Source organism: Alexandromys fortis, unplaced genomic scaffold (assembly GCF_014885135.2).
Source record: "Alexandromys fortis isolate MF-2015 unplaced genomic scaffold, M_Fortis_MF-2015_v1.1 scaffold_8_9099976_23576923, whole genome shotgun sequence".
NCBI lineage: Eukaryota > Metazoa > Chordata > Mammalia > Rodentia > Cricetidae > Alexandromys > Alexandromys fortis.
Window position 1 is genome coordinate 664,768 of NW_026067899.1, and position 72,089 is coordinate 736,856.

Consider the following 72,089-nt stretch of genomic DNA (forward strand, 5'->3'; position numbering starts at 1 on the left):
TCTGTGTTTTTTGAAACACGCCCCCGAGGTGTTTCCAAGCTGTGAGCCACAAATACACCGGGACACAGTAGGGTTGGCGCTCCCAAAAGGCACGTGTCCCTCACAAAAAGCATGAAGGTTTACATAGTCTGGACCTCTGAGAGGTTCACAGCCAAGTAAACAGAAAAGACAGGCAAAACGTGGGTGATAACTAAGTAAATTAATAGAACAAGACACTATCTATTTTTTTAAGAACATTATGGGTGAGGGAACACGGTTAGTTCCTTTCCCAGAGACAGCATAAAGGCCTGGCAACGCTACTAGATTTACGATGTATTGGCTCGCTCTGATAAGGAAGTAAATGGATTACTCTGAAAACTGCGAGGTAGAAGGAAGACGGACAAGACACACTTCCTACTCTCAGAGGCTATACTTAAGAGAGATGTGCCTGTGCATGCGTATCTAAAACACTAGGTAAAGGTTAGATGTTAGTTACAAGGAGTACGGAGACTTCGGAGAGGAAGCGGTGGGCTTGGGCTAGGTCGAAGCTTTTAAACCAAGCTTGAAGCGCATGCGCGTGGGGAGGGCAGCGGGGGGGGGGCATTTCATATTTTCCACGTACCTAGTATCCAAGGTAAAAAACCATATTAACTGAAACACCAGCATTGGCTGGCTAATTCTTGTCACAGCGACTTTTTCATGATCTTAGAAAAGTCCGTTCACTACTGCTTTCTGGCAGTTGCCAGGGTAGTACTTGTTAATGGAGGGTCACACCCTCTTTATAACCTGACGGAACAAACAGGAAAGGAAACACACACCCTCCGAAAACAGCATGCTGTTTGGGGGTTCATGGATTCCTGTGCCTACTCTTGAACTGCGTAGGGTCTGTGGTCACAATTAAGAAGTCCTGATGGAGGCAGCCTCTGTAGAACTGAAAGATGTTCTTTCAGCAGGCTTGCTCCATTAGAGCTTGGAGAGAAGCCTTGTCTTTTCTGGAGCTTTTAATATGCCTATGACGCCTGGTGGGTACTCATCTAAGGGCCGAGTCTGATGCTAAAGTGGTAATGCGCGCCTATGGGGTGGGACGGTTAGGAATGAGAGAGTCAGGGAACAAGAGAGAGAAAGAGCCTTCCGGAAGGAGGGATATACTTGTGCAGGAAGCCTTTGTTTTTCAAAGTTTCCCTGGTGACTCTGAAAACTGTGATGGAGCCCCACACCCACTGCCTTAGGATGTTATTTTCTGTGAGCCTCTTCAATCCCTCCCGCAGAGAGATCCTGGCAAGCCCTTCAGGCATGCCCAGACGCATTCCGGATCCTGGCCCGCAGCCCGGCTTCAGCTTGGGCTGGAGCATCCCTTCTACTCCCCTTCCATGCCGCAGAGTAAGGTCGCTGACAAGAGAACTCTAAAACGCAGGCAGCTTGTAAGTGCTCACGGAAATAGTTCTATAATGTACTATCCTGGAGCCAGATCTGGGCTGGAGCCTTCTGTAATCAATGGTGCGAACTGTTTCTAATTTGTAGGTTTAGAGTTTGGCCCACTTCTAGGGCATTACGCTAAGTGAAACAAGCCAGGCAGAGAAAGATAACTACTATGTGATCTCACATACATGTAATTAGAGACGCTGGTCATATAGAAAGGGTGGAACGGCGGTTACTAGGTGCTGAGGCAGGAAGTAGGGAGGTGCTGGCCAAAGGACGCACAATTTTGATTACATGGGATCAGTTCAGGTTCAGTGCACAGCATGGTGACCGTAATTAATAACAACTGGCTGAGTGCTTGCAAATGTCTAAGACAGTAGATTTAAACTTCTCTGTTACATTTAAGAAACTAATTGTGTGTGTGTGGGGGGGGTGTCAGCTCATGCCTTCCTCCACTTGGGTCCTTAGCTCATTAGTCTTAGCAACAGGTGCCTTTGCCCACTGAGCCGTCTTGCCAGTCCTAAATCCTAATATCTTAGCTGTCCTTAGTTAATCAAAAAAGGAAAAAGATAAGTATGTAAAGTAATGCATACGCTAATATGCTCAATTAATCATTTCATGATATGTACATATTTCAAAACACCATTTTATACACCATCAATGTATATGGTTTCTGCCAATTTGCATTTCTTTTTAAATTGTGCGGGGGTGGGGTGGGGGCGTTGTGTGCCCTTTGCACGAGGAGGTCAGAGGCTGGGTGTCTTCCTCAATCACTCTCCATCTCATTTTTTGAGACAGGACCTCTCACTGACCCTGGCTTTGGCTAGGCTGGCTGGCCAGCAAGTCCTGGAATTCAGTTGTTTCTGCGGCCACATGCACAGGACCGCACCAGCTTTTAGGAGGGTGCTGGGGATCAGAACTCAGGCCTTCACGCTTATACACTTAACCCACTAGGCCATCTCCCCAGGCCCCTGTCTTGACCAAATTATATAAAAAAGCCAGCTATCTCTGTTTTTACTTGTTTTTTTTTCTTTACTTATGTTTAATGTAAAGCTTCTGATATTAGACATTTTTATTTTTTAACAAAGTCCCACAAACTGTCCTTGGAGTCTGCATGGGCCTGCCCCCAACAAAACAAAACAAATCTAAAAAAATAAAAATCTTTTAAAAATCAGAGTAACCTCAAATCCAAACACCAATCCCCCAAACCTCTCCTATAGACCCAAACCAAATGACTCTAGCTCCAAACCCCCAAATATGAAGACATTTATATTTAATAAAAATATTAATAAAATTGATGTCACTTTGAGAAGAAAATGATGGGGCCAGAGGGATACCTCCATAGTTAAACACAAGCTACATTGTTGTAGCTCACAACTGTATCTCCAAATCTAGGAGATCTGACGCTCTCTTCTAATTTCCATGGGCACCAGGCACACAGATGGTGACCATATATACATATATACACTCATACGCATAAATTAAAAATAGGTAAGATTTAGTAAAGGGTATCCACACAAAAGGTGCTAACCATGTAAAAACATCTTCCTTCACTCAAAACAAGGGAGAGAGATACATTGATTTCCTGATGATATCAAATGGGCTAGAAATAAAAGTAGAGTTGGTAGCCAGGTGCAGTAGGGAGGCTGAGGCAGGAGGATTTTGAGTACAGTTTGGCGAGAGCTATCCAGTGAGTTCAACGTGAGCCTGGCATACACTGGGAGACCTCATTTCAAACAATAGAACAAAGCAATAAGCAGAGAAAAGAATGAAAGAACCCTTCTAGCAGTGTACTTAAAGGCATGTAATCTTAGACCTCTGGAAGTGTGCACAGATCAGTACAGAGGTTTAGCTACGCGTATATTATATAACATGTCGATGCCCTGAAATTTTACCCAAGCATTATGAATGATGCCAGGAATGCTTGTTATATAAAAGGGTATAAACGATATACTCACATTTAACAGCTAATTAAAATTAGCATCTGTCTATAATACAGCTTTTACAAAAGAAAACGTACATGGATAGGAAGCAGGCTGATGTCTCACGGCTTCAGGAGGAACTTGGGCAATGAGTGCAGTCATTTTCTAAGTTTAAATACTTTTTTTTTAAAAAAACATGAAGCGATTTTGATGCTGCCCTTTTTGAGACAGTAATGTGAGGACTGTATCGCGAATCAGAAAATTTGCTCTAATTATATGATCTTGCTCAACTGATTTAATTTAATCCCTTTTACTTAAATGATGCTCTGTGGACTTAAAGTCCATAATGGTTAATGTAACCATGAAAATAAGTACTGACATTTGCTGAGTATAAAAATAAGTCAGGGCCCAAAACCGATGACACAGTCCGCATGATGAAAATTATCAGATGACTCAGATTTAGGGACATCTCAAAAAATGCTGTACTATGGCGAAAGATGGCTCCATGGTTAAGAGTACCTACTGCTCTTGCAGAGGACCTGGGTTCAGTTCTCAGCACCCACATCAGGTAGCTCACAACCTCCTATAAATCCAGTTTCAGGGGATCTAATGCCCTCTTCCAGCACCTGTACTTTATGCACCTATATAAAGAAGTAAATAAAATTCTAGACTGGCTTCATGGCACATGCCTTTAATCGTAGCACTTGGGAGGTAGAAGCATTTGGATCTCTGAGTTTGAGGCCAGCCTGGTCTATAGAGCTAGTTACAGGGCAGCCAAGGCTACTCAGAAAAACCTAGTCTGGAAAAACCCAAACAAAACCAACCAGCCAGCCAGCCAGCCAGCCAGCCAGCCAGCCAACCAACCAACCAACCAACCAACCAACCAACCAACCAACCAGAGATGGCACAGCGGTTCAGGGCATTTGTTGCAGAGGATCCAGCTTTGGTTCCCAGCATCCACATGGTGGTTTGAAGCCATCAGTAACTCCAGTTCCATGGGATCCAGTGCCTCCCTTCTGACTTCCATGGGCACCAGGCACTTATAAAATGAAATACACAAATCTTAATAGAAAGAAGGAAAGGAAGGGGCTGGAGAGATGGCTCAGCAGATAAGAGCACTGATTATTCTTCCGGAGGTCCTGCGTTCAATTCCCAGCAACTACATGGTGGCGCACAACCACCTGTAATAAATCTGGCGCCAACTTCTGGCCTGCAGGAATGCATGCACGCAGAACATTGTATATACAATAAATAAATAAATAAATCTTAAAATATTATTTAAAAAAAAAGAAGGAAAGGAAGGAAGGGGGAAAAAAGGCAAACTAAAAACCTCAACAACTTAGGAACAGCTGAGCTGCATAAGTTAAATATCAGTCTTCCCAATACATTCACTGAGGTCCTACTGTGCACAAGGGTTTCTGCTTTCAGGAGGATGGAGCAGATGCCGACACACGTCTCTCCTACTCTCTTGCTGCTGCATCCCATGAAATGCAGGTTTATGCCTTTGCAGGGAGCTCTGTTTATTCCTTCAGCCTCCTAATGCATCTGCTCTCAGCGTATATTAAATAAGCACTAAGGAGATTTTGCTTCTTTCCATTTCATTGGCTGATTTATGTTTTTTTTTCTTACTTTCAAACTATTCATTTCTAAGTTTGTGTTCTTATGTGTTTATCTTCTTTAAAAAATTTCCACAGGGCCAGAGAGATGGCTGAGTGGCTCACAGTGCTTGTTGTCAAATCTGACCACCTGAGTTTGGCCTCTGGGACTCACAGTAAGGAAGAAAAGAGCCAAGCATTGCAAGCTGTCCTCTGGCTCCACATGGGATGTGCTATAAGAAATAAAAAAGGAAATGTAGGGGCTGGAGAGATGGCTCAGTGGTTAAGCGCACTGGTTGCTCTTCCAGAGGATCTGGGTTCAATTCCCAGCACCCACATAGCAGGTCACAACTGTTTGTAACGCCACTTCCAGGGGATCTGACACACTCACACCAATGCACATGAAATAAATTGAAATTTAAAAAAAAAAAAAGGAAATGTAATTTTAAAAAAGTGTCCACAGCGAATAGTCACTGTTAGACTCTCCAGGGACCTGGCCCATGCCCTTTGCCACTTGTGTCTGTGTGTTAGTCACTTCTCCAGGTCCCTATGGCTGTCTCCTAGGGTTTCCTCCTTTCACTACTCAACAGGACAGTTTAACTAAAGTGCTGACTGGAACTATATGGTCCGTCCATCCCACACGGCTTCACACTTTGATATCAAGGTCAATGTTGAGTTGACTGAAGTAGTTTACCCCAGTTTACACTGTTTTAGCGCCAGGGATTGTGCCTAGGGCCTTGTGTGACAGGAAGATGTTCTACTCCAGAGACGCATCTCCATCTCCGGCCCTTTCACTGGGCCTTTTAGAGTGAGGAATCTCTTGACTCATTTCTCTCATTATAAAAAAAAAAAAAGCAGGGACAGGCCAGGCAGGGGTGACACATGCCTTTAATCTCAGTGCTCAGGAAGCCGACGCAGAAGGATCTCTGTGAGTTTGAGGCTGGCCTGCTCTACAAAGCGAAGAGTCCCCAGGACCCATGTGGCAGCTCACAACCATCTGTAACTCTTCTTCCAAATGACTCATTGCCTCCGTGAGCACCAGGCATACAGCAGACAAAACACCCACACTCATAACACTAAAATAAAGTTTAAAAATCAAAGTATAATTTACATATAGTAAAACATTTTTAAAGGTATGATTCTATAGATTATGACTCTTGAGTTTTTACTATTGTAATTCAAATATTTCCTTCTTGATTCTTAATAGATGTTCAAACTCTTCCATAAAGACAAAAGTGTCTTGAATTGTTTTAATCTTATGACTTTGACAGTTATAATAGGCAAAACTCTCATTAAAATACTGTTCATTATCTATGCGCCCCCTCTCCCATCCCCAGTACAGGATTAATGTCTATAGAGAAAGCATGGGTAGGCTTTGTTGGAAATCAACAATTGAAAACACTGTAAAGTTATGATTTAATTTAGAGAGAGTCAGAATGAATTTATCTCATCTGCCTCACTGTTATGAAATAATTGCTCAATCTAATAATGAATAACCGCCGAGGAAGCCAAGAACCAAGTCCTTAGACTTTGGGATGAAGTACCACGGGATGATACTACACAAACAAAGCTAGATGTTAGCCAAGTCCGGCAGAGGGATGAGCTACTTAAGTTGATTAAACATTGATTTTGATATCAAAGTGTGGCATGGGCTGGAATAGATGGTCCACAAGGCTCCAGCAATCAATATTGGGACCGATTTTATTCATTATGTCAATGGTTTGGAAGACGGAACATGCAGTAAGCTTGTTACACAAAACTAGAGGGAGGGTCGGTCAATACAAAGAGGGGATGGAATGAGTGGACTAGGGACATAAGCAGTTAAGTGGCTTATCCCGTTCGGGGCAGAGAAGATATGGAGCAGAAAGATCACCTCACAGGAGTGTGAAGTCAGAGCATTCAGAGTGGAGCGACGGTAGAGCACAGCAGCAAGCGAGAACGGGACAAGTAAAATAATCCAGACGCTTGAAGGCTAAAACGGTGACTAGAGAAGCTAGATAAAAATGCTTTACTAGATTGGGTTAAGAAAACAACTCATGAAACACATAATTAAGGATGCTTGTCATGACGGATGACAGAACTCTTGAGTTAGGGGTGGTCGAACAGTATAGAATTTTTTTTTTTTTTTTTTTTTTTTGGTTTTTCAAGACAGGGTTTCTCTATGGCTTTGGAGCCTGTCCTGGAACTAGCTCTTGTAGACCAGGCTGGCCTCGAACTCACAGAGATCCGCCTGTCTCTGCCTCCCCGTGTGCTGGGATTAAAGGCGTGTGCCACCACCGCCCAGCCCTAGAAATTTCTTAAAATTAGATGACAGAGCATAAGAATTACTTAATATGTGTTAAAATTTGTATTTATTATGTATTTTACATATTAGGTGATATATAATAACATAAATATTGATTTGTAGGTTATATTCAGTTTATTTGGCTTTATTAGTGTTATCTTTTTGTATACTGTTAAGAAATATTTCCATACCTTAAATTGGGAAAATAACCTTTTATATATCCTAAAATTTTTGTTTTATCAATTAAATTTGTTCTTTGACAATTTTATAAATGTGTCTATTCCAATTACTCTCGCCGGACAGGCTCCCTTGTCTTCTCCCTCTGGCCGGTCCCTCCACTCTCCCTACAGCCCCCTGTCCCTCCCCACAGGTCCTTTTCCCTTCTTGTTCATATCTTGTTTTGTGACCCACTCAGTTTAACAAAGGCTGTCTTTGTGACCAAGGGTATGAAGCTATGCTGGAGACTGGTGGCTCCCAGAGAATCCACAGGTCAGTGAGACAGGCGGTCCAGGCTGGTCTGGAACTTACAGGCTTCTTTCCTCAGCCTCTGAGGGCTCGGACTGGATTTCAGACAGAACCATCACCGTCTTCTTTACAATTACGATTGTTTGTTCAACTGGTGAGTACTGTTTTTTGTTTGTTTGTCTCCTTCACAATCATTTTATGGTAGGTCATATCACTAAATAGTTCTTTTCATTAAAATAAGAAGTTTGAACCATGCCTTGTTCAAAAAATGTTGGTGCATGCCTTTAATTCCAGCATTTGGGAGGCAGAGGCAGGCAGATCTCTGAGTTCGAGGCCAGCATGGTCTACAGAGCAAGTTCCAGGACAGTCTCAGTTACACAGAGAAACCCTGTCTTGAAAAGAAAACAAAACACAAACAGGGGGCTGGAGAGAGATGGCACAGCGGCTGAGAACACTGGCTGCTTCCAGAGGCCCTGAGTTCAATTCCCAGCCCCCACATGGTGGCTCACAACCATCTGTACTGAGATCTGATGCTCTCTTCTGGCAAGCAGGCAAACATACAGATAGAACACTCTATATTTAATGAATAAATAAATAAAACAAAAACAGAAGGTGAGAAGAGCTTGTGAACACAATGCTTATGGTTAGGCTGTATCTGACAGCGCAGAGTCATTGCTAAGCCGTGAGTTAAAAGAGCTGTGGAGGGTGCACAATAAGAGTAAGGAAGGTTAAAGCAGAGGGGCTTGCTGCCAGGTGCGTGCGATCCACCCGTCTCTGCTCCCTAGTGCTGGGATTAAAGGCATGTGCCACCACCACTGAGTATTACACATTTTGTCTTCTGCAGACTCCATTTCCTGAGGGTAAGAGCCTTGCAGGGTTTTGCAGAACAGGGCAATAAATTTTGTGCTTTTAGCAAACAAGTCATTAAGAGAGATTATACAGAAAACTTGCCAGTACCACACGGCTTCTGCTACCCGGAAAGCTGGGGAAGACTGTCAAACCTGACTCCTGCCTGGAATTCTGGGGAAAAAAAAAATGATGGTACCATTGTTGGAGACAGTGTCCAAAGGGAAGGCAGAGCTGTGTTTGCAGACAGGTTAGGAGTTCAGCTGTGAACATTTGCAGTTTGAGGCTAAGTGAGACATTCAAGAGGAATTTATGGAGCCTAAGGTACGGACAGGAACTCAGGTGAAAGCAGAAAACTAACGATAAGAGGTAGACCTTAGTTGAGAGGTGGTGGCTGGGGTTGCAGGAGTGCTGAGCTTGCTGAGAAAAGCCCAAGGACCCAAGAGCTGCGTCTGGAGTGGTATTCACGTGTAGGGCCGGAAGAGGGCCGATACTCAAAGCAGTTCTGTCCAGTATATTAGCCCTTGACCACGAGCAGCCATTTTAAGTTTGCATTCATTAAAATAAAATAACTTAATTGCCCAGCCACAGTGATCATATTTCAAGCACTAATGGTTGCGGGTGGTTAGTGGTTACTGTAAGGAACAGATAGGAAGCATTTTCACTGCCCTAGATTGTGTGTGTGTGTGTGTGTGCGCATGCGCACACGCGTGTTTGTGTGTGTTTAAATTAGACCGTGTGGCTAAAATGGAGAAATATTCATTTGAGAGAAAACCAGAAAGCAGATGAGGTTGAAGGAGGAAGTGTTTAGTGCTGAATGTTGAAACTGATGTCAGGAAGGCAAGCTCTCGAGAGCTTGCGTAAGGAAAACTCAGACCACTCCAGAGGCAACCGCGCCATCCCACGGAGGGGTCACATATAGGTGACGGGGACTGAACATGGGGTCTCTGACATATTCGACAAGCACGTGGCCACTGAGATAACCGGCCCGCCCTCTTCACTTCTTATCTTGAGATAGTTTCATTGCGTAGCTCAGCAAGCCAGTTTGAGATTCTCCTACCTCAGCATGCCAACTGCTGGGATTTCGAGAATGTACTAGCACGCCTGGCCTGCAGGGAGTGTTTTAAAGGCAAGAAACTTGTTTGTGTCTGGAAGAAACAGCCAATAGGACTGTGAGCCGGCAAAGTCTCCTGCGTTTGTGCCCTGGTCCCCTTCTTTTTTTAGCTCTGCTTCCAAACCCTCCTACCCATGGGCCATGGCTTTCCTCTGGTAGCCTTCCCACACACCGGAAGCCATCTCCCAGATGCTCTGTCTTTATGGTCCTTACTTCAGTCCGGTTCTCCGGTGACTAAGGCTGGAGCCCCGAGTCATGAGTCACTCCTGTACTGGTCAGTCAAGGCATGCTTGTTCCACCGCCTTTACAGGTACTCATTTAAAAGGTTTGTTTTAAGTTGAAGACGGTGATACAATATTTCAGACAACACAGCGTGAAGAGCGACGGCGCTGCACCCGGCCTAACTGAAGTCAAAGTTGACAGCCCCTGGGAAGTCCATTCAAATCGCGTTTTCTTTACATTTTCTTTTCATAGTTACTTATTTATGGTGTTTGTGGGAGGGCCTGAGTGCTGCAGCATGCGTGTCACAGTGAGGGGACAACTTGTGGGGGGAGACGTCTTCTGTCACGTGGGTTCCTGTGACCAACCTTACGCTGTCGGGATTGGCCACGAGCCCTTCTGATCTGCTAAATCATCTGGCTGGTCCTCATTTTCCTCTTTAACCATTTAAGACTTAGCGTCTGTCATCCCTGCCAGGAATGTTACAGTGAGTTTCTGTATCCGTGTCACTTCTGTTGCTGTGATACAATGCCCTGACCTTAGCGGAGGAAAGCTCCCTTCGGTTTAGAATTCTACCTTACAGTCCTTTCTAGAGGGGGGAGGTCAAGCAAGGAATTCAGCCTATCGCGTGGCATACACGGAGAGAAATGAAGGCTCGCACAACTTGGTCTACTGTCTCCACAATCCAGGACTCAGATCCAGGGGATGGTGCCACCTGTGGTGGGCTGTATCTTCCACATCAATTAAGACAGCCCCTCACAGACACAGGCCGGCCTGACCTGGACAGGCCTCACTGAGACACTCTTCTCAGGTGATTATAGATTGTGTCAATGTGACAACTAAAACCAACAGCTACCATATTATTTATATCCATGGATGGTCACAACTTGGTGTGTTTTAAAATTTATGCTTCTGTAACTAGGCGCCCCCCCCCACACTGCTTCTTAAAAGCCGTTCCAAGTTCTACATCTTCTGAACCAACTCACTGGTATAGATGAAAAAAGGAAAACCAAGAGGCCAGTTAAACATGCCCAGCTGTCCAGAGAGCACTGACATTTTCAGCTAGATATGGTAAGACTAACCGCTGATCTTGACTTCATATTTCACTGTTCAGTGCAGTGCCTTACAGTCCCAGCTTGGTTCCCTCGTCTTTTCTTGGAGTTGTAACTGATGTCATTACTGAGTTTTGTCCTAGTCTACAGAGGAATAAGGTGATCTGGTTTTGTTTCTTGGCCAGGAATAGCTCATGAAAATCTTGAGAGAAAACATGACAAGAAACTGGGCCAAGGCATGAAGATGGGGGAAAACAGATCTGTTTTGAGATTGATTCATGATATTTATACTTTTAAATGTTTATTTAATGACTATACCAAAACATATTACTCCATTGTGAATTATACTACCAGTTACTACATGTTTTATATATACATATATGTTTTGCATACGGTTTGAAGGTTGTCTGCACTAGTTAAGAAAAAAGTAATCTTTCAAGACACCATAGTTTATAATAGTGGGGCGGTGGTGGCGCTCGCCTTTAATCCCAGCACTCTGGATGCAGAGGTAGGTGGATCTCTGAGTTTGAGGCCAGCCTGGTCTACTACAGATTGAGTTCGAGGACAGCCAGGGCTACACAGAGAAACTTGTCTGGAAAAATCAACCCCTCCTCCTGGAAAAAAAAAAAAAAAAGATAGCCTATAACAGTAACTCTTTCCAATGTGGTTGGAGTTTGTTGAAGCTCACCATAGTCTTGAGTGATGCTTTTGTTAACGTGCATTCTTTAGAAGCTATGTATCAAAATAGCCAGTGTGGGTTATCGTTTTTGTGATCTAAAAAGATTGTTCATTCACAACACAATGGAGAATATGTCATTGTCAGCATTAAAAATATCAGAAAATGTCTGAAATATTCTTTTTAGAGCATCCAGGTCAGGATAAAGTCTGTGACTCCCATTAACTTGGGTTTCATCTCTACCTTGCTCTTCCATCCATCCATCCCTCCAATCAGTCCATTTTTTTCTCCAAAAAATTAGGTGTAGGGCTGGAGAGATGGCTCAGCGGTTAAGAGCACTGGCTGCTTTTCAAGAGGACCTGAGTTCAATTCCCAGCAACCACATGGTGGCTCACAACCATCTGTAATGAGATCTGGTACGCTCTTCTAGGGTGTGTATATGTAATAAATAAATATTAAAAAAATTAGGTGTAAAAGTGTACTATTTATACTATTCAATTTAAAAAGCAATACTTCTAGTGAAATATAGGAACACAGGAAACTACTGTTAGAAGAAATGAATCCTATTCTTGGACTTAGAATTTCAAATTTTGTTTTTGCATGTCTGCACGTGTGTGCTTTAAGGACAAGTCGTTGGTAAGATTTTGCATAATAAGCACAGGTTTGCTATTCTATGAGCATAGATAACAAATGAGTCTTCTGGAACTGAGATGCATTTTTTTTTTGCAAATGAAGTAAGTTTTTTTTTAAGTTAGATGTTTCGTCTTCACAATATCACAAAATATAACTACAATAATCGGAAGGTTGATTCTAACTTGAGACAGACTTCTAATAAATGGAGTATTGTGGACAGTGTTTCCTTCTCTTGAAATTAACCTTTTAGCAAATGTACCCAAAGGTACATAGGAAGCTATGTCTCTTGTTGGCAGAGCACACAAGAGAACCTGAGCATTTTTCTCCTGAATGACAGCAAGTCATTAAGGATGTCAAAGGAAGGAGTGTTAACCTAAATCACTAAGTGAAAAAGTGTACCTAAATGCTCCCAAGGGGGAAGGGCGCTTTAGTGAGATTTACTATTTTAACAAATGTTGGCAATTGTTGACTTGCTTTCTCAGGAGGATTAAGCAGCAAAACAATTTGAAAAGTGATTGTGCTTCATTAAGTATAATATAGCTAAGCCTGTTTTTGTATCACGGGTCAGAATGAAAACTCTTTTCCCCTAAGAAGCGACTTGAGATACCTTTTAGCAATAAGCGCCTGCCTCTAGGGTCCATAAAAGATGGTTGGAAACCAGGGGCTAAAGGGGGTCTGTAGGGGGGGGATGGGAAGGCGATGGCTCCGACAGTGGATTGAATGTGTGTGAAAAAGTCCTCCTCCAGCCTCGGAGGGGGTGTCTCCCCCAATACCAGCTCCCTCCCCCAGGGCTCATGGGGCGGGTCCGGTTTGCTCAGTAGCAGCGGCGACCGCAGCGGCAGCCTTGGGGCTGAGCGGCGGTGGCCTCCTGGCAGCGCCGGCAAGAGGCAGCTCCGAGAGCCCAGGCCCTGGGGAGATCCAGCTCAGGCGGCTGCCAGGATGGAGGAAACGTCGAGCGGAGCCGGAGCCACCGGGGACGGACTTCCTCCCCAGCTCAGCTCCCCGACAGCTTGGCGAGGCCTGCTCCAAGGGCCGGCGAGTAGAGGAGGCTTGTGCCTCGGGCCTGGCGGCAGCGGCGGCCGAGGAACGAGGCGGGCACGGCGGGGTAAACGCGCGAGCCGGGGCCGTTCTCAGGAACCTACAGCGCCACGGCCGCTCATTGTCTCTCCCCTTCCACCCGGGGGCAAACAGGAAGCCCGCCGCCTGGCCGAGCGACGGACGGGCGCCGGGACCAATGAGCGCAGCCGACGGCGAGCGTGGCGGCAAATGAGCGCCGGGAAGAGGGGCGGAACTTCCGGGCGGGCTGTCACCCTCTTCCCCCCTTTTGGGCTGGAGGCTCCACCTTTTGTGTTTCCCGCACAGTCAATCAAAATAGGAAAAAAAAAATCCCCGGACCGCTCGGGCCGTGTCCGCCGCCGCTTCCCGCATCCTCTCCCGCCGCCGCCGCCTTCGCTTCTCACCATGTGTAAGGCGGCGGGGAGCCCTGCCTGAGGTGTCTTAAACACACTATGACCGGTACGTAAGAGCCGTGCGAGAGCAACCCTCGCTGCCTCCGCCGCTGCCGCCCACAGCCAGCCCGGGGCCGCCACCGCCGGCTCCCGGCCCCGAGCGTGCGGACCGAGTGTCTGTGGAGGCGCAAAGCCGCACTCGCCGTCGCCTCCCTTCCTTCCCCTTCCCCGCCAGCCAGCGTCCAGCCCTCCAGCCCCCACCAGCAGCGCCGAGCGCCCCGGCGGCTTCGGGCCGGGCCGGCCCCGCTCCCGCCGGGAGCGCATCCCCCTGTGTGCGGGCGCGGGCGGCGGGCGGGCGTGTGTGTGAGTGACTGACGGTGCGAGAGCGGCGAGCGCCGCGGAGGGAAAGGGGAGGAGAGGAGGAGAGAGGAGAGGAGAGGGGGCAGGGGCAGCGCGGGGAGGAGGAGGAGGGAACGAGGAGGAGGAGGGTTACAGCCGCGGCGGGCGGGGGCAGCAGGAGGGGAGGAGGGAGCGCGCCGCCGCGGCCGCGGGCCCGGGCCCGGGGGGAGGGGAGGGGAAAGGGGCCGGGGACCCGGCTGGCGCTAATGTGGCCGCGGCCCGCGGGCCCCCCTCCCTCCCTCCCCGCACCCGCCTTCCTCCCCGCCCCATCCCCCCCCGCGCTGTGCCTGCAGCTCCCGAAAAGCCTGTGAAACAAGAGGAAATGGCTGCCTTGGACGTGGACAGCGGCGGCGGCGGCCATGCAGAGTATCTGCAGCAACAGCAGCAGCAGCAACAACAGCAGCAGCAACACGGAAACGGCGCGGCGGCGGCGGCGGCCCAGGTGAGGAGCGGCTGAGCGCGGCCCGGCTCCCCGCGCGCCGCTTTCTCCTCCCCCTCGTTCTCCCTCCTTCCCTCCCTCCCTCCCTCCCTCCCTCCCTCCCGCGCGCGCCCGCCCGCCCCTCCCCCGCCCCGGGAGCTGCCCGCCCGAGGCGCCAACGCTCCGACCCCGCCCGCGCGCCCCCGCCCGCCGCCTTTTTTTTTTTCCCTTTTTTTTTTTCTCTCGTGCGTGTGTTAAGTGTGCAAGCGTGCGCGCCCTCCCGGGTGGGATCGGGGCGGAGGGGGAGGCCCGGCGCGCAGCCGTCCGCCGCGGGGCCGCCGAGCGGGCCGAGCGCGGGGAGAGGCGCCGCCGACCCGGACGTGGAGGAGGAGGAGAGCGCGGGCCCGGCCGGCGCGGCGCGGCGCGGAGAGGCGCGGAGCGAGCCGCACTTCCTGTGCGAGCGGGCCCGGCCCTAACCGCCACCCCCTCCCTGTCTCCCTCTCTGAACCCGCCCATCGCGGGTAGGACACCCAGCCGTCACCGCTCGCTCTGCTGGCCGCTACCTGCAGCAAGATAGGGCCGCCATCGCCGGGCGACGAAGACGAGGAGGCGGCCGCAGCCGCCGGGGCCCCCGCTGCCGCCGCTACCGCTGCCGCCGCCGGAGCGGTAAGTCCCGCGCGCACGGCCCGCCCCCGCCGAGGCCCCGCGCCCGCCATCCCGGGCCCTCCCGCCCAGAAGCCTCCCGCCGCCGCGCGCTCGCCCGCCAGCCCGCCACGCGCGGCCTCCCCGGCCCCGCCGCGCTTTCCTGCCCGCTCGCGTCCCGGCTGGGAGCCCAGGCCGGCCCGCGCTTTCCGGAGGTTGTCACGGCGGCATCGCGCGCAAAATTCTTCACAAAATGAAGTCTGGGAGGGAGGCGGTGGGGGGTGGGCGCGGGATTCCAAAATGGATGTTGGAGGAATTGGGCTCGGGGCTCGCAAACTCGCTTGCTCGCAGCACTGCCTGTGCAGACTCGGAGCCTATCGGCCATGGGTAGAATCAGCTCCAGAGGCTGGGGCTCGAGTTTCCAGAGTTTTTCAATCTTGGGCTGGTTTGCTGAAGTTCCCAGATCTTGGCTAGTGTAGGCCGTAGATCATTTAAAGAGCGTGTTTTATACGGAGGGACGAACACTTTTTATCAGTTTTTTTTTTGTAACCTGACCATTCACAATTAGTGGCTTTTCCAGTCTGCTACAACTTAGCACCAGTTTTTCCTGAGTAGGGTTAAGTGAAACAGTTGGAGGCTATGGAAATTTAAAAGTTAAGAATTGGCTAGAATATAGGTCTTAGAAACAAAAAGCACGTGAGAGTCATTTTGTTTATATGCATGTTAGTGTACTCCATCCTTAGAGTGGAATATGGTTGGCAAAATTGAAATTTATGACTACTCTGATTAGGATGTGTTGGGATTCTTTTGGAAATTTTAGAATATCTAGGGCATGGAGAGGAGCTGGAAGTCTTACGTGAAGACTGTTTAGAATAGATGCTGTAGGCAACGTGAGTTTTACATTTGTGTGGATCATTGCTTTTTTTTTTTTAAGCCTAAGGTGAACACACTTCTCGAGACTAGATTTTTTTTAGAGGTGGGTTATAAGAATCGATTCATGTAGTAGCAGTTGGATTGTCACTGTTGGAAAAGTTTGCTATTGCTAATTTTTACACTATGTTAGTAAATAGATAATTTTAGTCTTATACTATGGACATTGGGAGTGTTTTTAATGTCTTGTACTTTTTAAAGCAGATTAAAATGTAAAAAGCTTTTCAGAAAATTAGGTTTAAACAAACATAGGCGGATTAGCAAACTTTTAAAGTAAGTTATAGTACCCCCAGTCCCAAAATGTCAGAATAAGTTTATTGGTTACTTTTGTAAGCCACTACAGAAGTAAAATTGAAAAACAGACTTTAATATTTTAAATACAGCAAGACTTTTCTTGTAACTACCAAAGTCTAGAAATGCTTTACAGATGGGGGAGGGGAATGGTGGCAAGAAGGCTAGGGGTAAAAACATGTATTTTAGTCTCATTCAGGATTAGCAATATTTCCTTGCTTTAAGATTCTCTGAAGTATCAGGTCACTACCAAGAACATATTTCCTGCCAGATGAGCATGAATAATTTGAGCTCATTAACAGTAATAATAATATGAAAATTTAGTTTTGCTAGAGAACCCCCAAACTTGGCTTTTTTTTTTTTTTTGTGCATGTTTGGTACATGATCAGTCTTAGAGTTTTTTCAATTTCTCATTTTGAGCAAAGTTGGAAAAAACTGAGCTGAATGTTAAATAAGCTGAAAAACATGAGCTCTCTGTGTATTTTTGTCTAAACATTAATGGAAAATGAAAGTTAATTTCCAGCTTAAAAGTGATTCAAAATTTTTTGGAACATTTTAGAGAATAAACTAATTCAAATGAATTCATTGGGATACTTGCAACATTTAAAGCTATATTGAGATAAATATGTCTTCAGTACTCTTAGATTACTGGAGATCACTGGAGGACTATAGTGTCTTGAGAGTTGCATTAAAAAGCTGTGGAATATTTTCAGATTTATATCAAAACTGGAAGTGCTGAATCAGAGTTAACTTAAACCCTTCACCCAGCTCCCCCCATGCTTCCATTACTTGGGCACATTTCTCGGCTCGATGAGACAGCACTGATGTATTGCTGAGAGAGTGCAGATCTTATTTGAGTTCTGCCAGTTTTTCCATTAATGTCCATTTTCTGATCTAGGTTCTAATCGAAGATGGCTAGCAAACGTGTCTAAAGTCAAGTGCAGATGTTGAACCTAATGCCAGCTTAGCTTGGTATTTCAGGATGAAAACTACTAAAGACTTGTTTAAATACTATTTTGAGTTTGGAACTTGTTATAAGAGAGGATCCTGCCAAGGGTGTTTGTGCAGCTAAAGATTAGACAGTCGCAGTTCCACCTGCAATGTCCTCTAGCATGGACATCCAAAGACGCTAAAACAAGGCTCCTTTGTTTGCATTGCTAATACTTAGGAAGTATGAAATCTCTGCATATATTCAATTAACTTGTCCAATTTATATGCTTGAACTTACTTCATTTGTACTTAGTGAAATAAACTATACAAGCAAACCTTATGAAAATCACTGTTTAAGTTACAGATTTAGTGTTCATGAGTTTTGCAGGTAAATGCTGACACATTTCTAGTAGGCTGTTTTGCCCTTAAGACCTACAGGGCTAGGATTTAGCTTAGGGACAGGGCTTGCCTAGCACTTGCAAAGCCTTGCCTCTTCGTTTCTCCCACCCCTCCCCCACATCCACCCATATCGGGGGGTTGGGGAAGACCCTACGGTGTCATTGAAGTTGGAGTTCTAATTGAAGTTTTTCTTGAGTATCTGCCCAAGAATGTTATGTTTTACTCCACCTTAATTCCACACTTGTTCTGGTTTTTGCTACAATCTAAGAAGACAGATCCTATTTTTTTGTTTGTTTTGTTTTGTTTTCCTTCAATCTTTCTGTCATTTTTATGCCCAGTGTCCTTGTCATGAATTGCTATAGCAACATCATTGGGAGTGCCATCACCCCCCAGGGCTTCTGTAGGCTATGGTCCTTTTTACCTTGTGTGTGAAAATACACACTTCTTAAATGCCAACTTTGATATTAGATAATGTTTTCTTCGTTTATTTTCTAGTAAGAATCTTAGAGTGACTGAAAAAATGTTGGCTTAATTTTACTAGGAAGCTTCGTGGAGCTTCACCTGACACCTAAAGCAGCCCAAGCTCCACTGTGTCTTCACCTACTGCTTCCCCTTGTTTCTGCAGAGCTTCTGCTCACTGTCTTTGGTATTAGGTGGATTTATTACTTTTCCCTTGGGTATTTAGTGTACTTGATCTTTTTCCTTGGTGTGTTGATAGAACTTGCATGAAGGAAAGGGCTTCAGACTTAAGGCTTTGTAGATTTTGAGCTATCTAGAACTTGCTCATAGTGGAATTGCATAAATAGGTTTAAAATTGTTTTATAGTTTCTTGGCCACTAATATCTCAAAGTCAGTTTTACTAGTGATTTTTTTCATTCTATATACACTTCCTATAATTTTCTTTTGAGTGATTTGAAACTAATACATTTATTCAGAAAGTGTAAATTGATCTTACTTTGTTCCAGGTATCTAATGGATGTTTTTTTTAAGTCTGATAACATAGTTTTAATAATTAATGATAACTTGAAATTACGTAATGCTTTGCATATGTGTGTATGTACGTGTGTGCACATACAGAGTTTGTTTTCCTTGTCCCCTTTTTAGACAGTCTTGATATATAGCCCCAGTGGGCCTCCTGCCAAGTGTTTTTATAGGTACAAGCCACTGACCTAGCCCTAATACTTTCTTAAAAGTGCTTTTCACAAAAGTCTTAATTTATCATTTTATGTTTGATGTAAGTCTACGCCTTCATTTAGCTGAGTTTACTGTGGGAAGTTGGTCCAGTAGTTTACTTAGCTCTGACGAGGTGACATAGGTAGTATTTAGGTGGACTTGACACTTGAGTAGCTGTGTTTATTTTCAAGGAACTTGTTGACTAGAAAGCTGTTCACTAATGGTTAAATATCTCCTTTATTACTCTTGTGAGAAATTATCAATCAGTATGTCATACATTTGTCATTTTATTTTGAAAACAAATGGACAAAGTAACAGCTTTGTAAAACTAGCTTATGATAGTATAAAGTACTGTATTTTTCTATAACTCAAGAATATTTGTGAATTTAATATAAAGTACTGTATTTCTCTATAACTCAAGAATATTTGTGAATTTCATACAAGCTAAAATTTGACAGTTAATTCTCAATTGAACAATAACTTAAGATGATGAATGGATTTTATTTTATGCAGATAAACTAGACTAAATTTCAGTTTTCTTAAAATGCTGAGAGACTGAAATAAAACATTGTATTGTAATGTTAGAAAAGATTATTTATGGTTATAATTTCAGTTCCAAGTCAAAATTGAACCAAAAGTGACTTCAGTGCCTGATTCTTGATGTAAATGTTCAAGACTAGCTTTAAGTGTGTTTTAGTTCAGGCCTGGAGATTTCTAGTGGGTCCAGTTTCTTCATTTATTTTCTTCTGCATTTATTTCAGTCTCCTTCATTGGGCCTTTAGTTTACCTCTATAAAATACAGATGTGATTGCACCACTTGCTAATAAGCCTTTTATAGTTCTCATTTACTATCTACAGGATAAAGTCCAAACGGTTTAGCATGATCTACAAAGCCATTTACAAGTCTTGACAGAAGTGTCTGCTTGTATTCCCCATTGCTTTTGTCTATGAATATAAGCCTTTTCTGGACCCTCTCTTGAACTCCTAAGGTTTCTTTCTGTCTTGTGGATTTTATTGTCTGTAGTTTTATTTATTAATGCCTCTAACTGACCAAAGTAAAATTTTATATGTTAATGACTTAATTATCTTTAGTATGGACAGTCCCCACCCCCTACTCCCCATCTTCTGTGTTCTCACATTGTGTTTTGATTAGTGGTTAGTATATTCCACTTTTCACATTATATTAGTATATGTGTCTATACTTGCTTGAATAGAGTTGTGACCATTTGTAGACAAATTTTATTTTGCTTGTATGTACATGCTTGTTTCATCTTCACAAATATGCTGAAATGTTTGCATTAAATCAAAGATGAACTCTAGTTCATTCTTTGGAATAGACTTTTCAACTATGAAAATTGAGTATTGGATTTCTTAGTCTCAGAGAATTGGTGACTGTAAAAAAATTAAAATAAGTAACCATTGTAAAGTTTGTGCAGAAGCTCGTGTCAGTTACAAACTAGGCTGGCCTCTCAGGTATCTTCATAGGAAGTAGATACGCTGTTCCTTGATGCTCAGTCATGTATTTGACATTGCTTGGGCAAGCTATATTTGTATATTTTCATTGTTCGGTGACATACAGAGTTACTGAAAATCAAAATGGATCTGGAATAAGTGAGGTAGTAGTGGCTTTATTTTGATGGTAAGAAGGTTATATAGGGTCCTTTTCCCAATGTTTTTATGGCTGGTCTTAGTACACTTAGTATACTTTACTCCTAGTCATTTAGTGAGGGCTAGTATAATAGTATTTGAGAAGGGGTTAGGGTCTAGTGGTAGGTGTTTCTCCTTAGTATTAAATACACTGCTGTTTGATGGCTGTTTACTTGTCTCTTGTATTTCTTATCTATGAAGTATAAATGCTAATAACAGTACCACAGGATTGCTTTAAGAGTGTGGAACTATGGTACCTGGCATATGAAAGAAAAATTCATATGTCAGATTCTGCCTCCCCCCCCCTTAAAAAAATCTGCTCTTTAACCTTGTTATGTAGGATTTTTTTTGCATTGTTTGCCTACATTAGCATTTTTCTAGTGCTGAATCTATAAACCATGGGGATGATTCTTGAGTGTTACAGAATGTAAAACGTATATGCTTCATGTTCTAATGCAATTTTAGGATATTAGGTGCAGCCACATTCTTTATTATCCAGCATTTAGCTAGTATTAAAACTCTGTGGACTTGACTTCTGTGTAGTCACAGGAAAATCACTTTTCCTCATTAAGTGTTGTTTTTGTTTGTTTGAGACAAGGCCTTACTCACAGCCTGGGCTGGCCTTGGATTCCACAGACCCTCCTGCTTCTCCTATGCTGGGATTATGGGTAGGAGTCTTATTAACATTACCCAGATACTTCGTGTTTTTTTGTTTTGTTTTGTTTTTGAAGGTTTCATCTCCCTGCACCCCTAGTAGATGTTTATATATCTATATAGATATAGATAGTATATATAGTTACTAATATATAGTATATAGTAGTTACTAATAATATGTATGTATATACACACACACATATATAAATAAGATTTGGTGGTTTAAGCATCATAAAATTGTGGCTTTTTAAGATTTATAACATAGCAATAATACATAGATTTACTCTTCTAATGCCGATAGCTTGGTAACAAACACTATGCAGTTTGTGTATATCTATCTACTTCCCCCATTCCCCCAGTGGTACCTGATATGAAGGTTTTTGTTGTTGTTTGTTTTTTGCTTGTTTTTCTTTTTTTAAAGTCTTGCTATATAGCCCAGGCTTGCTTCAGTAGCACCAAGGCAGCCCTTTTTTTTTTTTTTCCTTTTTCTTTCTTTTTCCAAATTGGTTCCGAGTGCTGGGATTGAAGGCGTGCACCATCAACGCTCAGTACCCAAGCTAGACTTAAACTTGAGGCAAGCATCTGCTTCAGCCTCCTGAGTGTTGACATCACAGTTGTTCTATCCTGTCTCCCTTAAAACAGGGTTTCCCTGCAGTCTCCCGAAATACTGTGGAGACCAGGCTGGCTGGTCTTGAACTCATATCCCACTTGCCTCTGCCTCCCGAATGCCAGGATTAAAGGTGTGCCTCACCATTACCTGGCTTATTTAAGTATTTTTAGTGGATTGAATACTCTTTGCACTCTGTTCTGTTCATAATCTTGCCTACACCCCTTTATTTGTACAGCTTAAAGATATAGATGAGTGCTTAAAAGATAAATTTGTATTGCTAAGCTATATCTATATCTACCTATCTATATATATAAATATATGTATATATACTTCACCTACCCACACCCCTAGTTCCTCCGCTGCTTTGGCTGAGTCTGAAAAATCATGTGGATATGTGAGTTCCAAGACAAGTCTGGCCAACACAGTGAGACCTTGCCCATCTCCCCCTAAAACAAACCAACAAAACCTGTGGTGGTAAAATAATCTACAATATCCTGATTAAGGTACTTCTCCATGTAAAAAGGATGTACTATGGTTACCATAATTTACAATTAGAAGTGAAAGTCACTATGGTATGTGTAGCGCTGCTTCTGTATTTGAACTCTTGTCTTATTAAGATGGCTTTCATATTACATAGTGGGATTTATACTAGATGAGGATTTTTTGGAATTGGGTTAAACTATAACAAATACATCACAACATTTTTGTTTTTTTCATCCAGACAGGTGATTTGGCTTCTGCACAGTTAGGAGGAGCACCAAACCGATGGGAGGTTTTGTCAGCCACACCTACAACTATAAAAGATGAAGCTGGTAATCTAGTACAGATTCCAGGTGCTGCTACTTCAAGTGGGCAGTATGTCCTTCCCCTTCAGAATTTACAGAATCAACAAATATTTTCAGTTGCATCAGGATCAGATTCATCAAATGGTACAGTGTCCAATGTTCAGTATCAAGTAATACCACAGATTCAGTCAACAGATGCCCAGCAGGTTCAGATTGGCTTCACAGGCTCCTCAGATAATGGGGGTATAAATCAAGAAAACAGTCAAATTCAGATCATTCCTGGCTCTAATCAAGCCTTACTTGCCTCTGGAACACCTCCTGCTAATATCCAGAATCTCATACCACAGACTGGTCAAGTCCAGGTTCAGGGAGTTGCAATTGGTGGTTCATCATTTCCTGGCCAAACTCAAGTAGTTGCTAATGTGCCTCTTGGTCTGCCAGGAAATATTACCTTTGTACCAATCAATAGTGTTGATCTAGATTCTTTGGGACTCTCGGGAAGTTCTCAGACAATGACTGCAGGCATTAATGCCGATGGACATTTGATAAACACAGGACAAGCTATGGATAGTTCAGACAATTCAGAAAGGACTGGTGAGCGGGTTTCTCCTGATGTTAATGAAACTAATACTGATACAGATTTATTTGTGCCAACATCCTCTTCATCACAGTTACCTGTTACGATAGATAGCACAGGTATATTACAACAAAACACGAATAGCTTGACTACTTCTAGTGGGCAAGTCCATTCTTCAGATCTTCAGGGAAATTATATCCAGTCGCCTGTTTCTGAAGAGACACAGGCTCAGAATATTCAGGTTTCTACAGCACAGCCTGTTGTACAACATCTACAACTTCAAGATTCTCAGCAACCAACCAGTCAAGCCCAAATTGTGCAAGGTATTACACCACAGACAATCCATGGCGTGCAAGCCAGTGGTCAAAATATATCACAACAGGCTTTACAAAACCTGCAGTTGCAGCTGAATCCTGGAACCTTTTTAATTCAGGCACAGACAGTGACCCCTTCTGGACAGATAACCTGGCAAACATTTCAAGTACAAGGGGTACAGAACTTGCAGAATTTGCAAATACAGAATACTGCTGCCCAGCAAATAACTTTGACGCCTGTTCAGACACTCACGCTTGGTCAAGTCGCAGCAGGTGGAGCGTTGACTTCAACTCCAGTTAGTCTAAGCACTGGTCAGTTGCCAAATCTACAGACAGTTACAGTAAATTCTATAGATTCTACTGGTATACAGCTACATCCAGGAGAGAATGCTGACAGTCCTGCAGGTGAGTCTTAATGATATGCCGTAAGAAGTACAATGATAATGTACAGGGAAACTTGGCTTTAGTTGTGTATCAGCACCTGACAGGCACCATTAAAGGTGACATCCTTGTATGTATATAAAAGGAGGCATCATAGTATCTTCCAAATTGTTCTTTTTGAAACTTTGTAACAGTTGAAGTGAAAGATTTTCTGTTGTACTAGTAACACCCCCCTCCAACAGGTACATAATTGTTTTGGCTTATGATTAATATTATCAGGCATCATATGTTTTTTGGGGGGTGGGGGAGAGCAGGAGAGTGTCTTCATTGTTCTTGGTGTGGGATGAGTTTGACTTCTGGGAGCGGGGCGGGATAGTGTAGCTAGCCCAAGACTGGCATAGAAATTGCTATGTAGACCAAGCTGACTTTGAACTCAGAGATTTACCTCCTTCTGTATCCCCCAGTGCTGCAATTCAAGATGTATGCTACCAAGCCTGGCTGAGTTAAACATTGTATATATTTAGATGGAGTATTAGATTAGCATAATAAAACATGGTGCTAGAAGTTAAGAGTACTTAACAGTCTCAGCCACTAGATATGTGATTCTGGGTGTTTTTCTCTGGCAAATTCAATGTCTTCATTGTATAAAATGTTAAGACTAGGAAACTAGGTGGATACTGGCCAGAGCTTACATTTTGATTTTTGTGATAGAGGCCCTTAAATTTGGCTGGGTTAGAAATAGCTATTGATAGGTATAGATTGTAGAGGTTTTAAGTCTACTCATTGAATGCTTTGCATGATGAAATAAGTTTAAAATGTAGCATCGCTAACAATATTAATGTTATTTTGTAGATAACATTGGATATTTTTGTTTCACACTAATTCCTGACTTCTATAACTTTAATTCCTCTAGTTTACATTTACACTTCTGAGGCGATTATACTGTTAAAACTTTCCAGTCTGTCTGATCTTTAGTCTTAAATTGGGTTACAGAATTGAAGTGATTGAAGGAACATCCATCTACACTTTTTTTTAATGTACCAATTTTTACTGTTTTTTTTTTTTTTGAGACAGTTTCTCTGTGTAGCCCTGGCTGTCCTAGAACTAGCTATGTAGATCAGATGGCCTGAAATTTAGGAGATCCACCTGCTCTGCCTCCCAAGTGCTGGGATTAAAAACTGCCCCACCCCTGGCATCACTCTTAATTATTCTTTCCCCCCATTTTCTCTCTTTCCTTTTCTTAGAAATTTAGATATGTGTCCTTGAGTCTCATATTTGCATTTGGAAATTCTTTATTGTATCTGGGGTTTCCGAAACTGATTGAGAATAGGCCTCTCTCTCTCTCTCTCTCTCTCTCTCTCTCTCTCTCTCTCTCTCTCTCTCTCTCACACACACACACACACACACACACACACACCTTATTTTGATCTTTTGAAACAGTTTCTCTCTGTAGTCCTGGCTGTCCTGAAACTCCCTCTGTAGACCAGGCTGGCCTCAAACTCCTTTCTGAGTTCTGAGGTTAAAGGTGTGTGCGCCACCACCTGACTTAGAGTAAGGATTTTCAGAGTTTATCTGTAGGCCTCTAGAGAGCCTGGGGATCCTTTGAGAAATCCTTTTTCTGATGAACATTATTTGCCTTTTTTTCTTTTAAACTATGTTCACAGTGACTGATCAGATTTTTAAATTCAAGGCTGGAGAGATGACTCAGTGGTTAAAAACATTTGCAGCTCAATATGAGGACCAGTTCTGATCCTAGCTTGTTGGGTGGCTCACAACGTGTGTAACTTCATTTCCTAAACCTGCATCTGACACCTTATCCTGGCCTCTGCAAGCACCTGCATATACCCCTATGAATGTAAACACATGCACATATATTAAAAGAAAGGAAAAAACCCTTTAAACTGTACAAGTATTTGTATTCTTCATGATTATATACTTCTAGTTGAGTAAAGTTACAATCTCACTGAAAACCTGCTTGATAAGTCAGTCACGTTTTGACTCGCAATGTTGCGTAACTTTTAAAAGTAGCAGGCTTTTATAGAAATTCCATGTGTGCGAATGCTGGTCATTTATGTATATGCGGTTGATTCAGAAGGGGCTGGTTCTCTTTCTGCTTGTGGGAACTGGAATCAAATTTAGGTGCTTAAAATTCATCTTAAGTGCTTAAAAATAATAGCTTTATTGAAGTATAATCCACATACAAAACTTGTAAAGAGTACAGTTCAATAGTTTTCAGTATGGTCACAGACTTGTGCAACTATAATCTGCCTATTTTTGGAGCATTTTCATCACTCCAAGCAACCCATACTTACTCAGCCACTTCTCATACTTACCTTACCTACTTTCTATCTCTTAATTTGCTTTTCAGTTCATATAGTGACCTATAGTGCCTCACTTTCATCTGATAGTATTTTCAAGGTTCATTCATGTTGTAGTTGTGTATGTTACTTCATTTTATGACTAATATTCCATGGAGGGATATATTAAAACTTGTTTGTTGGTAGTCATTGGGTTTCTGTTTTTTTGTTATTGTGAATCATGCTGTTATGAGTGTGTGTGTGTGTGTGCGCGCGCGCCTGCCTGCCTGCCTGCCTGTGTATGTGTGAGAGAGAGAACGTGTAAAAACATACTGTTTTTTGTTTTATGCACGAGGGTTCCAGTTTCTCTGCACCTCCATCAGTACTTAAAAATTGACTACTTTTTTCACTTTTGACATCGTAGTTGGGTGAAAATGATAACTCAGTGTGTTTAGGTGTTTTTCCTACATGTATATTTGTGTAGCATGTATGGTGCCCACAGAGGCTAGAAAAGAATATTGGATTCGCTGGAACTGGAATTGCAGATGATTGTGAGCTACGAGGTGGCTACTGAAATTGAACTTGGGTCCTCTGGAAGAGTAGTTAAGTGTTCTTAACCACTGAGCCATTTCTTCATCCTCAAAACTAGTTTTTGATACCTCAGAAATGAAGTGATGTGTTTTCGTAAGAATAAAAGTGAGCTATCTGACTGGCAAATAAGTTGTCAGTGTAAACTGAGGATTTCCGGGAGAAGTTGGAAGTTTTTTCTTTGGCTCAGATTTACTTTGCAAGTTTATATTTTTTCTGCTGCTATGGGTGGTTGTGATAAAGATTTTTTGTGTGATAAAGATTTTAAAAATAGAATTGGATGCCTGACACTTGGAAGTCTTTAGAAGAGCTGAGTCAACCCAGGGTTCTTAAATGAGCAGTTTACAGTGGTACAAACCATTTAAATGGCAGGATAGGTCAATAGAGCATGGGAAGCTTACTGATAGTGTTTAAGAGTCTACATTAAAACTGACCTTTAAGAGACTGGTGGTGCATGCCTTTGATCCCGGCACTTGGGAGTTTGAGGCCAGTGTGGTCTATAGAGCAAATTCCAGAACAGCCAAAGCTACATAGAGAGTCCTTATCTTGAAGAATCAAAAAGAACAAGTTTGGGGTAGGGTAGTATCAAAGAATACTTACAGTAAGCTGAAAGGCTCTTAAATTATTCCTTTTTTCCCCAGACCTCATAGCACTAGCAGTTGAATATAGAATCTGATCTGAGATTCTGTCTTCTTTCCTCAAGCAGTCAAGGATTTGCAAAAATGTAAAGCACATTTCCCCCTTTTGTGTTGTGTACTCCTGGCTGTAAATGGTTCTTTTAATTGTCAAGGTGGGGAAAAGAAGGCTGGGCTTAGTGGTATATATAGCCCTGATCCACAGCATTAAAAGTGGGGAGGGAGAAAAAAGTAACAGTAAAAAATTTTTATCTGTACTTAGGCAGAGATACCTAGATGAAAATGCTTAAAAGTATGTCCTTGTTTGACATATTTTAGTTTTGGTAGATAGGAATTTAATTCCAGTTTTCCAAACTATTGGAGGAGGACCCCTAACCAGTGCTCTATAATTTGTTATTTTAAAAAAGCCTTTATTCTAGCCTCTTTTTGTATGATTTATTTTTATGTGCATTGATGTTTTGCCTGCATGTATGACCATGTGAAGGTGCCACTACCATGTGAACTACCATGTGGGTGCTGGGAATTGAACCCAGGTCATTTGGAAGAACAGACAGTTCTTTCCACCACTGAGCTATCTTTCCAGCTCCTATTCCAGCCTTTTTAAAACAGTGAATTTGACCAAACTTCTTGACCTTTTTAAAAATCCTTTCATCGCCTCTCCTCCTTTAGGAACTGACTCTTAGTGCAGAGAGTAAGCACAAGGCAGAGGGGAGAGGTTTGGCTAAGCCAGTAGGAAGGGAACTGAGGAAGAATGGGGTAAGAGGAAATTCATAACTGTTGGAACCTGGTTACATTGGGATTTTATTTTGATGTTCAAGTGAATGGCTTCAGTATACTGTTAGTTGGATATCAGAATCTGCTGGACTAGAAATGAAATGTTGAATAGCTATGACGAGATGAAACAGTTCAGGTCTAGTTGGAAATTCTGTCCTAATTTCAGTAAACAGGTCATGATTTTCATAAAACAGTTTACTAATTTTTATGTCTATGAGTGTTCTGTCTACATGTTTGCCTGTGCATTGGGTATATGCCAGGTGCCTGTAGAGAAGAGGATATCGGGTCCCCTGGATCTGAGGTACTTTGTGGATGCTAGGAATTGACCCTGGGTCCTCAACAAGAGCAGCCAGTGCTTTTTTTTTTTTTTTTTTTAAGTGAAACTCAGACCTCAAATCTCAGTTTTAGAAATCAAGGATCCGAACACAGCACAGCCTAAATACTAAATAAATACATACTAAGGAAGTAGTTGTGGTAATTACAGACCTAGGAGTTTTTCTTAGGAGGAAGATTACTCAAACAGAAGGTGATAGTTGAGACAGAAAGAAGGCAGAGTGGAGCAAAGATGTTTAAGTAGACAAGCAGGAGGGAATGTAGGGTACAGGTATAGGGTTGGATGTTGTAGTGAGATAGTCATTGTGACTGGGGCCGATATGGGGACTAGAAGCAATGTGTCAAAAAATGTGTTCTTGTCTTATAATAGAAACCAGGTGGGTAGGAGGGCAAATGCTACAAGTTTGAGAGGGAGGTCACTTGAAAACATTAGAAATCAGAACGTGAAATGAATAGTATCAGTACTACTAGATGCTCTCTTGATGGTAGTGTTTTCTCCAGTCATCCATAGCTGTTGAGGTGGAGATAGCTGCATCGTATATATTCCTTAGTCTCTGTTCTAAACTATGCTTCTTTTCTCACTTCGTTAGTCTGCCTCTTAGAGTCTGCTGTGCAGTTGGTAAGGTAGAACACATACCTCCCTTTCCCCTTTCCAGTACACACTCTTTGTGCTCTGTGTGTGTTTTGTTTTGTTTTTTTGAGGCATGGTCTCACCAGGTAGCCCTAGCTATCCTAGAACTCACTAAGTAGACCACGCTGGCCTTGAACTCAACAGAGATCCTCCTGAATTCTAGGATTAAATAAAGGCTTGTGCCTATTTAAATGGCTGACATTTCACATTTCAAATAGTCAATGCTCACATTAAACACAAATTTGCAAGCTACAAACGGGTAGTTTAAAAATACCTTTCTGCAATTTTTTTTTTCATTTTTCTTTAGAACTGAGTTTTAGACACACCAGATTTTCATTATCCCTTTTATTGGTGAATATTTAGGTGAGGTTATAAAATCTCAGCAATAAGCTGCATGTTCTCTCATATGGAACCTAGTTAGTGCCATACATATATGTCACAAGTGTACCTGTGGGTATAGTATAACGTGAAGGAAAAAAAAAAAGAGCTGGATAATCAGGATGAGGAAGGAGAATGCAAGTAACCAACATGAGTTATGAAAGGATGTGAAGCTAATTGTCAGATTCTAGTTCTGTTGTGGATTTTTTTTAATTGTTCTTGGTGGTGATAGTTAAGTGGATAAAATATATTCACTGCTGAAAGTGTAAAATTTAATGTTAAGCTTCATTCATAGCTTCCATTTCTAATGCCAATTCTAACTGTAGATAAATTCATTGATATAAATTTTGGTGTGTGTTTTTATTTACACTTTTTAAGTAATAAAGCTTATAAAGTAAAAAAAAATCTCAACAGCAGCAATAAAAAGATCAAAAAATTTAAAAAGTGTTTTCTTTGTAAAGTAAAATCCCTTCATAGTATGTGACCTTGTAACCGGTTTTATACCCATGTCTTCATGTTCTCTTAACAGTTCTGGACATCTGTACCTTCCTTCTGAGTTAAACATTTCTATGCTGTGTCTCTTGATATTTCTAGCTATAATTGTTCCATTTCTGTTTGTTTTTCGAGACTTTCTCTGTCCTGGAATTTACTTTGCAGACCAGGCTGGCCTCAAACTCAGATCCACTTGCCTCTGCAAGGGATTAAAGGCGTGCACACCATCGCCTGGCTAGTATTTTTATTTTTTAAAGAGATATTTGTATGTATGAGTGTTTTGCTTTTATGTATGTGTATATGGACACCATGTGCTTGCGTGATGCCTGTAGAAGTCAAAGGGGGCCCTCGGATCCTCTGGAAGTGGAGTGATAGATGGTTGTGAGCCACATGTGGGTGCTGGGAACTAAACCTCAGTCCTCTAAGAAAAAAAGCATCTTAGAAAATGATCTTTACTACTGAGCCATTTCTTCAGCTTCATATTTTCGCATCATTCATGAGTGGAAATTGTGGGCTACTCAAAAGTTGTTAAAAGATGAGATTTGACTTCTGTTGGTAGAAATCTGTAATGTTTGGATTAGTGACTCCTGTTCCTAGTAATAAGGTGGACCATGTGTGACTATGAGCTTGGCTTAAAGGTGGGAGGAGTGTTTCATGATCCATGAGCATCTTGAAGATGGATTGTGCCTCTGGATACTCTTACTGGTTTCTTTCCTGTATTGTGAAGAAAATAGTTGATAAGTTTGGGGTAGAGGTAGACAGACGTTCATAATGAAAAAGTAGTGTTGGTTCTCAAATCTGAACGAGAAAGCTCATTTTATAATACTTTTGATTCTTACATTTTGCCTTATTTGGATAAATACAGAGAAAAGGCTCAAAAACATGGAAGGAGGAGGGTATAGATAGTTTTTGGTTTTGGTTTTTGATTTTTTGACATAGGGTTTCTGTGTAGCTTTGGAGCCTGTCCTGGAACTTGCTCTGTAGATCAGGCTGGCCTCAAACTCACAGAGATCCACCTGCCTCTGCCTCCTAAGTGTTGGGATTAAAGGTGTGCCCCATCACTGCCCTGCAGTAGGTTTGTTTTTAAAGAGTAATGTTTGGTTGAATAGTCCCTTTGTTACATTGGGTGATCTTTAAGAGGACTAAGTACACCTTCATATCCTCTTAGTTTGCTGATTTGTTGAGTCATATAGTATAAAATTATACTGTATAAAGCTTTGTAATTGACTAAGTTACTAATTTCTATGATTCAAGTGTTGGGAAAATCTTTTAGAGAAGGTAGAATTTGAATGAGGGTGTCTAGATTTGCTCAGGTAAAGGCTTGAGGGCAAGATGCTTGCTAGTGAGTGCAAAGAGGGTCCTCTTCAGGAGACAGGGCTTTATTTCTTAATGTTTTTTTTTTTTTTGCTTTGAGTGGTTGGTGTTTTGAAATAAAGTCTCATTGCATAGCCCAGGTTTGCCTCGAACTTTGAAGCATACTATGTCTGCTTTCTGAATGCTGATAGAACAGGTATGCCCAGCCCAGAAGACAGTTTTAATAACTCAAATAACCCAGCATTTCTCCCTGTCCGCCACTTACTTGCATATTAAGGTTTCTGTGAGAAATCTGGTGAAAACAAATCTGTTGAAGGAAAGGAAGCAAATTTTTTTCCTTTTAGATTATATAGCTATAGAAACTAGTAAGTCATATGACACTGAGGAGCTTCATTAGGAAATGTTAGTATGAGGGCCATATGTGCTATTTGGTTAGTAGCTTGGAGAGTGCCCTTCATAAAAAACTATTCTCAGTGTGTGCATGGACTTCATGCCATGCATATGGTGGTCAGGACAGTTTGTGGGAATCAGTTCTTTATAACGTGGGTTACAGGGTTGGAACTCAGGTAGTTAGTTCATGGTGGCATGAACATATAGACCCCCACTGAGCTGTTTCACAGTAAAATTGGATAGAACACTGAATTTTAGTGGTAGGAACTATATATGTATGCATATATACATATATATGCATATATATACATATATGTCTACAACACACACACACGTGTGTGTGTCTGTGTATTTTGGAGTCGGGGTACCTCTAGGTAGCCCTGTCCTGAAACAGTAGACCAGTGCTGCAATTAAAGATGTGCACCACTATTCTTGACTTATTAAATATTTTTTTAAGAATTTTTTTTTTTTATTTTTCAAGATAAGGTTTCTCTGTGTATCAGCCCTGGCTGCCCCGGAACTTATTCTGTAGAGCAATCTGGTTGCAAACTCACAGGTTGCCTATTCTGCTTCTGCTTCTCAGTTCTGGGATTAAAGGTGTGCACTACCATGCCCAGCTAGAAATACATAATTTTTTAATTTAGGGTTACAACACTTTGAAGAGGAATAATATGAATAAATGAATGCTGGGAAACACTTGGGGATAAATTGGACCGAGGAGAAACTAGACGTAAAGGTAAAAGGCTGTTTTAGATATACAAGATAAAGCGATGAAAGGAAGGAAGAGTATTAAGTGTTGAGACTGTATTTAGAGGATTTGGGATCCATTATTAGGTTATATCCTTGACAGTTTAAGATTCTCCTTAATTTGGGTATGACAAGTAATTTGATGACTTGAAATGACTATAGCAATAGAAATGTAGAGAGTGAGCTTAGAATGTAAACCAAATTAAGTAGAAGTTATAGATATTGAAGTCAGAAGAGAAGATAATTGACAACGGAGCTAATAAAGGAGTGTGTGGGGTTGGCGTTGGTGTTGGTAAGATAGCTCAGTGGTTAAGAGTGCTTACTGCCTTTGCACAGAGTTCAGTTCTCAGCACCCGCCTCATGTGGTTCATTGTTGCCTGTGAAATCCACTGGCTGTGGATTCAACACCCTCTGGTCTCTGCATATACCACCATATGTGTAGTACATACACTCAACACAGATGTACACACAGTTTTTTTATAATCTTAAAAAGAAAGATGTTTAAGACAGTTTTTGTTTGAGACATTGTCTCTCTGTGTAGTCCTGTCTATCCTTATAAACTCACTATTTAGACCAGGCTGGTGTCAGACTTGAAGACCCACCTGTCTCACTGCTGCTTCCCAGATGCAGTGGTTAAAGGGACATGCCACCGTGCCTGGCTTGGTTAGAAAAATTTTGAGGGTAGATAGGGTATTTTAAGTTTACTACTACTATTAGTAAAATGTAGGTAAGTGTGTATGTTTTCTGTAACTTCTCTTATGCTCTGTCAGGGTGTTTTACTGGGTAGTATTTTGTTGAGTAGGAAGATTTCTCTTTCTCTGATATCTGGCATTGGGAAGTTTAGAATAGGTAGATAATTTTGTTTTGGATTGGTGTATTAGTACTGTGATAAAATATCATCACTATGACTGAGGCAACTTATAGAAGGAAGGTTTTATTTAGGCTTAGCGTTCCAGACTGATAAATGTCCATCACAGTGTGGTGATAGCAGGCCGGCATGGTATTGGAACAGCTGAGAGCTCAACTAGCAAGCAGAGGACTGGGAATTTGAAACCTCAGTGACTTCCTCTTGCAAGTCTACACCTCTTAAGTCTCCAGACAGGATCACCAACTGGTAACCAAGTACTCAAATGCCCAAGATCATGGGGCATCTTATTCAAACCACAGCGTTTTGATTTTTATCATTTTTTCTCAGAAAAGCAATTGCATGATTGACTAGATATTATCATCTTAGTAAGTTATAGCACTGTAAAGTCTGGAAAGATAGATGGCTTAGCAGTGAAGAACACTGACTGCTCTCCCAGAGGACCTGAGTGCAGTTCCTAGCACTCACATGACAGCTCACAACTGTCTGTAGATCTAGTCTTAGGGAATCCAGAACACTGTCTTCTGGCCTATGCACGTACCAGGCACAAACATACATGCAAGCAAAACACTCATGTACATAAAGTAAACAAACCTTTAAACTTTAAGTTTATAAGGAAAAATTAATGGCTGTTTGGAGTGAACACACATCTGAACCAGTGCAGTTTTCTCTAAATATGTATGTCTCTTGTTAGGATGCTTTTTATTGCTTATCCCTTAAAGTTTTTAATTCCAAATATTTCTTGTAATTCAGCCATTACCATGGATCTTCAAATATCCCAAATGCTTTTGTGAATGCTCGACTGTAAATGGATCAGAGTAAGCATTTACTCCGAGGAAAGGGGGAGTTAGTTCAGCCTCACCCGTGAGACCACAGCGTCAGCTTTTTAACCTTGAAAATCTGATACTGATCTTTATATTTGGGTGAGTGAGTAGACAATTTATTTTTAGTGTTAAATGTTAGGAAATTATGAAGGAAATAGAAGAACCTTTGTAAAAATTGTTTTTAGTATTTGTTAATATTACCCCGTCCCCTTACTTCTCTTTGAGACAGGGTTTTGCTATATATAGTTCAGGCTGGCCTTGGATTTGCAGCTGTCCTCCTTTTTAAGTGCTGTGTTCAGATGTGCACCACAATGCTTTGTTTTCCTTTATCCCATTTTTAAGGAATGAATGTAACATTTCTATCTAATTTTCAGAGTCTTGGTATGAAGTTGTGAAAGGAATTTGAAGTCTTGTTTGAGTAGAGTTTGTTTGGGCAGTGTTGATACTTTTCTTGTTGCTTTTCCAAATCTTCGCAAACTTTGTTAGTTGGTAAAGAATTTTGCTTGTCAAAATCACTGTTACTTAGTTGGTTTCAGAGTCTATTTAGTCTAGATTATGATCTCACCTTTTATTGCTCCCCTTTCCTCCTGCCCTTCCCCCCCCTTTCAAGAACTTTTTCTCTGATCTCCTTAAGCAAACCTTTTACCCTAGAAATGCAAGGGTGTGTATTGAGGGAGAAGGAGGAAACGTTGGGATAAAATCCATTGAAAACAGTTTGAAAGTTTCAAATCGTGATTTTTTTTTTTTAAATGAGTCTAGCACACTTTTAATCCCAGCACTTGGGAGGCAGGTGAGTCTGAGCCTGATCAAGAGGAGTTCAAGACAGCCAGGATTACACAAAGACACCCTTTCCCCAAACCAAACCAAAGTAACAAAGAAGTCTGCTTAGCACACCCTTCCCACAGCGTACCCAAAATTGTGTATAATTGCTTTGGTTATTGTGAATGCCAGTGTCTGTTCCATCATGATTGATCTGTGAGAAAAGCTTGAAGTACAACATTAGCTGTCATATGGTGGATATGAGTAAAAAACCTTTAAGATACTGTAATTTTAGGGATTATACAATCTGCTTTTAAGTGCTTGAAATATGTCTAGACTGATTGAGGTATGAAAATATACAAATTAAAATTTGAAGATTTAGTATTGAAGAGTATACAAATCTCAGATTTTTTTTTTTGATAGTCTCATGTAACATAGGTAAAGGTCCCTTGAAGTCTTTGTCCTGTTTTACTTTGAACATGCTGGGATTACAGGCATGAACCACATTGCCTGGCTCAAATGAGTAATTTTTATATTGCTCTTAAGTGAAATAGTATTAAAATTTGCTGCTTTTTACCTACTTCACAGTAGGAAATTGTTGGATCATACAGTTAATAACCTGTTTTAATTAAAAACTGATAGAAGGAATGTATGTTCTTAACAGAAAACCTTACCTGTAGCATTGGCTCAATCAGGCAGAGTAAACTGCCCGTGGGGATGGTAATGTGTAAAGGAGAAACATTTGGTAAAACTTAGCTGCAGAAACAGCAAGTACTTGTATTGTTTTGGGGGATGACCTTGGAAAGCAAACAGTATTTTAGCTGCCGTTATCAAACCCCACCCCCAAACTCTGAGGAGAGTGAGGCGCACTGGAAAAGAATGTCAATGCTTTAGAGAAGATCCACTCAAGGTTACTGGTGGCTGTCACTCACTCCCCTTGTTAAAACTTAGGAAAAGATTAAGGTGACTCAGGGGTTTGTTAAAGGGCTTAGTGCTTTTCATTTGGGTTAGGAGGAAAGGAGACCAAAGGTGTTGATTGATTGCTAAGTTTGAGGAAACTCAAGTACGCACAGTTGGTAGAGGGAGCAAAGAAACCTGGTAGACTTACAGCAGTATTGGTGGAAGGAGGTGTGGTTTAGACACTGGCATTTGGAACACTCAGTAGATAAAACCTGGTCAGCTTCTCAGTTGTGTAGCCAAAGAAACCACAGACCTGAACAAAAATCTGAAAATGGTTTAAATCCAAGATTTGATCTAGCCTGGCTCAGACCACTCTGGTCCACTTGTGTGCTGAGGATTCCTTTCAGTTAGGGGACATACTCTGATGTTGTTTTAACTTGTGTTGAATGAGGATTACAGATAAAAAAAAAATCTTACAGAAGAGGCTGGAAAAGTAGTGGAGTGAGAAACTTTTCTTAAGAGTTAGAGCAGTTCTCAATCCTCCAGAGCTCTTGGTAACTAGGTTTACAAATTACTCAAGAGCTAGGGACTATTTTGTCTCCTGATTTTTTTTTTTTTATAAAGGTGTTTTCATGAATGTTTTGTAACACTCCACCCCCATGTGTCTAAATTTAAGAAGAGTACATTGAATTGAGTTTGCCCATCTTCCAGGCATATGGTAGGACTGCCCCTCCCTATAATGATTGACATAGATGTGACCAGTAAACTGTGAGTGGAAACGAAGACTAGGATATGATTGGTCATATGCCCCTCTCTCGGTAAGGTATTCTCGGAAACCTCAGGTGGAGCCTTGGTTCCTAAGGACCATTAGGATCAGATCTTTGTTAATCTGAATTGATTGTGTGTGAAGCTAGTGAGAGATAAATAATTTTTTTGTTGTGTCAAACCATCAAGATGTTAGGGTTGTTTATTATTACTTTTTCAAGATAGGGTTTCTCTATAGCTTTGAAGTCTGTCCTAGAACTAGCTCTTGTAAACCAGGCTGTCTTCAAATTCACAGAGATCCTCCTGCCTCTGCCTCCTGAGTGCTGGCTTTTAAGGCGTGTGCTACCATTGCCCGGCTTAGGGTTGTTTATTATATAGTACAATCTTACTAGTCCCAGCTTGATGTGATAGAATGTAATTTTGAGGAACTCTTGTTCTTGAGGACAGGGCCAGGTTTGGGTTTTCAACACTCACCCATGTGTGGTGGCTCACAACTGTCTGTGTCACCATCTTCTGGCCTCCATGGGTGTACAGAATATATGCAGGCAAAATATGCATATATATATATGTAAATAATGAGGAAAAAAACCCAGCAACAACAGAACCTAAGTCCCATGTAATAACTGTAAGTTACTTTATTAATAAAGGAAGGTTATTACACAAATTTAATATCCTGTGCTTTTTCATATAGAAGATAGATAATGTCTAATTGATTTTTTTAGGGGGGAGGAAACATTCTGTTCAAACTAAGTTATTACTCATAGTTTCCCAAGTAACTCATGACCTGAGGGTTTTAAATTTTAAAAGTACTTGAGATAAGTTAAATCATAAAGTAGTAAGTAATGCTCTTCCAGTGTTTAATTTTAAAAATTTATAATTCAGTTTACTAAAAATCTCTGTTACTTTAGTTTCAGAAAAATGGGTTTATACTGTATCTTCCATTGTATTTTAAATTAAAAGAACAATACATAATGCCTAAAGAACACTACTGGATCTGTCTGGTGGTTTGAGACAAGATCTCAGTTCAAGCTAGCCTTAGTCTTGACAGTCTTCCTCTAGTTTAATGCTGGATTTACAGTAGACATGTGCCAATTGATGCCAGACTAAGAGCCATTATTTCTAAGGACATTTTAATAGCTTATTACACTAAGTTTGGAAGAGTGTTCTTACAGTGAAATTAAAATAGATTAATAATAAAACTTTCTATTTTTTGAGGCAGTCTTTCTCAAACTTGAAATCCTCTTCCTCTTGCCTTCTGAGTGCTGGGTTTGCAGTTGTGCAAGGAGTACAGATGCGCACCTGCATGCCCAGTGCTTCATTTTTGTATTCTTGGTGACTAGCAGAACTCATGGCTGGGGGTCTAGAAGAAGATAGATGTCTTTTGGATAGAAACTACAAAAAAATTGATCATAATTTGAGAAGTGAAAATTAAAAAAAAACATTTAATTTATGGCTGTTTTATATAAACTACTCGTTATCAATAGTGGGTGTGACTTTTAAAGAGTGCAATCCTCAATTCCTTAGACTAAGAAGGCAGTTTGTGTGATGTAATGATTTGACAAGTGGATGTTTGGGGAATGGGAAGAAAAGCAAAGTAAATTAGAATTCCATTTTTTTTTTATTTTTTATTTTTCGAGACAGGGTTTCTCCGTAGCTCTTTTGGTTCCTGGCCTGGAACTAGCTCTTGTAGACCAGGCTGGCCTCGAACTCACAGAGATCCACCTGCCTCTGCCTCCCGAGTGCTGGGATTAAAGGCGTGCGCCACCACCGCCCGGCTCAGAATTCCATTTCTTTTGCAGTTCTGAATCAAGATCAGTTTTATATCTTAAATCTTAAGTTTGACTACCTAATCATTTTCATAATCACTTTCAGATCATTAGTTTCTAAAAATTGAACCCCCTCTCCTCCCGGTTTCTCTGTGTAGCCCTATCTGTCCTGGAACTTTCTCCATAGACCAAGCTGGCCTCAAACTTAGGGGGGGATCCTGTCTCTGCCTCCTGAGTGATGTTGGTGGCATGTGCCGATTTGTTCTTAATATGAATGTTTGGTACTGTTAGAATTTGAATAGTGTAAGTTATGATTGTGTTTCAGATAAATCACTTGGCTTCTTGGATAGCAGTTGTTATTGTGACTTTCAGTTCTTTTTTTTTAAAGCCTAGGGAGAACATCTTAACAACTTTAGAGTAGCTTCAAAAACTATTTTTTAAAATTTGGAGAAAAAGCGGGGAAAACTATCTCATGGAAGAGGGTTGACCCTTAGGAAATCATGTATCTTCAGCAATTTTTAATATTGCTGTACATTTTTCATTATTCTAAACTTTTTGGCATTGATTTTTATCTGTGAGATCCCTAAAACAAGTCCTTTGTACGTGAGAGCCATTCCTAGGGTTTTCCTTTAATTGAAGTTTAAAAAGAAAACATTTAAATTTATCATCTAAATTGCACCATAGTACTTGAATGGAGTCAGAACAGCTTTTGAGAGCTGGGTCTCTTCCCACTAGGACGGTCCTAGAGCTCAGGTTGTAAGGTTTGGCAGCAAGCACTTTTATCCATTGAACCCTCACTTCAGTACTTACTAATTTGTTTTTAATTGTTCACTTAAATATGTTCATATTGTACAACATAGCTTTTAAACTTGGTGATATTACAAAACCACAGTTTTTTATGTACTCAATGCAAATTCCCTTTGTTCTTTTCCCTAGACTGTAACTTTCTACTTTCTGTTTTATTGATCTGGCTACTTTTAAGATACTTGATGTTTATGGAATTTGAGTTTTGCTAATTGCTTATTTCAATTGCCATAATGTCCTTGAGTTATTTCTACTTGGTAGTATGTAAGGATTCCATAAGACTACGTAGTAGTAGGTACATACTGAAATTCTCAGGTTTTAAAGTCATTAATTTTATCAAACTGCAGTTAGTGTATATTATACATATGGAAGCTAATAATAATATGAACTGTTTCTTTCTTTTTTTTTTTTTTTTTTTTTTTTTGTTTTTGTTTTTCGAGACAGGGTTTCTCTGTGGCTTTGGAGCCTGTCCTGGCACTAGCTCTGTAGACCAGGCTGGTCTCGAACTCACAGAGATCCGCCTGCCTCTGCCTCCCGAGTGCTGGGATTAAAGGTGTGCGCCACCATCGCCCGGCATTCTGAACTGTTTCTTATGCAAAGAACTAATGTATGTGTTTGCACATTCTCTCACACATAATAGTGTGCTTGTGGAGGTCAGAGACAAGAGTTCAGTGTTGACTCTCTTCCTTAGTTGCACGCCCCCCCCCCCTTTGTTTTTGAAAGACAGGATCTAACTATGTAACCCTGACTGCCCTGGACCTACCTGGCTATTTAGAACAGGCTGACCTTAAATTCACAGAGCTCTGCCTATCTCTGCCTTTAAAGTGCTGGGATTAAAGATGTGGATTACCAAATCTGACCTTCACCTTATTTTTGGGGTAGTTTCTTTGTTTTTTTTTTTTTGTTTGTTTGTTTGTTTTTGTTTTTGTTTTTTAGTTCAAACCTTTTTTTTTTTTAATTTTCTTTGTCAAGCATCTCCATCCTGTTTATTCACAGATCCTTCCTATCTACCCTTTGCTCTTGTAACCTCCCTGTCCAAAATAAAATTTAAGGGGAAAAAGAAAAAAAGAGAGAGAGAAGGAAAAACAATCAATCTTGTCATGGAAGCTGTAACAGTGTAACACAGTCACACAGTAAGCTCTTTGTATCCCTATATCTTTACTTGCAAGTGTTCATTGCAAAGAGTCATTTCTCTGGCTTGGGTCTGGCTCCGGGTCTCTGTTTTCTGCTACACTGTTGAGGCTGGGCCATCACTGGAACTCCTTGGTTATCTTGTTGTTGCCTTTTGTTGGGGAAATCCTGCAGCTTTGGGTCTGAAGGACCAGTCCCTTCACAAGATGTGAATGCTGGGGTGGGCCAACATGTAATTCTGGTTCTGGGCCTGGAGAGGATAGTCATCCCGCCAGCTCTTCCTTGTCCTCACCACCAGGGTGAGCTCTCCTGCATTGTCCTGGCAAATTTCTTCCTCGCAGCAGTTAGCAAGGGGCAGGGCCAGTTCTCTTGCTTTCACGTCCTCAGGGTCAGGTCACTTAATACCCTCAAGGTGCTGACCTGTGTTGCCCAGACCTAGTGTAGGGGCCAGCTCTCCCACCTGCCTGAGGCTTGATGGGCATTGGGGAGGTCATCTCTCCCTGACCCATGCCATCACATGATAGATGGGTGGGTATAGGGCAACTCTTCCATGCTCACGACTTCAGGGCTGGCTCATTCATGAATAGTGTTTCTTTATGAACCTGTAGTTCACCGATCCATACACATGGCCAGAAAAATCCCCACTTGGATCCCCAGGACTGGGATTACAGGCATATACCATCAAACCTGTCTCTTTACATGGAGGCTGTGGATTTGAGCTCTGCTCCTTCATGGTTGCATGGCAAACACTTTACCCATCAAGCCATCTCAGCCCCAGAAGTTAATTCGCAGTAAGATCTCTAAATAGATTTATGTAAATATACCTATTTTTTTGTTCTTTGTATCAACTTTGTCCGTTTTAACTGCGACTTAGGTAACTAGGCAGCATCTCTATGGTGTCCTCTAGAAAGAATATCAAGGGTAATTGGAGGCACGTGGTGTCGTTATATTTAATGTTTACTGTCCATAGTAAGTATTAAAATGTATTAGCTATCATTGTCTAAAAGATTAAAACACATAACAAGTTAAAAAAGTGAAGCTAGTATTTTATTGTTCATGCTGTATTAATAGCAGGTCATATGATCTTTTTCTCATTTGTGGTAAAGTGACAAAGTGGGATCTTTTGTAAGGTATTCAGAAAGTCTTAATTTATGAGTGTATGCCTTGGTTGTATGTGTTTAAATAGGTTGTATTGTCTAAATTTATTAGGAAGAATAACTGCTCCAGAATAGTTTAAGTGGGCAGAAAAGCTTTGATGGTAATCTGAAAAACTGCAGTTTAAAAAAAGAAACTATTTAATAAAAGATTTTTAGTTGGGATAAAGCAGTCATAGAAGAGGAGTGATCCAAATCTTAAGGAGTGAAGTTTAGGGGACGGTTACTTAAAAATTGAAGTAATACAACATATATTCTATCTTTTGTAATATTTGGAAGTACCAAAATAAAATTTAGTTTTGAATCCTTGGAGTCAGGTGCGGTGACTCATTCCTGAAACAGGAGGGCTCCACAAGTTAAAGGCCAGCCTGGAATACACAGCAAGTTTCAGGTTAGCCTGGGCTATTGAATGAGACCCTATCTTAAAAACAAATAAAAACAAATGAATCTATCTTGTATTGTTTTGATTAGCCCAGGGATGTTGTTTCTAGGAACCCATGTCTATAAAACTGTTCCCTTAAAAGGAAAGTTAGGTAAAAATTTTTTGATAGCTCTGGAATATGTCCATAAGAATGTTTAAGAAAACCTAAATAAACAGTGTATGCGATTTTGTAGGACATATCCTGTAATTCTGTTTGTGGTTTGTGTGCAGATGAGAATGATTAAAGGAAAGAGGTAAATAAAACTTTAAAAATCAAAGAAGTATTTTCATTAGTATTTCATTAGCTTTAAAAAAAAATTAAAGGCAGAAAATGAAAAACTTGGATAGAAACCATACACTGTTGATAAAGGAGGAGGAGGTCTCATTTTCTCAGCACTACCGCAATTCATATTTATACAGTGTTAACTATATTAAATATGCGCATTCCAGACTTAATAAAGCAGTTAAGAATTGACATTCTGTTTGCTCTATTGGTAGTTAGTGCCAAGTTTTAGGAAGAGGTTGTTTTGTTTTTTCCTGGTAATACTTTTGATAGAAATCTATGTCTTGAGTTAGTACTTAATTGATGTTGAAAATTAGTTTTATCTTTGTAATCATATTGTATGCCTCTGTGCGTATGTGTCTTTTATACATCTCATTTAAGTTTTTATTTCCCCCTTTTGAAATGTGAGCTCTTAGATGTTTTCGGCCCCTCCGCTGCATCCCATTCTTCTGCTCTGTCCGATGTCCATAATGTTAGTGAACTCTTAAATGTGAAGGAACTTTTCACATACATTTTCTCCTTCCATTTATTAGTTTATTTTACAGTTTTGTCTTAAAAACAAAACACAACAGAAGCCATAGGACAAACATAGTCCAGAGGGAAATGTAAACATTTCAGGAAGATGATGGATGTAATTAAAAACAGTGCTGGTACTTTGTAAAGTTCTTAAATATGTTATGCAAATAACCTCAGATTTCTATTTCTGTCACATAGTTTTCTAATTTAACTTTTTCTTCAAATTCTAAGTCATTTAAATAAGAATTTTTGCTATTTATATTACTGATACGTATTGTACAGGCATTGTACTTGGTATAAGCTAAAATACCGTAAGTATTTCAGATAGTCTTACATGTTAAATCTACTTGTGGGTTAACCTAGGGAATGTCCCGACCTTTTCTTTAAAAAAAAAAAATTTTTCTTTTATTACTTAGTTATGTGTGTCTGTGTATGTGTCCAAGGACCTGAGAGGTGTTGGCTTCTTGAAGCTGGAGCTCCAAACAGTTGTGAGCTGCCTGATACGGATGCTGGGAATTGAACTCCGGTCCTCTTGCAAGAAACAATATGTGCTCATACTACTGAGCTATTTCTCCAGCCTGACATTTTCTAAATCTTTGTGTTAGTCAATTTCTAGTCCTGTGTAACAACATACCTACACAGTCAAGTGTGAAAAGAGTTTTTGTTTGGCTTACAGTTGTGGTGGCTTCAGTCCTGGGAAGAGTTGGCTTTGTTTTCTTGGGTGCGAGCACATCCTTGTAAGGAGTGTCTGCCAGGCAAAACTGCTTATCCTTCCAGTTCCACTGTCCCCTACCAGGGGGCACAGGTGACCTAAAGATTTTGTGTTTGTTTTTCGATCCCAGACTAGCCTTGAACTCCCATTTCTCTTGGCTTTAATTGCACAAGTGCTGGGATTACAGGAGTTTATGATGAACATACTCAGCTGGTCATAAGGACCTCCGGCTACTTGAAGGTTTCTCCATCTCCCAGTTGTGCCACCATGGGGAGCATGCTTTGTCCCATGGACCTGAGGCACATTTTAGATCCAAACTATATTATGTTCACAGCAGAACTCTTGGAAAGAGTTAAGTCAGCTCTGAGTGGAGTTTTGAACTGTTTCATGGAAATGGCTCTTGTCAACTTAGGTAGTGCTTACTATATCTTTTCTTGATTGTATGTATGTATGTATGTATGTATGTATGTATGTATGTATGTATGTAATGCTATTTTTGGGACAGGGTTTTTCTATGCAGCCATGGCCATCCTGGAACTCTGTAGACCAGGCTGGCCTCAACTTGGAGATCTGCCTACCTCTGCCTCCCAGTGCTAGGATTAAAGGTGTGTGCCACTAGTACCCTGCTTACTTACTATTTAACATGGTTGATTATATTTCTAAAAAAACTGACTTCTTTTGACTTGTTTCTTCCTTCATTGGCTACTCTTTTTTTATTTATTATGTGTACAACATTCTGTATGTATACAACATTCATGTATGCCCGCACGCCAGAGGAGGGCATCAGATCTCATTACAGATGGTTGTGAGCCACCATGTGGTTGCTGGGAATTGAACTCAGGACCTCTAGAAGAGCAGCTAGTGCTCTTAACCTCTGAGCCATCTCTCCAGCCCCTCATTGGCTACTCTTGCTTTGCTTGTTTGACGATGGAGATTGAGCCCAGATCCTTGACTACCCTAGGCAAACTACCACTGCCCTCTCATAGTGTGGTTCAGATTGGCTTGAAACTTATTTTATAGCCCAGGCAAGCTTTGATCTTGGATTCTTATGTGACAGCCTCCCTAGTGCAGGCGTGCATTAAGGCCAGTGGACACTGTCATCTTTAAAGAATCACTGTGTAGCTCTGACTGCCCAAGAACTTGTTATATAGCCCAGGCTGGCCTTGAGCTCACAGAGGTCTGCCTGTTTCTACTTCATAAGTGCTGGGATTAAAGGTCTATGTCACTATATTTGGTAAGTGGCTGAGTAATTTATAATAGTTTCCTATTATAATTAGTGTCCATATGTTTATCCTTGTCTTCTACAGACTTTATACAGCATCCAGGGTAACCCTGAGTTTATTTTAATAAAATCCAATTCAGATATTCCTTTCCGTAATTCCATCAGAATAACGTGTAAGGTTGTATAATAGCTTGCATAATAATGTATGTCATATATGGTTCTCTTCCCTTGTCTACCCCAATTTTTACCTCTTTGATCTTAATACAGCTCTTCACATTGATTCTTAAAACTCTTACCATATAGGCTGCCTTCTTTTCTTTGAACTCATCAGGCATACATCCAACTTGTTTTTCTTTCTGCTTTGACTACACCTGCTCAGTTATCTCCTTATGTCAGATGTCACCACATTGGCAGAAGCTGTCTCTGTCCTCTCTGTTAAAAATAGTAATTACTCCCTCTCTCCCCTTTCTATTCCTCCTTAGCCTGTTTCTTCTTCCATATACTTAATTGCCACCAAGTGCTGCCTGCTTTCTTGTCTTCTCCTAATTAAAAGGTAAACCGTATAAAGATGTGTATTTAACTCTTGGTAACAATTTCTCCTTAGAACCTAGAAGAGTAACTTAACACGTTGCAGCTGTTTATGTATTTGTTGAACAAATAAAATTATATTCTAAACTTCAAATAATGAACTTAATTTTTAGAAGATACCCTAAGTTTCTTGGGTTTCAACTCAGTTAAGTGGAGGAAAGAATTGGAAATTAAAGATGCAACCATAGTAAGAGAAATTGAGGTATAATTTTCAGATAATATATGAGTCATGAACATTAACTATATTTTAGAAGATAAACACATGAAACACAGACCAAGGAATTGGCTTTTTCAGCAACACAGAACTCTTTCCATATCTAGTTATTATCCATATCAGAAGTGTCCCATTGAGTGGCAAATTTGTTATATTTGGTGACTCCACCCTAAGAAATTATAACAGTACACATATTTTAGGTTTCTTTTGGTGGTATACATTCTGTGAGTTTAAATTAATACATAAATCATATTATCCCATTGAAATGATAGAGTATTTTTATTCCTTTAGAATTCTTCTTTCCTGATTTTTTGAAATTAAATCCTGGGGAAAAATAGAAAATTAGTACAAGCTGGGCGGTGGTGGCACATGCCTTTTATCCCAGCATTTGGGAGGCAGAGGCAGGCTGAGCTCTGTGAGTTCGAGGTCAGCCCGGTCTATAAGAGCGAGTTCCAGGACAGGCTTCAAAGCTACAGAGAAGCCCTGTCTCCAAACAAAAAGAAGAAAGGGAAAAGAAAATTAGTGTATTACATTGTTTCAATAAAGAGATGTGATTATTTTTATTTAGGAGCAAGATTTTGGTAGGTTGAGTACAAGATGACTTGGAGAAAGATGAGAGAGAGCCTTGCATGCACTAGCAGACTTTGCTGAAGTTGATAGTTTAAGTATTTAGGTTACTGATGCCAAGGGAATACAAGGAGAAGGTTTGTTTTTTTATTGGACAAGATGTGTTCAGTTTGGACTTGGCTAAGTTGTATACATCTGCACAGTAAGAAAGAAAACTAAATTGTGTTAGCAGCTCTTTTTCTGGCTGTAAGTATATTTTGAAGGTTCAGGAAGAGAATGAGCAATAGATTAGAGTAGGAATGTTCCAAAACAGTGGCTCTCAACGGGGTGAGAGAGCTTTCCTAGGGGTTGTGTATCAGATATCCTCTATATCAGATACTTACATTACGATTCATAGCAGTAACAAAGTTAGAGTTATAAAGTAGCAATGGAAGTAATAATTTATGGTTGTAGGTCACAACATAAGGAACTGTATTAAAGGGTCTCAGCATTAGGAAGGTTGAGAACCACTGCTCTAAAATATCTATTCCCTCAGTCAGGTTTTCCATTCTTTGCCTGCCTTCCTGCTTCCCTCCCTCCCTCCCTCCCTCCCTCCCTCCCTCCCTCCCTCCCTCCCTCCCTCCCTAAATTTTATGTGTATTGGTGTTTTACCTGTGTATATATATGTTTGTGTGAGGGTGGCAGAACTCCTGGAACTAAAGTTACAGACATTTGTGAGTCATGGGATGCTGGGAATTGAACCTGGGTCCAGTGTTTTTAACCAGTGAGCCATCTCTCTATCCCCTTATTTTTGTGTGCTTGTTATTTTTGATGGTCTTTAAGTCTTAGTAGTCCATATTCAGATAGGTAGATATTCTTTCTGTCTCTTTCTTTACTTCTTGAGAGACGGTCTTATAGTAGTCCTAGCTGGCCTAGAAGTCTCTGTGTAGGCCAGACTAACCCCAGACTTGAAGCAGTCCTCCTCCATCTGCCGCCTGGTTGTTGCGATACAGCACTTGGTTTATTATATTTCTTTTCAAAAAATTTTAATATAGATTCTCACACTAAAACTTAAACTGATCTGGAATTCATTGTGCAGCTCTTACTGGTCTCCAACCAGTATTTTGGAGCAGTCCTCCTGTCTGAGTCTGTATTTTTAAGATATATTCTTATAATGTCTTGTCCCTGCTTTTTCCTCTGTCCCAGTATCACAGATGGTGTTGAGTAAACACATAGAAAATTGAGACTTAAATGACATGATCAGTTTTTAAAACATCTAGTAAAATTCTTGTTTTATTTTTGTGTATATGCTATCTGTAAAGTAGCCTTATTCAGCTTGTTAGAGCTAACATTGTACAACCGCAGTGCTCATATGGTATCTGTCATGTGACAGACAGACACCTAATATGAAAGGGTAGGGTCTATGATCTATAATATGTGGAGAGGTCTGTAATATCTGATTCTCTATTAAGAATAGAAAAACAACAGATAGAATACCACTTTTTAAATTTTTAGCCACCAGATGAAACTCACACTGCACATAGACTCATAATTGTTAGAATACCTGGATCAGGGAATGTGTTCTTTTTGTCCCTCATCTGACAGGAAGAGTTGATTGCTCTGTCAGCTAAATCTTTAAGTACTCTCTGGGATTATCATCTCTTCCTGGCATTTTGACACCCCCCCCCCAAACACATAAGTGAATATTTCTCATAAGCAGCTAAACACAGTCCTCTTTCTTGTTTCTCAGAATAAAACATTCCTTGTTGTTTTTTTTTATATTTATTATGTATACAATATTCTGTCTGTATGTCTGCCGACCAGAAGAGGGCACCAGACGTCACTACAGATGGTTGTGAGCCACCATGTGGTTGCTGGGAATTGAACTCAGGACCTTTGGAAGAGCAGGCAATGTTCTTAACTACTGAACCATCTCTCCAGCCCCTCCTTGTTGTTTTTAACTTCCAACCTTCTGCTGTGTTTCTTCATGTCTCTTGAACATATTTAAAAAGTTGATTTCTTTAAAAAAAATATATATTTTTTTTTTACTAAAGTTATTTTATTTTTGTACGTGCATGGGGATGTGACTGCAGGTACTCACAGAAGCCAAAGGCTTCCATTCATAAGGAGTTGTAAGCTACCTGGTGTGGATGCTATAAGCTGAACCCAGGTCCTCTGCAAGAGTTATATGTGTTCTTAACCACTGAGCCATTTCTTCAGCCCTTGGTTTTGTTTTGACAGTCTTGCTATGTAGACTAGGTTAACTTCAGATTCATGAACCTTTTGCTTACCTTCCAAAGAGATCTGAGACTACATATGTGTGCAACAATATGTACCCAGTTATGCTTGTTATTAGTAGTACTCTCTTGCTCACTATTTATTTTTAATTATGCACATGTATTGGTGGTTGGAGATTGCTCAGTGGTTAAGAGAGCATGTGCTGATTTGCAGAGGACCCAGGCTAGATTCTCAGTACCCATGTCAGGCGGCTTGTAACTAACTGCCTGTAGCTCTGTGGGGCTCTAATGCCTTTGACATTCACGGGCACCTGCATTCACATGTACACACACATAATTAAAAATAAAAATAAGTGTTAAAAATTATGTGTGCATTTGTGTGTGCATGTGAGTGCAGCTACTCTTGAAGGCCAAAAGAGGCTGTTGGCTCCTGTGCCGTTGGGATTCTAGGCAGTTGGAGCCACCATGTTGGGGCAGGGACCACATTCTCTGGAAAAGCAACACAGTCTGTTAGCCACTTAGCTGGTTCTCAGCCCTGTCAGTCACTGATTGGCATTGATTCAGATGTTCTTATGTAGTGGATGCTAATATCCACCCTAATGCTCAGACCTGAATTCCTTCTCTTTTTATGTGGTTAAGTTTGCATTACTGTAAAATTATATGCATTTTGTTTTTATGTTTCCTGATGCTAGGGACCAAATTTTGGGCACTACCACCAAGCTGCACCCAAAGCCCTACATACTTTATCTTCAAGGTTATTTTTGTCCAAAGTATTAGTGATTAATAAAGATCTAAAATAGGATTCTTAGGTTTGTATATATGCTTTTCAGGAATTTGGGGGTGTTTTTGTTGCCGTAAAGGATTCTATGTATATGATACTTTTATCATCATTTATTTCTTTTAGAATCAGTTTTCTGAGTTGAGAAAACTAGGCATAGGTTCACCTAGAAAATCATGCATTATTGATAATGTAGAGATCCTTCCTTGTCTTGGCCAAGAAAAGAACACGATTTCTTGCTATATTTACTTTATCATTCTATACTCATTTTGCTTCCAGTCTGGTTTCTAATAAACCAGAAACCTTCTCATATTTGGCATAGCCATTATAAATACTTCAATAACTGTTGACTTTGAAGCTTGAGTTTGCATGTTACTATGCAGATGAATGCAGGTGTATGCTGTCTGTGCTGGCCCCCTCCTCCTGTTGTGGGAGGGAGGAGAGGGGGGGAGAGAGAGAGAGGGAGGGAGAGAGAGAGGGGGGGGAGAGAGGGAATGGAGACCAACAGTTGACCTTGGGTGTCTGTTTTGATTATCCCCCTTTTTGAGACAGAAGCTCTTTCTGAACCTGGAGCTGATTTGGCTATGCTAGCTAGCCAGTAGGCTCTAGTAATCCACTCAACTTGTATGTGTTCCCTGGTGTGCTGCGCTGTCCCTGCCCCCATGACATATATGTACTGCAGTGCCCAACTTTTATGTGGGTATTGGGGACTTAGATCCTCATGCTCCTGAGGCAGGGCACTAAACTGACTGAAGTGTATCCCTGGCCTTGTGAATATGTATTATTCCTTTACATTCATATGGTATCTATAAGTAGAATGGCTACAAGTTGTAAGATATTAAAGATGTATGTTCCAGGCTAAATTGGTCATTAAATTTATTGATTGGACCAGCTTTTGCAGGCTCAAGTTTCAACTGTTTGGTATGCTGAGGCAGGAAGTTCATGACTAGCCTGGAAAACTTAATAACATATCTCAAAATTAAATATTACAAGAAAAAAGAGGGGGCCTGTGAGGCCCTAGGTTTGGCCCTGTAGCACCTCAGTTAACTAATAAACAACATATTTGAAGTTTACATTTCTTACTGGATCTTTAAAAAAAGTAAACTTTGCTGTTTGCCCCGTTCCCTCTTCTGTAAAGTCTTAAAAATAAAATTGATAGTTTTGAAGGGATAAAGCTACAAAGGAAAATGAATATGCCTTATAAACAGTTGAGGTTTTTTCTTATACTCACTTTAACTGAGAAAAGTTTGAAACTGTTTGTCTTTTTAAACCAGTAAGCTGTATCTCATGTATATGTGTGCTGCCCCCCCCCCCTATCTTTAGATATTAGGATCAAGGAAGAAGAACCTGACCCTGAAGAGTGGCAGCTCAGTGGTGACTCTACATTAAATACCAATGACCTAACACACTTACGAGTACAAGTGGTAGATGAAGAAGGGGACCAACAACATCAAGAAGGAAAAAGACTTCGGAGGGTAGCTTGCACCTGTCCCAACTGTAAAGAAGGCGGTGGGAGGTATGCACACATCAATCATGTGTTGTTTGAAGGAGTGCTAATATCATCCTAATGTTTAAAATACTGCATGCCATATCACTTAATTATGGTAAATTATTCATCACATGATCATTTTGGGTGTGTGACTGTATGAGTGGCAGAAGTTAGACAACTAAATATAGATTCTCATATCTAAATGCCTTTTAAACTAAAATTGCTTAGTCTTTAAAAGATTATAACAGATAGAATTTTATAGACCTCAGTTTATTAGCTTGTTTGCAAACTAGTATTGAGTTTGACCTAAATACAGAGAAAAATGCTATATAATGCAGAGAATGCTATATAAAAATAAGTTCAAAAATAGTTGATAAGTGTGAATACTTCCATTTTCAACAGAAATGAGAATGAAAGGTCTTAATGATGGGGACTTACTTTTTTTTAAAAGTAGCATGGTAGGATTTACCTCTTTTTTTTTTTTTAAGATATACTAAGACAAAAATCTTATAAGAATGAGTTCAAATGGTTGGTAATTACTTTAAATGTAGCTAGAGTAAACTTATTAAGAGATTTAGGTAATAAAAAAACAACAAAATCCATCCTGATGTGTTAGTATAGGAAACATTTCAAATAATTGGTACAGTATTATAGAAGATGGAATGAAAAATATCAGATTTTAGCAAAATGAAAACTTGGATAGCAGTGTTGATATCAAGCAAGTTGCAGTTAAATTGGAAAATACAAGACAGGCAGGATTCTATTTCATAATGACATTTCTGTCTAGATTCAGCAATCACAGTATCTGTTTGCCCAGCTTTGAAATATATAAAGCAAAAACAGAATGCTAAAGTTGTACTAGCAAATCTCCACTCATCGTAAAAGGCTTCAATACCTTTCGCCTATGACCTACTTTAAGTATGCAAAATATGCTGAGCAGTATAACTGTATAAATGCACATGGTTATGAACTTGATTATCTTTCAGTTCTCTGGTTGGTCCTATTAGTTGATTTCTACTTTGATCAGTTCATTTGCAACAATAATGACTAGGACAGAGATATCTTTCATTGAGTCCTGAAAACCACAAAAAGGGGAGGCGACTGATAGCTGCTAACATGTGAAGCTACTGTATTCTTGTAAGTGACATATGTGTCACGTCACACATAGGTAAAATTACTTAAATGCACACGTGCATTCAAGTAGAATTGCCAGCACTCAGTGAGAGTTTAAGGCCAACCTGAGTTATAATGTGAGGCCATGTTTTCCAGGAAAACAAACAAAAAGCAGAAACAAACCAAAACTGGACCAACTGGGTTTCGAACCCATTTATATACTCCCTAGTTTTAACCCTTACGTTGTATTGCCAACTCAATGGGTCTGCTTCTGAACATGACCTTAGATGATTTAGTGGAACTCTGGATAGGCAGTAACTTTCCTGAAATGTACTTTATTTAAAAGGCACTTTCAAGATAAGTTACTCAACAGATCTATATGGTGGTCATTGCTTAGCCTTTACTTAGACAGTTAAACATGTTCCAAAAATACAGAGGAAGTAGAATATTTCAGAACAACACATAAAAGCCCCACAAGTCATAATCCTATCTCAGGATCTAGCCACTGTAACATTTTTACGTAATACTGCATATACTTTAAAGCTTTAAAGTAAAACATCTTACTGTTTATGTCTCTTGTTTTGTAAGTTTTTGTGGCCTTATTTCCATGTCTGAGCTGTGTCATCTTTTGATCTATGTATAGTATTGTATGTGGATTTAATTTTCTCCTTTGTTTGGGATTCATCAAAATCCTCACATATACGTCCTTGTACATCTGTCTGATTGTCTCAGTAGTGTATGTTGGCAGAAATAGAATTGCTGGGTCAATGGAGTTGTCTACTAAAAAGCCATATCCCTCTATACTTAGAGCAGCCCTGTCTCGGATGTCTATGTTCTCATATGCTGACCAATTTCTTCTGCTTTCTTTTAAACCTTTTAAAGTTTGATAGGCAAGAATTATCTCGTTTATTTTATTTTATGTTTTGTTTATTGCTTGGTGAGGTTGAACATATTTGGTAATTAGGTTTATAAAATTTATTTTGTGAATTGTCTGTCTTGTGGAACTGTTAGTTTATGTGAACTTTTACATGTACAAGTATGTTTTCTCAGTTCTTTCTACATTACTCTTAACTGTCAGTGGTCTGCACAGTGCACTATATATGTAACGGAGTTCACTTACAATTAACAAAAAATTAAGTTAGTCTTTTAGATGCTAAAAGTATGCCATAAATGATAGCAGGTAATTTTTTTTTTCATAGAATGTTTTACTTCATTCTTTTTATAACTTATTCTAAACAAATCAAGGTTCTTAGGATAGTAGTAGTTTCATAGACTTGATTTGAACAGAATTCAACAGGTTTCTATCCTTAGCTTGTATAAATAGCTAATTATTAGAAGCATTAACATAAATAGTAAGTCTAAGAACATTCTGCAACTTAAATTAATTGTTTTAAAAGAGTAGAATATTGACTTTTTTTTTCCTTAACCATTTTCTAAATACATATACAAATGGGCAAGATAGCATTTTTAGAAATCTAATTTCATTTAGCTGCAGAAAACTGTTTTGTTTACTTTTTTGAGCAAGCTATAAAAGAAATTATTTCAGGGGCTGGAGAGATGTCTCGGTAGTTAATAGCATTGGCTGTTCTTCCAGAGGACCCAGCTTTGGTCCCCAGCACTGATACGGCAGCTCACAAACCTCAGTAACCGGAGTCCCAGGGGATCTACACCTTCTGTTCTCTGTGAGCACTGCTGGTGGTGCCTAGACACACATGCAGGAAAATCACTCCCATAATAAAGTAATGGATTTAAATTAAAATGGTTCAATCAGCCAGTTTTTATATAGCAGAACCAGTCTTTAGACACTAGTAGAAGAAATAATTGTAACAATACAAAGTGATCCAAAGGCATTATTGTTACATGGGTTTTGTGTGAATTAAGCATCAATCCATTAAATTATTTTACAAAGTTTGTCAGCATTTCAGCTTGCGTTTCTGCCACCTTAAGCAAAAGAGGCTGTGATTATTTATCTTTCCTTAACTTTGTCCAGAATTTAGATTTATTCTGTGTTGCTGTCTTGTCATTGAATTATTGGGCGCAAGTTTAGACACTCACGAGTAGAAACTTAAAATTGCTAGTTACGTGGGGCTATATAATGGACATTATTATGTTCAAGATAGAAACACTTGAAGAGTTTTCTTTTCCCTCAGAGGATAGGCCATGAATACCTCTGGTCTATCTAGATTGTTCCTTGGGTTGAATTTCCTTAAGTACTAATTTGAACCTCAGCAAGCTAAACATTTAACTTAAATTATAATACAGTTGATGCAACTTGATATTTTTTCTTAGATGCATATCCCATATTGAATAACTTTTTTCATTTGCTTTATAATTCAACAGGAAAAAAAACTTTCCCTACCATTTTTTTTTCCTCAGTCTTCTGAGAACCTGTGTTTGTTGCTGTTCATTTGTTTAGTCTTGTATTTTGTTGGTACTCACTGGCTGAGTTTTGCTAAATTTGTCAAATCACACTGTTGAGTTTATAAAATCACAGTAGTTCACCAAAGTGGCAGCCTTAACAAAGGAGTGTGAGGTCATGAGTGAACTGAGTTGGGTTTCCTGTGAAATTGCTATGGTGAACGCAACATTAATACCAGTGAAGACACTGTTTCTTTCTCTTAGATCGATTTAAGAATAAAGCAAATTTTAAAAAGCTAAATTAAATGGAAACAAGACTTGGGCATTGAAAATAAGCCAGGAAAAACCTGTTTTTTTCTCAACTCAGCTCTTTAAAGAGATTTAGAAATTGGGGGTGGACTGGAGCAGGAACTAGAATGTGTTAGATTATGACATCCTTGCCCTTGAGACAACAGCATGATTCCTCCTTGTCTTTACTTATGCTATTCCTCTGCCTGGAATGCCTTCCCTCCTTTCTATCTAAATCCTACCCACCTCCTCCACGAAGCCTTCTCTAACTACTGGAGCCCACATTGATGTCTCCCTGTTCAGAACACCTATGGCATCTAACAGCCAGCACTGCACCGTTTAGCACTGTTTGTCCTATGGCAATTTCACATGCTACTGAGTGTGAGTACATTAAAATATAAATGTGGGGGAAATTTGAGAAACGATAGGTAGCTTGTATACAGGAGGATTTCGTAGTTGTGGAAGGTGTACAGGCTACACTTAGATTGAGATCGAGGGAGGAGGGGAGTTGGGAAGGGGTTAAAGGTGCCTTTTTTTTTTTTTAAATCTTAGAGAAACATTGTAAAGTTTATACAGTGTTTTGATAATTATGTCCAAAAAGTCATGCTTTAAAAATATATTCGGTAACAATCCTAATTAATTTTTGTCAAGAAATGTTTATGCTTAATGCTATTGAGATACCGTTTCTGGATTCAAAAAGGTTTCTTCTTGCTTAGACTAAGATGCCTCTGTTCACTCATCTAAGCACGACTCCCCAACTGTCCTTTGTATCAAATACTTAAGTCTGTTGTAAAATTCTGAACCGTGGAAAAAATGGTATTTTGTTATCTCTGTGAATAATTTGGGGTGGCTGCATTGGTTTATGGGGGGAGAATTTTAACAGTAAAGATAATTTTTTTGATTTGTAGTTTTTGTGTGAGATATCAGGAGAGTTAAGAACATAGCTTTAGCTAGATTTTTTAAAACTGGATTTCAAGTCAGTGTATGTTAGGTGTGACGATTGGAGCACGTAAATGTTCTTAAATCATGTTAATTTAAAACTGCTTCAGCTGTCTATCGGCCTTCTAATTGTATGTGATGAATTTCTGTACAGTTTTCTTTGGATAAGAAATTACAAAAATTATCTGACATTATGACTTTGAATAAAACTAGTTTCCTGTACTGTTAATTGAATTGGTTCTGTATTTGCGAGTGATTCTGATGGGATAGTTTAGCTTATTGTGCATTCTTTGTGTATAAAGTGTTCTTTTAGTAACATCATTATTGAATACAGTTATATTCAGATAACTCTTGAATAAAATTAATACATTAAATTTGTTGTTTAAAATACATAAATTTCTACTTAAATAGATTTAAAATGGTTTTGGTTTCTGGTTGTTCTCTTGGTGATAATATCTTCTCTTTGAAACTCAAGAAGCTATATGATGAATAAGTGGTTTTGAATGTTTTGATATAAATGTATAGTATTCTGTGTGTTTTTTAGAGGTACCAACCTTGGGAAGAAGAAGCAACACATTTGTCATATACCAGGATGTGGTAAAGTCTATGGGAAAACCTCACATTTGAGAGCGCATCTACGTTGGCATTCTGGAGAGCGTCCTTTTATTTGTAACTGGATGTTCTGTGGCAAAAGATTTACACGAAGTGATGAATTACAAAGGCACAGAAGAACACACACAGGTTACTAATACCTTTATGTTTTTCCCCTTGCCTTCCTTCCTCCCTTTCTGTTAGGGATTGAGCCCATGTTTATACTCAAAACACATTGAGCTGTCTCCCTAATCTATATAGTTGGTTTTAACAGACAAAATGAATTGTAGTCTATAGCTGCTAGACATTTTTTCAGCATGACTTACTTACAAGATCTTTAAATTGATTAATTAGATCAAAAATCAGCCCTCAGTAATACTAATTTCAAGTCTAAAAGAACAAGCCAGTATAGATTTTCTTGAGGAATGGCTTTTATGTTGTATATACCTGAGTTAGCTTTCATTGACTGTTGAATGTCTTAAAGCACATTTTACTGTTTATTCTGGTCATATATTTAAAATTAGCTGCTGTTTCTCTTATTGTTATGCTAGCAAATATCTATTCTGAAATTCTGATATTTTATCTTTTCTGTTTGAGTATCTGAGGTGAGGGAAAGGCATTTTATTGAGGTATTTGTTAATTTTTTCTTTTTTTACATAATATATGGTGATTGTATGAGATGGGTATAGGTCAGACTCAAACTGAAGTCTAACGTAATGTAATTTTCTGCCAAAATTAAATAATCAAAGTGTTCATCATTCTATGTGTAGTGTTGAAGAATTGAGAACTGATACTCTAAGGTGATGTGTAGAAGGAAGCGTGGTCAAATGAACAACATGAATTTTGAAGTCTGATACACTAGGACTACTTGCAGTTTTCTATTAGGTTAAGCAAATAAGTTGTCTCTGCTTTACAACTCTTAATTTGGCTTTGAATGTCAGAAGATAACATTGGAGTATGAGGCAGTATATATGCACATAAGATTCTCTGCTTCTTCTAGTTCTGTTCCTTGTTATTATAAAGATAAAAATGTGATTAACCTTTTTGAAACTAACATGAGTGGCAGGACTTTCTATTACAGTTAGGAGAGAAAGTTGTAGATATAATAACTTGAGCGATCGGAATGTAGATCCTAAAATGGCCCAAATAGAATTTTCCCCAGTGGAATTTATCGTCAGTAGGTTGTGAAAAAGAATAATGTATATGGAGAAGAAAAAATTGATCAAATACATGTGGGTTATTTGTTCACCCAAGGGCATGGATTAAAGAGGGAACATGAATTCATAAGGTAGTGCCTTGCGCTTTGGATAGTGTTGGGTAGTCTTGGCGCATGTGTTTAATTCCAGCACTCAGGAGGCAGTGGCAGGCAGATCTCCCAAGTTTAGGATAGTCAGGGCTACACAGAGAAACCCTGTTTCAGAGGGGGAAAGGATGCCAAATATTTGGGTAGAGTTATCGCCATAGGGAAGTCTTACAGGGGGGGCAGCTGATGAGACTAATACAGCTCTTCTAGATCTTCTGTTTCGGGAGAGACCATCGTTAATCTGTAAAAGTGGATTGAAAAATAAGCAGTTTCATTTTTCTTCACAGGTGAAAAGAAGTTTGTTTGTCCAGAATGTTCAAAACGTTTTATGAGAAGTGACCACCTTGCCAAACATATTAAAACACATCAAAATAAAAAAGTTATTCATTCTAGCAGTACAGTGCTAGCATCTGTGGAAGCTGGGAGGGATGATGCCTTGATTACTGCAGGAGGAACAACACTTATCCTTGCAAATATTCAACAGGGGGCTGTTTCAGGGATAGGAACTGTCAACACTTCCGCCACCAGCAATCAGGACATCCTTACCAACACTGAAATACCTTTGCAGCTTGTCACAGTTTCTGGAAATGAGACAATGGAGTAAATATTACACAAATACTTATTCATTGTGGTTATTTTTATACAGTAGTGAGAAGAATATTGTTCCTAAGTTCTTAGATATCTTTTTATTGATGTGCAAAAATTTTTGGATTGACAGTAACTTGGTTATACATGACACTGAAATGCCTTACTTTGTATGATATTCCATAGTATATTAAAATGGTAAAATTGCATGGGTTTTGTAGGTACTTTTGGAATCTAGAAGAAATGAAATTTTACCAAGTTATATAAAGAGAAAATTGAATTTAACAATGCGAATGGTAGTCTAACCAAATGCATCAATCCTGTGTGGTTTAGTGTAAAAATGAGAAACTGTTGGTATTTATCTATTGTAAGATAAAAAAAAGTTGATGGGTGAAAGAAATCATGTTATGATAAATTTTTGTAATTTTCTTGATGACTGGAATTTTTATTATGCATAACTGACAAATCAAGTTTCCAAGCAAATGTTACATAGTGTAGGCTTTACTTAGCTTATCAATTTGTCATTTTGAAGCTAATTATTTTAATTAGGTTAACTGTACAATATTTTAAGCATTACTCTTGTAAGATTTTGAAAACTACATTTTAACATGGACCTTTAGGGATAGTCACCTTTTAAATCCTGTTGAAAAGCCATGTTTAAGATTTAATTTGCCAAAATAATGTCTTGTTAATATTCTTTCAATAATGAAGTTGGGCAATATAACCGATGTTTTTAAAAAGTTTAAAATGTGTAGGTTGAGGCATTTGGGTGGTAAGAAAATGTTCTAGTGAATTACCCCTTTTCCTGAAGTTTGGAGGACCAAAAAAAGAACAAAAACAATAATAAGGTGTATTGCGTCTTAGCAGTGATTGCTTTCTTTCTTTTTTAAATCCAATCTTGTTTCCAAAAAACATGTCTGCCAGGGCCTTAAAAGCCATTGTGTAAATTACCAATAAAGTATAACATATGCAAACATAACAAAATCACTTCCACAGTGACGATACTCCAACCATATGGATATTAGTCATAGAAACTAGAAGCTTTATGATATTTTTTTAATTTTTTTTGTCTAGATAGTCTGCACTTAAATATCAACCATTTTCCTTTTTTGCTTCTTTCCATAAAATTTATATGTATCCAATACATTTAATTGAGAAATGTATGTTTTTTATTATGCTGTATTTTCTTTTTATTTTTTAATTATTGTTTATATTTTCAATTAAAAATGTACAAAATAAAATTACATTGCTGGTCTTGTAAGAGCGCTACAATTTTCCTAAATGTACCTATCGCTGCAGCAGTTCACCTATTCAAGAAGTTGGATTCTGTTCATTTGTTATCTTAAGACCACCTCAGACTGAAAGGCTACCTTATTGTACGTTTAAAGTGTATTATAACAGTGTGGTAGTTAATAAAACACTATTTTTTTTTCTTTTGAGTTTGTTGTAGTCCAATGGATTTAAAATACTGCAGTGGTATGGATAAGAAAGTCTGACTTATCTTTAATTTTGGCCTCTTATTTTAAGATTCTTGATTTCAGACGCTGGGATTGTACACAAATATATTTACTTAAAAAGGTGCTGGCAATTTAATTTTTCACTTAAAATGAATTTATTAAATATAACTGGAAAAAGTAACTTCTTAGCTCACATTGATTTTTATCACTTATCAACGCCATTTTGCAAACTACTTCCCTTTACAAAGCACTGCAAAGTATTTTGATTTATGAGAGTTGTGAATTTACTTAGGTATTCCTGCAAATGGTAACATAGACAAGCTGTGGTATTCATGGCAGGCAGGAGCCATTCTAAAGGTTTTGAGTATTGTGCCTGGGATGGTTATACAGGAAGGGAGGTAGGAGTCTGAGAAGACAGTGGGCTGTTTCTTTCTGTGTGTGGACATTACTGATGAGGTTTCCATCAGCTGTTATCCAGGCCCAACCTAACATTGTTACTTGTAATTTTTAGTGCGTGTGTTGGTCAACTCTAGGCGCACACAGTAATCGTGGGCAGTTTTTCTAAATAAAGCTTAAACCTAGAATGTTAAAAGGGAACTGTTACTTGGAATTTATTGGAAATCAATACTTTGAGATTGAGGATAAGAATTTGAAATAATTTTTTAGAATAGTTTTCATTAAGATTATAAGTAGAGGTTGCTTGCTGAACCAAACATACACTGAATCAGAAGGTGGGTTGTGTGTGTGTGGAGGGGAGAATTGGGGGTGTAGGGAGGTTAGCCTCGGGGCTCCCAGTTAGGTTAGGCTGACTGGTCAGTTAACCTTATGGGGTGGTTGGGGACCACCACACCTGGGTTTTGTGTGGGGGGGGGGGGGGTGGGTGGGTGGGTCCTCATCTTACGTAGACTTACTGACTGAATTACCCTAGCACCAAGATGTTTTTAAGTAATTGAAGATTGACAGTGAGTTTCAAAACATTTCGATCTAGAAATTCCCAAGCATATTTAGACTTAATGCACTGGAGAAAGGTGTTAATGGTCTTGAAAAGTCTTTGTGGACTTTAAATACTTTAACAGGTGAAAATATTTGACTTCCAATGTAGTGATGGTATTATTTTTATATTTGAATATTGGATATTTTAGAAACAGTATTTGAGGCGTTGCTTTGAAGCCAGGTTCTGTAGTTAAAAAGTCTATCACTGGACAAGAATATTTCTCTGTTGATGTTTTAATCATTTGTCCAGTTTTTTTTAAATAGCTAGAGTTAGTGCACATTGTATTGATATACAAGTAATTACCATTGTACATCTACTGAGCTGGATGTCTACTGTACCTCGAAGATACCACTCAATGCTTCAAATGGAGGTATACATACCACAAAGCTACCTTATAACTTTGGCCTCAGAATAGTGAAAGTGCTTTAATTAAAGTCACTTGTTAGGTAAGCTGGAAGCATGTTAGATAAGACATTTTATAGAAAATAATTTTTGGGACCAGAGAGGTGATTCAGTACTTAAAAGGTGCTTGTTACACAAGTGGGGCAACCTGAGTTCAGTTCTAGGCGTGGAAGCCTTGTAGAGGTTGAGGGAGAACCAACTCCACAAACTATCCCCTGCCTACCACATACATGCTGCCACAATTGTGTGCATGCAATAATAAAAAGGAATAGATAGTTCTTAACCAGTATTGTCCATCAGGAAGTCCTAGTAAGTGTTTTTATTTTTTGAGACAGCCTCATTTAGCCCAGGCTTCCCTTGAGGTTGTAGCTGGAGGTGAGCTGCTCTTCCCTCTGCCTCCCATGTGCTGGGATTACACATTACTTCCACCATACTTGGTTTGTGCGACAAAACTTTTCAGGAAAAATAATGTGAGTGCAGCCACGGCTACAGTAGAGCTCAGGACAGCACTGTGGGGTTGGTGTTACGATTTTTCGTCACTTTGGGAGACAAGCCGTGCCTGCTTCCCCATCCGCTGAGGCAGGCTGATCTTCAGCTTCTGGCCTGAGCTTGCTCTCTTCTGTCTTCCTCTCAGAGAGGCAGCTTCACTTTTGCCTCTCTTCCCCACTTCACTCCCCCCCCCCCCCCGTCTCTTTCTCGCTCTGTCCTCTTCTTTCTCTTCCTCTTTTCTCCTCTCCCTTTCTCCCCTCTTTCCTTCCTTCCCATTCTATAATTCAACTAATAAATATCCAATTCTACTCTGTACGATGTGTCTATCCATGTCCCTATCTCCTGCCCGTCTGCCTGGGACTGGCTGCTCCCAGGGCCCGCTGCCTGCTGCCACATGGCCCGCTACCACCATTTGGGGACCTACAACATTTCTGCTGCCTATTGTCGCCGGCAATCTTGCAGAATTTTTAAAAAATAACAGTTGGTTGTCCATCTAGAGATGAAGAGGTCAAGGTCAGGCTGTTAGGATTTTGTGGAAAGCACTTTGCCTGCTGAGCCATTTTATAGGTTCTGGAAAAATTGTTTTTTCTTTTTTAATACTATTTTTTTTTATGTGTGTGGGAGTTTTGTCTGCATGTATTTCTGTATCACGTGTACCTGGTGCTCAAGGAGGCCAGAAGAGGGTGTTGGATTCCCTGGGACTGGAGTTAATGGTTGTTGGCCAAGGTGTGGGTGCTGCTCATCAAACCTGGGTCCTCTGGAAAAGCAGCCAGTGTTCTTAAATGCTGAACCTCCTCTAGCCACCTAGTCCATTCGACTTGCTTCATCCGTGACTAGATAGGGTGGGGTGTGTGTGTGTGTGTGTTTTGGCAGCATCTTAGGTTGTTACCTAACCTTTATTATGATCATTTAAAACTCAGCAGGAAAAACATAGAGGTTTTATATAAGAAGAAAATAGTAGCAGCTATTCCTTGTATTACATGTTTAATTTTGCTTGGGAAGAGCTTTTATAAGCCCTACCACCACCACCAAACCAAGCAACCCTCTTTGAAACAAAAATATTGTAAAAATTAACAAATGGTATTGTGGGGAAAATAAGTGCAATAGGCATTTCTTTCAGATTCTTATTATAGATTAGATCCTAGAACTGTCTTCAAGTTTCTTAAGTCTTTGTTTCATTGTATTTAATATTTGGATTAGAATTTTGAAATTTTGGTTTTAAAGATTGGCATTCTATAAACCACAGTTGAATTTTATGAGGTTAGTAAATATTTTCAGTGTAAACAGACCAGTGAGCTATAAATAAGTCGTCTTGTGTGACAGCAGGAGGCCAGCTGACATCCTGGAGACAGAATTTGATGTCAGTGGTTCACCGTCTCTCGCCTTGTTCTTACTTATATGTAAAATCATTTACATATGTATTTGTTGCATTTGTAAAGTGCTTTGGAAAAACCCATGAGTCCTCAGGAAAAAAATAAACTTCATCCAGGTCCAGAGTTTTCAGGCACTGACAAGCTGAGGACCAAACCTGGGAAAAGGAGACTCAGACACTAGAGAGAGGTTGAACATCACACACCAAGGCTGGCCTTAGGCTGCAGAACCGCCTACCTGCGGAGTAGTCGAGTGGGTAAAAAGACTGGTCATTTGAGAGTGTGGGAAGAGGGGAGACAGGAACAGAAAAGTTTCAGTGGTTAGGAGCTGATTGGTGAGCTTTGCTATTGGGGAAACACTTGTACTGAACAAATAGAAAAAAATAAGGTGAAATTATTCTATCACCCATAAATCAATTTCCTTTTAACATTCATGAGGTTTTTTATATTTTATTTTATTTGGTTTTTCAAGACAGGATTTCTCTGTAGCTTTGGATCCTGTCCTAGAACTAGCTCTCTTGTAGACCAGGCTGGACTCGAACTCACAGAGATCTGCCCGCCTCTGCCTCCCGAGTGCTGGGATTAAAGGTGTGTGCCACCACCACCCGGCTCATTCATAAGTTTTTTAAAAGACATTTTTGAGTTTATAAAACAAACCACAGTAGATGTATTTTAAAAGTATTTCAGGCTGATTGTGACATGCCTTTAACCCCAGCCCCCAAGAGCCAGAGGCAGGCAGATCTGAGTTCAAGGACAAGGGCTAGACAATGAGACCCTGTTTTAAAACAAAATTTTCATATTTTGTGGCATTTAAATTATCAAACTTAGAACCTTGAATGTACTATACAAGTATTTTACCACTGAGCTACATCTTTAGCCCTTAAAAATACTAAAGCGAGGTGACTTGCTTTCAAATAAAATGTTAACTGCCTATTTGATGTAACACCCCCTCCCCCTCTGTCTTTCTGTGTGTGTGTGTGTGTTAATGTGCTAGGGGAAAGATATGTTAAGAGCACTGGCTGTTCTTGCAGAGGACTGATACCCAGATTTCACATAGCTGCTCACAACAATGTGTAATTGGCAGGATCAAGGGGATTGGCACCCTGTTTTGTAGGCAGAGACTGCTCGTTTGTTCCTGGCTGCCCAGACCTGAGTCATCACACAGAAACTATATTAATTACCATACTGTTTGGCTAATGACTCTAGCGTATTCCTAGCTAGCTCTTACATCTTAAATTAACCCATTTCTGTCAGTCTATATCACCACCAGGCTGTGGCCTACTGGCAAGGTTCCTTAGGCAGCTACATGGCATCTCTTTGACTCTGCCTACTCTATACATCTGTTTCAGCCTGGCTATATTTTGCCTTGCCATAGGCCAAAGCAGCTTTATTCATTAACCACTAAGCAGCACATACACGGAAGGACCTCCCACATCATCGTTACAGCCTTCTTGCTGCATTGCCACATATGGTGAACCTACATAAATGTAGGCAAAATAACACACACACACACCTTTTAAAAATGGGTGCTGAAGGAAATGTGTGTCTCTCCTCCCAACTTCCCACTTTCTTCAAGTCCATCCTACTCTACAGACATTTTACCTTCTTAAAGCATTCTCATCCATAGAAAGGGTAACAGGATTGCCATCTTTTAAAAAGTAAGCATGTAACGAACAGGTCTGCATCAGGGGTTCCTTGGTAGGCTACCATCTGCTTAGTTCCTCTATGTGTGACCTTACTGATCCTCTGGGATGGATTACACTGCCATGGAGTGAGTGGACTTGGCTTAGGCGAAATAGGGAATTACGAACAATGTTTTCTGGCTTAGTCCTAAACGAGCAGCTCCCGTACCATACATAGTCATAAAATTTGTAGGGCTGATCACATCTGTCCTTCAACTGACATTTGAGAGCATATTATATACATAGCATACATTCATACACACACACATATATACACACATACACTTAGGGTGAAACGACAACTCTTACATGATGTCTACGTGTTCTGGGTAGAGGCTAATGACATGACTACAATGACCTTTCTGGCTTTAAACAAGTTCTGTTTGGTTTCTCTTGTGTCATGTGCTTGTTTCATTATAACAGTACAGTCTCTTTATTTAAAAAGTTAAGAGAAGGCTAGTTTTTAAGAGTTACAGCATAACCCTGCTAACTGCCCACAGATGTGGCATCTGGAAGGTCTACCCCCAAACACGGGAGAGCCTAAGTGTAGCCCTGAGGCTGCCTGCTTGCCACAGTTCACGAGGACAGCTCGTAAGCCTTTATGACATTCACACAGAACAGAGAGCCTTCCTTGTTTACACTCTCGTGTTGAACTTGAGGGTTACTTGATAGGCCAAATTCAGGAAGAAAAACAGTGCCAAAAAAATTGCTTCTGGAGTTTACCAAAATCTAAACTTTCTTTTCTGAAAGAAGAGAAAGGTAAGGGTTTCTGAGACATTTTGTGTGTTCTGGAATTGAAGCTTAGAATGGGGGTGTGGTGGGCAGAGATAGAAGAGTCACCACATCGGCACAGAGAAGGCCAGTGGTGTAGAATGTGCTGTGTGGACTGACTGCTGGGTAGCCTGAACCTCAGATCCTGTTACTGCGAGATCTCTCGACAACCTAGATGTGAAGAGTTGCCACAGGAGGCGCCTTGCTGCTGTCGGGAGGTCTTAACATGACTACATGACTTGAAGCTGGCCTTTTGGTTTCTGACCCATTGTGATCATTCTTGTTCTTGAGGCTTTCTCCACAACTCTGAGAGCTTAGCAACGCAGTCTGCAATTTAAAATTCCTCACTTGATTTGTCATGAAGAGCAGGCAGAAACGGACAGGATCATGGTTTCCCTAAGGTTGTAGAGCCAGGCTGCGGAAGAGCCGCTGTGAAGCCCGTCACTGAACTCTTATAAAGCAGCAGCAGCAGCAAGGTGCTTTTTATTTTTTTTTAAAGACCCTTTCTGCTGTCTCAGGTTCCTGTTGCCCTACCAGCGGGCAGCTAGGTGAGGTCTGGCTTCATGACCCACTTTTGGAGGAATTACCTGCACTCTCTACTTCTCTCAGCCTTCACAATCCCCTCTATGTTTTGGTTTCTGCTCTATAGTCCATTGAAAACGCTGATGTCAGCAGTGGCCTTTTCACTAAACCACAAACCACGTAAAGGGTGTCCGGCTCAGGTGCTCTGCTGTGGTACTACCCCGGTGACTTACTGCCAGCTAAGCTGCTCTTCCTGAGATCACCACAGCCTCCAGAGCAGTACTACCAACTGACGACTGAGCATCCAAAACCTGAGCCTGCGGAGGTGTTTGGTATTCAAATGATAACAAATCTTGTTTATCGATTCACTAATTGATAGACATTCGGGTTGTCTCCACCTTTTTGTCCTCGTGAGTGTGGCTGCTACGTATATTTGTGTACAAGTATTTACTTGGATTCTTGTTTCAAGCTCTTGCATATATACTTAGGAGTAGAATTGCTGGATCTGTTGTGCCCTTGATTTGAGAAGAAAAAAATGTTTTTCTGGATTCCTAGATGTGCGTTTTGGCCCTGCACCTGCTTGTGCCTGCGTTGGATTCTTCCCGTGTGAACCACTTCTCTTCCCATCAGGAGAATGGTAGCTCCAGCTAGCAGGATGTCTTTTGGAAAGATCAGCTGTGCCTCGTAGAGTAGAGATCTGCTGATTGACTAGAGAATGGATCCAGTCTCAGTTCTCATCCCGGGGAACACCAGGAGTTGATTACAAGTGCCAGGCTGAGCATACGGCAAAGACCATTCCTGTGTATCTACCTAGGCAGTCCGCTCCTTGACTTGCTCAGCTGGACTGGGAGGGGTGATGCCCATCCATGTCTCCGGCTCTTGGCTTGCATGAAGGCAGCTATGACCCTTGTGGTTCTCACGTGTTCATGTCACCTCGGCTACTTTCCCGTGGTGAGTTTGACCTTAGAGGTGAAACAAATAAAAACTTTTCTTGATAATAACACTGACGCTGTTAATTAAATACAGCCAAGTTACACTTAATCTTAATTTTTTTCAAGACCAAGGTTATATTCTTGTATTAGCTGGAAAGTCTCAGGTAAAATTTGAGCTTTAGGAAGTAAAAAATTCTGAGTAGAATAAGTGATAATGACTTAGATGTCACCAGCATGTTGTCTAGATCTCCAGTGACGGGCCCATAGTTTGTTTGAACAGGAGTCTGTCTCTTTATGTTAGTGGCGGGTTTCTCTTCTTTGATACTTGCATATTCAGCTTTTATCAAATGGGATAAGGTGTCTCTACTTACCAGCCCTGTTCTAGACTGATCTCCATCTTCAGGGTCGCATCTCAGGTTTTCGGGAGGAGTCTGGACAGATCTGTCTTCCTGTCCCGCTCTTTGTATCCGTGCCTCTCTCTGCTGACATTTGTAACAGGAGAAGGTTACAGTTAGGAGAGGCCCTTACCCACATTTTCTTTCCCTTGTGAAGCCCACAATAGTTTCCATTCCCCTTTTAATTCATTTTCGCTATGGTTTGGGTAAGACCACATTGCTTGCTGCCCAAATTATTTTCCAACTACCAAATTGCTAAGTAAGTCCCTGACAATTTCCCCCAACCATTTCCTCCATGTTTTTAGGCAAGCTGTCTTTTACAATACTCCTTATGATGATATAATTACAACATCAGTGTCTACACTTTTTGTTATAAATACCTACTAATTTTTTTTTTTGTGCTTCAAAATAATGTAAGTAGTTCTCAGGTATTAAAAGATACTATCAACAGGGTAAGTACTGACCGTTGAGGAAGAAATAGAGAGGAAGCAGTTTCTCTGAAGGAGCCACTAACTTCAACCCCCAGTGATACATCTCTGTATGTTTCTGCTTATTAGGAATTGGTGACTTCCCTACCTTCTTTTTGAACTGTTTTGTGAAACGGGAGGGTATGAAACGTACTCAGTAACTTTTCCTGTGTCTTGTGGAAACCTACTCTCTTTGGAGACAGGCAAATGGCCTTTGTGGTTAGTCACTCCATAGCAGCCGATTCTCTGCCCTGGAAACATTGTTTCCTTTGTGTGCAGCTAGAGATAATAAACATCAGGACACCACAGAAGGCTAGTGGGGATGGAAACCCGAGGACAGGACTATGTCGGGGGTGCAGAAATGTTTCTGAATTAAAAAATGCTGCGATTTCATCCAAACCTCCACACTTCTGAGAGAAACGAGGCGTTTGAAGGTTTTCTTGGGCAGGTTGGTTGGTTTTTCTCCCTCTGGTTTCACTATGGGTTGTTATCTTTCACTACGATTTACAGGCCTGGTTTTCGTTTCAAAGTTTAAACATGGGGCTTAGTCCGTCAATGGTCTTAATTCATGGGATCCACTTACCAAAATCATTCCTACCTAGTCATCCAGCAACGTTCAGGAAGACACAGGAAGGTCCGTGGTGAGCCATGAGGCTAGAATCGGGGCTGTTGGTTGGGCTGGTGGCAGGGAGAGACCGGGTCTTTGACAGAAGACGGGAGAGCTGGTGAAGATGGGGCATCTTAGAGATCTCCACAGTGAAGCCAAGGTGGAGTCTATCAAGGCCTTGCCAGAGCCAGTAGCTTTTCTCATTATCTGCTGTCTTGATCCCTTCTAAAGTTTCTCTTATGGGAAGTTCCTGAGCAGTGTTTCATTAACAAAGCAGGGCTATTTTAGTGGGTTATAGTGACATGACCAAATTCATGAATGATAGAGACATAACTTGTGTTCTCTCTCTCTCTCTCTCTCTCTCTCTCTCTCTCTCTCTCTCTCTGCCTCTCTCTCACCCCTCTCAATAACCTCTTTCCTCTCCCCATCTCTACCCCAAGCTGGCTTCAACCTGCTGCAATTCCTCTCCCCAGTACTGAGATTATAGGAGTGCACCATTATACCAAACTCATATTTTTCCCCCTGATTTTGTCCACCGAATCCCATCTTTCCTTTCTTTCAGTAGCGTTTAAGAATGAAAATGCCGTGAGGATTATTTTATATGGTCCCTTACATCTCATATGAGAATGACACCAATTTTAGAGACGTGTAAAATAACAAACAGTGCGCCGCTGAAATCCTGGGAACCGGGAATTCCTTTTCAGTGAGAAGTGTTAGGGGCGGACAGAACGTTTGCAGGAAGTAGAACAGTGTCCAGTGAAACCAGTCAGGGGTGAACAGGCACTTCCTGAAGAAGTGGGGGAAGTTACTGATAAAGAGCTAGGTGACCCACTCTGGGAGCTGAGACCAGATGTGCCAAGTTCAAGGCCAACATGGCGTGACAGAGTACAAGATCATTCTGGGATATTAGAGGGACCCTGTCAGGAAAAAAGTTTGTTGGATAGAGGTAATCCCATACTAGGGAAGCTAGCATGTCTATTTTACTTAGCACTGCCTCCTCAGCCTGTTTTGGTACAAAAAGCTGTCAATAAATATTTGTCGTATGATTGAGGAAAAGCGTTGTGGTGGTTTAATGGGAATGGTCCCCATGGAGTAGTGTATTTGAATGCTTAGTCACAGGCAGTGGAACTGTTTGAGAAGGGTTAGAAGGAGTAGGAGGTGTGGCCTTGTTGGAAGTGGGCTATGAGGTTTTAAAACCCCAGTCAGGCCCAGTGTCTCTCTGCTTTCTGCCTTTGGATCAGGATATAAAGTTCTCCACTATTGCTCCAGCACCATGCCTGTCTGCTTCCCACCATGATGATGATGCTCTAACCCTCTGAAATTGTAAGCCAGCTCCCAATTAAACCTTTTCTTTATAAGAGTTGCTTTGGTCATGGTGTCTCTTCACAGTGGTAGAATACTGGCCAAGACAGGCTACTAATGTGTCCTTCCAAGGAAACCTGCCGGCATTGGGCCATTGAGAGACGCCTTAACCCAATGCAGGCATTTTGGGACGCTTTAAATTAAAATTCCCTCTGCCTTCAGCACCTGCATCCTGCAAAGGAGTGAGTGCTGCTTCCATGCTGAGCTTTCTTCTTGACCGAGAGTGCGTGGCACTCTCTGGAGGCAGCTGACATTGATTAGTACTCCGATGTAAACACCCATACCTACAGATATGAAGACAGCATCCACGCATGAGAGAGAAAGAGATGTGTGTCTTTCCGGGCCTGGCTTAGCTCACTCAGAACGACTTTTGCTAGCTCCATCCAGTTACTCGCAAATTTAATAATTTTATTTCCCTCAACATTGACTAATATTCTGTGTGTATATGTATGTACTGCATTTTCACTGCCCATTCATCCAGGGATAGACATCTAGCCGTTTCCATATCCTGGGTATTACAAAGCATCAGTGAACATGGATGAGCAAATATGTCTGCAGTAGGATGTAGACTCCTTTGGGAGTATGCCCAAGAAGCGGTATAGCTGTGTCATACGGGAGATCTATTTTTAACCTTTTGAGTTACTTCCACGTGGATTTCTATAGTATTTTCACTTCCACCAAAAATGCACCCCCTTTTCCAACATTTGTTGTCTCCCCTCCCCCTGGAGCTGAGGATGGAACCCAGTCAGGGCCTTGTGGTTTGCTAGGCAAGTGCTCTACCTGTCGCTAAATCCCCAACCCTTTTGTTTTTGTATTAGTTATTCTGACAGGGTAAGATGAAATCGCAATCTCAAAAGTAGCTTTAATTTGCATTTTCCTAGTGACTAAAGATATTGAATAGTAAAAGAAACATTTCTTGTCTGTTTGCATTGCTTTTATTGAGAAGCCTTAAACTCAGAGAGATCCACCTGCCTCTGCCTTCTGAGTGCTGGGATTAAAGATGTGACCCACCACTGCCTGGCTTTTTAAAATCAGCACTTTTTTGTTTGTTTGTGTTTTGAAACAGGGTTTCTCTGTGTAGCTCTGGCTGTCCTGGAACCTGCTGTGTAGACCAGGCTGGTCTCGAACTCAGAGATCCATTTGCTTCTGCCTCCTGAGTGCTGGGATCAAAGGCATGTGCCACCACTGTCCAGCCAGTATGTTTGTTTTTATTACTGTATTTCTCTAGTATAATTTGAAATCTGGGATGTAAAACCTCCAGCAGTGTTTCTTTTATTGTTTATAATTCAGGACTGTTTTGGCTATCCTGGATCTTTTAATGAAGGTTGTGTTGAATCTAAAGATTACTTTTGGTCATTTTCACAATATTAATCATATCAATCCATGAATATGGGAGTTCTTTTCATCTGACACCTTATTTAGTGTTTTTCTTCGGTGATGTGGGAGTGTCATATATCAATCTGTTGATTTCATTGGTTAAGCAATAAAGGAACTCCTTGGCCGTGATAGGTTAAAAGATAGATGGGAGGAGGAAACAAAATAGAATTCTGGGCAGAAGAGGAAGTGAGCTCAGACTCTGCTCTGCTCCCGGAGAGACCGGACAGCTCTGCTCTCTGGAGCAGAGATACCATGGATGGAGGCTAGAATCTTCCCGGTAAGCGCACCTTGGGGTGCTTACACACATCATTAGAAATGGGCTAATCCAGGTGCGAGAATTAGCCTGGAAGGGCTAGAGTTCATGGGCCAAGCAGTTCTTAAATGAATACAGTTTGTGTGTTGTTATTTCGGGCATAAGCTAGCAGGCGGCCGGGGTGCTGGGGACGCAGCCCCGCTGCTCCTATTTCAACACTTCGGCGCCTTAAAAATTTTCATTATAGAAGTCTTTCCCTTCTTTGCTTAGATTTTTGCGATGGTTAATCTTGCTTGTCAATTTGGATGCATCTGGAATCAAGTAAAACGCAGCTACCGGGCGCTTGCATGGACAAGTCGTTTCCTTCATCCGATTATGTGAAGCGGGAAGACCTACCCTCACTGTGGGCGGCGCCTTCCGGTGGCTGCCCGGACCAGAAGAAACAGAAGAAGGAAATGACTTTGCCAGCTTAACCCAGTCTTGCTGGCAAAGTCACATATCCTGTTAGAACCTATCCAGCGTTAGAACCAAGTTCTTCAGAATTCCCATGCCAACCGAAGACCAGAAGCTCTCAAGGTGGTCTTCAGGCCATCGGCACTGCTGAGACATCCAGCCTGGATTGAATAATTACCGGATGCTTGGCCTCTCCCGTGGGAGACAGTCACTATTGGGCTACCAGGACCACATCCGGTAAGCCGACCTAATAAACCCTTTTTCCTATTCATCCTATCAGTTCTGTTTCTTTAGAGAGCCCAGCTAACACAGATTTATTTCAAGATAGTTTATCTATAAAATTTTAATGGTATTGTGAATGAGATCATTTCTCAGATTTCTTTCTTGGTATGTTTGTCATTGTGTCTGTCTGTCTGGCTATCTATCTATTGATTTATTTATTTATTTATTTTTGGGAGACCTTGATTGTCTTGTGTTACTTTTGTTTCTCTACTGGGAACTGTGTATCAGAAGTAGGTTTTTTGTTTGTTTGTTTGTTTTGTTTTGCTTTGTTTTTTTTTTTTTTTTTTTTTTTTTTTTTTTTTTTTTTTTTTTTTTTTTTTTTTTTTTCTGTCTCAAAGACAGGATCTTACTATGTAGCTTTGGCTAGCCTGGAAGTCATAGAGCTCTACCTGCCTCTGCCTCCTGCGTGCTGTGTCAGTCGGTAAGGGCCACCACGCCCGATGATCAGGTTATTTTTGTTTTAATTTCCTGATTAGCCTTTCTTATTGGTCAATCAGAACTGAGAGCAGTGGTTCTAGTTCTAAAATTCCTCCCCAGGTGTGACAGGTCACCCTCGCCTGGGTTTGAAAACCCTAGAGCATCCAGTGCTGTGCCAGGTCTCCAGTGTCTAATTGGTGCTGTTGTCCACAGCAGGACATGGAGGTTCCACGTCAAACAAACAAGCAGCAGGCTCTGTGTGATGTCACAGCCCATGTCTGCTGCAAGTAACTGAAGAAAGTTCTTTTTTTTTAATTAATTAATT

At 40.5% G+C, this 72,089-nt stretch overlaps 1 protein-coding gene and 1 long non-coding RNA gene across 4 annotated transcripts in view; both read left to right on the forward strand.

The window, feature by feature from the left end:
* Positions 1 to 13,578: 13,578 nt before the first annotated feature.
* Sp3 (Sp3 transcription factor) lies at positions 13,579 to 59,170 on the forward strand. 2 transcript variants are annotated; one of them, XM_050123810.1, is made up of 7 exons: positions 13,579 to 13,719; positions 14,345 to 14,493; positions 14,995 to 15,135; positions 22,467 to 23,826; positions 50,190 to 50,382; positions 55,598 to 55,794; positions 57,235 to 59,170. In XM_050123810.1, exons 1-7 carry the CDS (start codon positions 13,713 to 13,715, stop codon positions 57,549 to 57,551), a joined length of 2,364 nt encoding a protein of 787 aa, XP_049979767.1. In that variant the 5' UTR covers positions 13,579 to 13,712; the 3' UTR covers positions 57,552 to 59,170. The 2 variants fall into 2 exon arrangements, with proteins under 2 accessions (XP_049979767.1, XP_049979772.1); XM_050123815.1 differs by lacking the exon at positions 14,995 to 15,135.
* An 8,162-nt stretch (positions 59,171 to 67,332) lies between these two features.
* The window catches only part of LOC126489536 (uncharacterized), a 71,008-nt gene continuing 66,251 nt past the window's right edge, over positions 67,333 to 72,089 (forward strand). For both annotated transcript variants that reach the window (XR_007588961.1, XR_007588960.1), the window contains exons 1-2: positions 67,333 to 67,461; positions 70,883 to 71,302. This is a non-coding gene — a long non-coding RNA (uncharacterized lncRNA). The remainder of the gene's footprint in view (positions 67,462 to 70,882; positions 71,303 to 72,089) is intronic.

What these genes read in the sequence shown, in the direction of transcription:
- Sp3 (XM_050123810.1), top strand. An exon ending in GAATGCTGACAGTCCTGCAG is followed by an intron (nt 23,827 to 50,189) that starts GTGAGTCTTAAT and finishes CCCTATCTTTAG; the next exon opens with ATATTAGGATCAAGGAAGAA. An exon ending in TGTAAAGAAGGCGGTGGGAG is followed by an intron (nt 50,383 to 55,597) that starts GTATGCACACAT and finishes TGTGTTTTTTAG; the next exon opens with AGGTACCAACCTTGGGAAGA.